Source organism: Gymnoscopelus braueri, assembly GCF_963280865.1.
Source record: "Gymnoscopelus braueri genome assembly, chromosome: 23".
NCBI classification, from domain to species: domain Eukaryota; kingdom Metazoa; phylum Chordata; class Actinopteri; order Myctophiformes; family Myctophidae; genus Gymnoscopelus; species Gymnoscopelus braueri.
Genome location: NC_137625.1, coordinates 38,932,338 through 39,004,426, shown reverse-complemented (window position 1 = coordinate 39,004,426; position 72,089 = coordinate 38,932,338). Strand labels below are relative to the sequence as shown.

The 72,089-nt window shown below is 41.8% G+C and overlaps 1 protein-coding gene across 3 annotated transcripts; it reads right to left on the bottom strand.

Annotated features, from left to right (window-relative positions):
• Window positions 1–22,298: 22,298 nt before the first annotated feature.
• LOC308079869 (uncharacterized protein) lies at window positions 22,299–27,335 on the bottom strand. 3 transcript variants are annotated; one of them, XM_080421489.1, is made up of 8 exons: window positions 27,236–27,335; window positions 24,779–25,182; window positions 24,315–24,441; window positions 23,726–23,773; window positions 23,484–23,580; window positions 23,225–23,353; window positions 22,825–22,920; window positions 22,302–22,619 (listed from the first exon to the last, which is right to left on the bottom strand). In XM_080421489.1, exons 5-8 carry the CDS (start codon window positions 23,560–23,562, stop codon window positions 22,387–22,389), a joined length of 537 nt encoding a protein of 178 aa, XP_080277615.1. In that variant the 5' UTR covers window positions 23,563–23,580; window positions 23,726–23,773; window positions 24,315–24,441; window positions 24,779–25,182; window positions 27,236–27,335; the 3' UTR covers window positions 22,302–22,386. The 3 variants fall into 3 exon arrangements, with proteins under 3 accessions (XP_080277613.1, XP_080277614.1, XP_080277615.1); XM_080421487.1 differs by having other exon boundaries at window positions 22,299–22,619; window positions 23,726–24,441; XM_080421488.1 differs by lacking the exon at window positions 27,236–27,335 and adding an exon at window positions 25,599–25,679 and having other exon boundaries at window positions 22,299–22,619; window positions 23,726–24,441.
• Between the last annotated feature and the right edge of the window lie 44,754 nt (window positions 27,336–72,089).

Genomic DNA, 72,089 nt, shown 5'->3' with positions numbered 1-72,089 from the left:
ATCCGTATTCTGCGGTGAACTGATTTTGCGAAAATGGCCAATCCGTGAAGCGTTGTGAGCTTGTAGATCAGCTATTATCAGCGATTTAGTGCGGAGGGAAATGCTGGCGGACCTTGTATACACCCCTCAGGGGTCAAGTGGTTAAACATGCTGATATACAGGTAACATTATATCGGTGCTGGATTTAGCATCCCTATTCTGGATTGGACATTTGCCAAAAATATTTTATTTTCGAAGAGATCTAGTCTAGCAATGATAAATTCACAAAAATAACATGGTTGTCATGAACAAAGTATAGGGTTTAAGTGCTTAAAACAATGTTTTGTGTTTAGATTTTAGTTATAATTTTTTGCAAATCAGTTTTGTTTCTTCATGCACATGCAATGTGCCGTATAAATATGACTTAATGCGATGTGACTCGAAAACCTCGAGCACGGAATGTATCATTAGTTTTGACCACGTTTCAATGCCTGGCTATTTGTCACGCTGAAATTCTCTTCGGCTGTGCAGCTGTGATGAAACTGGTTATTAGAACCCTTGGTGTTCCCTATCCGTTCACGGGGCCCCTCTGTAGGAGTCGCAGGCGCCCTCTGCCCCAAAACGGCGGCACGCTGAGAGATGTACTTTGCATAATCAGAAAGACCCATGAAGATGGGATCCTCCCCGCTCGATTTCACTTCTGTGCCCCGAACAGCACAACCAGTGGGGGACAGTAGCGAAAGTACATTTACTTGAGTACTGTGACTTCTGCTAAGTCTTTCACTCCACTACATTTCAAAGACAAATATTGTACTTTTGACTCCGCTACATTTCTAGGAAGGGAAAAAAGTACATTATGAATGATAACTACTAACTATTTCAAGATGTATCAGTCAGATTTTTCTGATTCCATTCCAATTGGCTATCAATGCCTTCCACATTTCACGGGCCTGGGTAGGCAACGCCGCCTGGCCCAACCTGCGCCCAGAGCAGTGCACTTTGCCAGTTTGTCTTTCGAACCGGAATCCCGCGTAAATGTCAACATCATGCATGCAATGCACGTAATATTATGGGGTTATATAACGTTATCTCGCAAACTATGTATGTATTCAATTGATTTGTTGATGCAAATTCATCGCATATTCAATTGATTTGGGATTATTCAATTGATTTGTCGATGCAGTCAAAAGAGGCCTGCCGTTGGCAGTAGACTGCCTCAAGGCTTGAGTAAATATTTAGTTGGTTATAAAAAAAAATTGGGGTGGAACAGCTTTGATTTTAGTAATGCATAAGTCTTGATTTAGAAACTATTTACGCTATAGTCTAAGGCGTGTCCACAGTGGGGAGGGGCCCTTTGGATGTGGATACCATGATGTCCACAGTGCACACACGCAGCGTCTATTGACACGCTGTGTGTTCGAACCGATCAACCGTTGCTGTGCTCGAATCTCATGGTTGTGATAACGCTTGAACGTCGGGTCGTGGACTACCGGGTTGTCAGACACAGCCAGGAGGATCTAAAGAGCCGTGCTCCTCTCCAAAAGTTTATTGTCTGCTTGAAGCAAGCGCCCAGGGCGCTGCGGCAAGAAACACTGGTCGCCGGGAGCGAGATGCTTGGGCACCGGGAAGAGGAGCGCACCATAGAAATGCATGGCAGACTGGTGCTGCCAGCTTAAAAGGCGCTCTCTGTGGACACGGCCCCTATAAATTTGAACATAGTGTGAGGGGGTGCGGCTGGCCACTGGTCCTCGCCAGTGCTGCTTATCCTCCCACAGGCCGGGTTTTCCAGGCAACTTGGAGGGGAGACTCGGGGGGCCTGGGACCGACTTGTCTAAGGAGGTCATGGTCGTTTTAGATATGCTCCGCAGGTACCAGGACTGTGACCTGAGAGATTCACTGAAGTGGAGCCAACTTGTGAGAGACATCTGCTCCTCGGGACCCGCAGGGACGTGATTTAAAAGTCTGATATGGAACGCTGTGGCACTCTTCTGGGTTCAGATGGCGGTGTGAGAAATGTATGCTTTGTTAGTCCACCCACCATCAACCCCCCCCCCCCCCCCTCGCCAATGTAAAAGCCATAAATAAACACCCAGATGTTTTTTGAGAGCATCATAAAATTGAAATTAGCTATGGTAATTTGCTGCAATGAGAAGACAGAGTACATACAGTAAGTAGTCCGGGGGTCTGTCGCATGCTTGGCATGGAAAGTAGGATGGATGTTGTTTATTATTCCAGAGGAATGCACCTACAGTACGGTACTGTTGAGATAAATGTATCCATTGTTTTAGTGCTTGTCTTTTGTCTTATGTACACAAAGAAAGTTTCTTAAGCTGCGGTGGGAACTTCACAACATGGTGACTTTGTGCGTTGCTGTCAAAGTGGCCCACAATGCACTGATGTGTTGATGGAGCTCAAACATGGGATGGATAGCAGCTTGTTTATTCCAAAGAAATGTACCTAAAGTGAGCAACTATATATATCTATTGTATTGTACTTTTCTGTTGTCTGATACCTGTGGTTCTCAATGTGTGATCCTGGATCCTCCATGGTCTTTGAGGGGGTTCTAGGGAGTTCCCAGCTAAAAGTGTTAACCCTTCCATTGTGTTAGGGTCATTTCTGACCCGTTTTCAAGTTTAAATAGGTAAAAAGTACCCTTTACATTTCTTTATTGGAACGAGGCTTCATGATATCCTCAGAAATAGCCATTTTAACGCAAATCATCATTTTAATTAATTCTGATGGTCTCTAGAAAAAAGTGACACTTGTGGTGTTAGGGTCCGAAATGACCCGGCAGAGAAGTGTGGCTCAATTCCCCCCAAATTGTCAATATTCAATGTTTACATGTTTGAGAGTGAGAGAGACTTGTCCTCAATTAGCATTTGCTATCAGGAGTAAAAGAATGTTTGAGTTTATGAAAAATAAATGACTTTTTACCTTCTATGGTATACAGGTCAAAAATGACCCTAACACCACTAGTGTCACTATTTTAAATAATATTAACATTTTATAAAGTTAAAAAACGAAAACAAGTATTTTTTTTTGGAAGTGTGTTCTAATTATTATTCTTAATTTTTCTATTATAGCTAGATAACATCATTATCCATTGCCTTCATTGTAGGAAATTTAATGAGTTGAGAATTTTAACATTTTTATAATAGAAAACGAGATATATTGAGAGATGAAACCCTAGCCCTAACCCAACATAATATTTTAAAAAGTGTTTACATGGATATTAATGCATTACAAGTCAGCTATGAGGTGGGAGGAAAAAAATAATGTTTTGAGTATTTTGGGCTGATTTAAAGATTGGCTATTTTATAGATTGGATATTTTTTCGTGGTACAAAACCTCTTCAGATGGGTTTCTGCTGCAAAATACATATCAATTTCAGGGTCCTTGTTTTTCTCAAAAACTCTTGGAAACAAATGTGAAAAATGTGGAATATATTTAACAACACACATCTTGTGGCACATACTGTTTTCAGATGGGGGTCCACAGCCAAATACATATTAAGTTTGGCCGTCCTTGACGTGAAATGTTTGGCCAAGTGTCTCGCAATGCGCCGATGTGTTGATGGAGCACGAAACGTGGGATGATGCCACCTTGTTTATTCCAGAGAAATGTAACGACAGGCTTATTACATAAATTGTTTTGTGCTTTTCTTTTGTCTGCACACAAAGAAAGTTTCTTAGGCTGTACAGTGGAACAGTCTGGAACTTGACAACAAATGGATCGCGATGCCCTGATGTGTTGACGGAGCGCCATGCATGGTGACAAACGCTATTGAAAAAAGAGAACAGGAATGAAAAGTACCCAAGGTCAGAGTCTGAAGTGTTTTGAAAAGCCACTGCAGAAACCGATGAAACGCACCATTCACTGCGCTGTGACAAGAAATCAGTCACCATGGCGACCGGCCACTCTTGTGTTGTGTGTTGTCAGTGGTGGAAGAAGTACTCAGATTCTTTACTTAAAAGTAGCAATACCGCAAGATACTGTAAGTAAAAGGCCTATATGATACTTGAGTAAAGGTACAGAATTGTTGGCGTCACAATATACCTGTACTTACATTACCAAAGTAAAAGTACTAAATTTTGCAATGCGACGTGCTTGTAGATAGGATGTATAAAATAGGGTGTTTTGCAATAATCTACATCTACTAAGTAACGTGTAACTAAAGTTTGCAAATAATTGTAATGGAGTGAAAAAGTGTACCTAAGGTACACTTGAGTACAGTAGGCCTACTTGAGTAAATGTACTTTCCACCACCGTGTGATGTTGTGCAGACATCTTTCGTGTGAAACGATTGACTTGCCTCAGCATTGTGTTTGTCAGACACGTGGATGTGCAGAGGCAGGCGAACGTTTCACGGTGCGCGATCCATCGGCTCCGACTGTCTGACGGGCGGCCGCGCCATTTCAATAACCTCACCTAAGAGCCCGTTGTGCTCTGTTGGCTCACGGGGCACAGCATGTGAGCCCGAGTGCCACATTTCACACGTCAAAGTGAGGACATGTTGGCAATTTGCTCCCGCCTTCTTCTGACAATCCCCCCCTCAAAGTTTTCTCTTGGTGCCGGCGCCGCTGTCAACAACATGCAACAGGATCTGAGGCGTTTGAGCTGTGTGATCATGAGACTTTGGTGAAATGATGTTACTGCCTTGCAACAAGGTTTTTCTGTTCATTTTGAAGCTAATGCGGAAGTAATGAAAACGCTGCAGATCTCATCAATGGCCCAGCAGGTGGCGCTAATTCCCCTCCTGCGGCTGCAGAAAAATAGGAATTTTAACTGACTTGGTTTTATTACCTTAGTAAAGACTTTATGTTTTTCTTCTTTCACACAGCATGATATGTGTTTTTGTAAATTATGGTCCCATTAATCAAACAATTTATGATAAAGCATGGGTTGTACTGAGTGAACACCCACCCCTCGGTTGCGGTTGCACTCGCAGACATTTTTGCTGAGCTGAACTAGAGGCTCCAAAACGGGTCTGTAGAATCCAATGTGACGTCACGCTCCCTTAGCACCCGATCCTGGATCAGAAAACAAACAAATATGTCCCTAATGCGCGGTTCATCATTCGTTTGTGACATGTGCTGCTGTGTGCCTGTGGCAAATAAACAGCAGCCTACAGTACTGTAAGTAACTAGTTCTAAATGTGGGGTCCTTGAGGGGGTTCCAGGGGGTCCCCAGCTAAATGCTTGAGGGTTAGGAACATAGCCTGGTTAGGAGCATAGAAACAGAAGACATTGCTGTTACATTAATACAAAATAAATACAAAAAAGTTGAAATCTTGTTTGAAATTACAATGTCACTGGTAGGCAGGTTTCTGAACTGTCCACAGCCCTCCTCTGAGACACAGATTTAGCAGACAAAAATGGTGCCATCCCATAATGAACATAGTGAGGACCATTTATGAAATTGGTGAAGTGGTCCTTTAAGTCCCTATATGATCAGTACCCTTGTCTTGTTGCCTCCTAATGTAGAAAGCAATTTCTATCCGGCCGTACATTTCAGTACCCCTGTCAGGATAATTGTGTACCTCTCTGTGACCCGTGGCACTCTTGTTTATCATGCACATTCGGGTGTTCCTCTATTAACGCAAGCCTGCTCCGAGCTATAACACATGAACTGGCTCTACACCTTCTTCGATTCTCTGGGTGGGTTGCAAATCATTGCTGTCGGGGTGGAGACCTTGCATGTCCAAAACCGAAAAGTCGAAATGTACAAAAAGAACCTGTGTTCCGATGGATCCAATGTTAATACTTTTTTTTTTAAACCCACAGACACACTTGACTTAACCACTTGTACTTTCACCATCAAAAATTGCCAATCTACAAGTTTACAACGATGCAAAGCGTTGTAAACTTGAAGTAGGTCATTAATTTAACATAAGAGGTTGAAATATGGAGATACACAGTTTCTTTCCCAACTGCAACGAAATGGATCCATTCAGCTCACTGATTTCCATACAGACACAGCCTCTGCTGGCAAGCGGATCGTTCCCACAGAACAAAATGCCCACACTCATATTCTCTCCCTGGCTGTCATTTGATCATTCCCCGGGCCAAGTAAGATGCCCACTCGGCTTTAAGCGCCGTTGGCGCTGTGAAGTGGGAATATTGGCTGCCGTGGCTCGAATGAGAGCTTTTTAGAAATTCCCCCTGAGCTGTCACAACATGGTGGACATGCAAGGGATACTTTTACCAGCACGATCAATATGCTGCTTGTTTCTGTGGCGGAAACATTTACTCAAGTACTGTGCTTTAGGAAAATGTTGAGGTACTTGCATTACGTTTCTTGAGTATGTCCATTTTTCAATGCTTTATACTTTTACTCTATCGATGAATAGTCCACAGCCCTCCTCTGAGACACAGACCAAGTAGACAACAATTTTACCATATTACAGTATGAACATTAGTGAGGACCAATTATATGAAGATCCTTTAAAGTAAGTGATATTTTGTTTGTTGAAATTAGTGTTGACTATCTCTATATTCCCATAGTAATCATTGCCATGGTGTTAGATCAGTAACGTCTCCCTAGCTGTCTCTCCATCTCTTTAGTAAACAGAACATAATTATTTTCAAGTCGGGTTACCAGTTTTATCCAGTCAAGAGAGAGAACTCACACAGGATACAGGATAAACAAGTGAAATTGGAAGTGATGACACAAAGAAGTGAGCAAACAAAGTTGAAACTGGAACGCTATCAAATTGAAGCTGATAAATGGGCACTCTCTCCTGATTGGCTGACATTGGCAACCTACCTGAAAATGTATGCTCTGTTTATTAAAGAGCTGGAGAGATGGTCCCCTGTTACTGAACAAACACTCTACAACTATCCGAACATAGAGCTTTAACCATTTAACAAAACACTTTTTGTTTTAACCCAAACATCACTTACCCTACCTATAAGTATAACATCAGCTGAGTGCTTTTTCCACCACTTAATGCAGGAAGCAATGTACACCCACAGCTGATAAACTGTTGCTAAATGATTGTGTTAAATGCTGCTGCTACGGTACTTTGACTTGTTGTCACACCAGTTTATCAGGTACAGTCACATGTTCCTGCTTCTACAGTTAGGGATTCTTGCTCTTTGCCCTCTGTCATTGACTGGGATGCTTTGCAAGTCGTTGCTGTCCGGCAGAAACCTTTGTATCTCCATATTTGCCCTACTTTATCATATGAGTGTCACACAAAAGTGCTTGTGACTAAATAACCAAGCTACATTGGATCAATTGGAACACAGGGTAATTTGTTTCTCTTCCATTTCCTGAAAGGTAACGGTTTTAACGTACAGGTACAAGGTTTCTGCTTCCCTGTGCTGCCTATAGACATCTGCTGGCAAATTGGTTGAGTCACGAAAAACACCCACACTTCTTTGAGAGCTAACAGTACCTTTTGTTTTCTGGCTGTCAGTTTCTCCTGCCCCGGGCCAAAGACGATGCCCACTCAGCTAATCACCTTGGCTGTGTAAGGCAGTGGTGGAAGAAGTACCCCGTTTAATTATTTTTTTTACTTTACACTTTAACATAGTTTGGAGTCCTTTGTGTGCACCCCAGACAGTTTTTAAGTTGCTTGATTCAGTAATTAGATATTTGATATTCGTTAGATCAGCCATGCCCCCTTCCTAATTATAAACCCATTTCAAACTCCATTTTAACCATGTTAGACTCATTGCAAACACACGCCCCTGCATGCTTCTGGTGACTGATATTGTCCTTCTAATGTGTGAAGGGGCCGTGTTTTTTCAATTACTTTTTTCATTTATCTTTTATATGTTTTTGGGGAAATGAAACAAATAATAATAATTAAAGGTAGGGTAAGTGATATTTTTGGGTTAAAACAAAAAGTATTTTGTTAAAAGGTTAAAGCACTATATTCTGATAGTAATCATTGCTATAGAGTGTTTGTTCAGTAACTGGAGTCTCCCCGTCTCTCCAGCTCTTTAATAAACAGAAAATACATTTTCCGGTAGGTGTCAAAATCTCAGCCAATCAGGAGAAAGTACCCATTTTTAAGCTTCATTTTTATACTGTTCCAGTTCCAATTTTGCATGCTCATTTCTTAGTGTCATCACTTCCAAATTCACTTGTTTAATCTATATCCTGATTGAGTTCTCTATCCTGATTGGATAAAATTGGAAATGAAACTGAAACTGAAACGAAAATGCATTTTCTGTTTTATAAAGAGCTGGAGAGACAAGGAGACTCCTTTTACTGAACAAACACTCTATAGCAATGAGTAATATCAGAATATAGAGCTATTTAACACTTATTTTAACCAAAGAAAATCACTTACCCTACCTTTAATAATAAAATAAAATAAATTACAAAAGACACCCGAAGGAGTGGGGACCACACGAAAATTGTCCTCTGCATTTTACCCATCCTGAGCAGTGAGCAGCCGTTGGTTGTAGTGCTCGGGGAGCACTTAAGGGTTAAGTGTCTTGCTCAGGGACACTTTGGCCGCCCCAAACCAATACCACAATATAGAAATGCTCTGTTGTATTCAAAATGTTACTTCGGTAAACAAACAAAAGCATTTGCATGTAAATATACTTAAAGTAGCAAAGTCAATGTACAAATTACCTTTTTAGAAAATAGAAGATCTACAAGCTCCCAACATGTTGCGATGTGATGTGTTGTGAACTTGTAGATCAGCTATTTTCGAATAGCCGAAATATACAATAGGACTTGAGTGGTTAATGCATGTTTTGTATTAATAATCTAAATCTGCAAAGTAGCTAGTAACTATAATAATAAATAATACATGCAATTTATATAGCGCTAAATAGTCAAAGTCGCTTTACAAAACAAAACAAACATAACTTTATTAAGAGTAGTTAAAAAGGTTTAAAAAAAAAGAAGCAAAACAAAGTTGTTAAAATTAAAAGGTAAGAGGGGGAATTGAATTAGGTGGGGAATGCAATTCTGCAAAGGTGGGTTTTGAGGGTGGTTTTAAACGAGGCAAGGGTGAGGGCAGCTTTGATGTGAGCTAGGAGTGAGTCCCATAGGGAGGGGCCTGCAACTGAGAAGACCCTTTCACCACAAGTTCGTCGTTTTGTCTTAGGGACCACCAGGAGGGTGGCATCACCAGACCTTGTAGAAGTTTAGATGTTTGTAAATGTACTTCAGTATATACTCGAGTAAATGTTCTTGGTTACTTTCCAACCCTTGTGTTAAGGTGGGCACATACAGTACTGCCAGGGCTAGAGTGAGTGCTTTAATAATTCTCCATCAGCCCTAGACACAGCCAGATGCTGTCCCCTCTATTATGCAGACAAAAGCAGCCGTGGAAAGAGCGCTGACTTCATCCTCATTAGGAATGTATCTTCATCTTATTCAAGTTTAAATTGCGCACGTTCTCACTGGCCTACTTCAAACAAGCCATTTCTACACATTCAATTTTGAGCAATCTTTCACTTTATAATGGGAGTCTGCCTTTGTCCATCTATTTGGCAAATGAAAATTTAAATGCAACAGTAATTCCCTGTGCTTCAACCCAGCATTGCAGCCCCCCCCCCCCCCTAAACATAAATCCAACGTAATTGCTTTTGCATTGCGTGCTACTTGTTATTCTTGTTTTGACACATATAGCGTGGCGGCCATGGAGGTGAATCATAAGCAGCAGTAGTATGTGCACATTACAGCTGCATGCATGCATGCATGCATGCATGGAGCTCCACAATACATTTATACATACATAAATAACATCAACATAAGTATACACATACCATAACATATATCTGCAAAGGTGGTTATTCTGTACATAGAAACATAAATAATAATACATAGTTTGGTCAATACAAATATATTCAGTTAATACATTTAAAGGACCATTTTCGTGTCCTTTAAAATTATTTTAAGCCAATGTTTTGAGCCAATGAAAAGTATTAAAAAGCGCCTCTGACAAAACCTCCCAACTCCATTGGATCTTCAAACTGTCCGTCAAAACCACGCAACTCCCCCCCTCTCCTCTCCTGCTGCTGTTCTACAGCTCAGAGCACAGCACACTGACTGCGCAGTGAGTGCACACAGACAGAGGAGGAGCACATAAACAAACAATGACGCCGGGTTTTCGGGTAGTCTGTTAAAACTATGCAGTGTACCTGTTTATCAAACTTAGCACTGACGCTAATGTTATGAAAATAAGTAATTCTATTTCTAAAATCTATGAAGTGTTTAATGAGGAGAGCATTGTGACAAGAAAGGAGTTCATAGCATTTCTGTCGCACTAGTTCTAGTACTGAAACTCCAACTCTGTGAACCCCTCTTTGCAGAAGTTATTGTAATATTTAAAGTCCTGTTTATTATTGTAGGCCTATATAATAAGTGTCATGAAGCATCAGGGCATTAATTCACACGTTGTGGTGCGTTGTGAGCGTGGAGATCCATTTGGAATTTAGACCCATTTGGAATCTCTCCTCCGCGCGATTGGAGCTATTGTCAGCTGTTCGGACTCCTATCTCCATTTGAGCTGGATTTCTGTTCGGACACTTGTGCTGGATTTGGGTAAAGTGGTGATAATATAATGACACATGCAAGTATCTGACAATATATAAAGTCACTATACCAACTTTGATGAGGCAGTATTGCTTTGTTTTGAAAATATACGGTTTTCTTCATTTCCTGAAAAAGCTTATATTTTGTTTTTTCATTTCCTGAAAAATTAGCATTTTGGAGTTAGCAGGTTGCTGCTGGACAGCAGAGATATGTGCTACTCACTAGTGTTTATTAAAAGATAGTACAATTTTTGTCTATTAGGTCTGTGTCTCAGAGGAGGGCTGTGGACAGTACAGAAACCCACCTGCCAGTGGCATCATCGGTAGGCAGGTTCTGGTCATTTCAAACAATATTTTGAACCTTTTGTATTTTAGATTCACGCAAGAATAATGGCTTCTATTTCAGCATGCTAACTTTCCAGGACGAGAAAGGCTGTAGTTTCTATTAGGTTGGAATCCCCATTGATGATGTCATTGGTAGGCATTCTGAACGGTCCACAGCCCTCCTCACATAGTGAGTAGACAGAAATGGTGCCATTTTATCATGAGAAATAGTGAGGACCAATAATATGAAAATAGGTTGAAAATGGGTATAGTGGTCCTTTAAGTCATTGACAGATTGAAAAAGGTGCACTCGTTTTCACCGACGGAGGCGCGCCGTCTGAAGGTGACTTGAGCCACGAGAGGCACCGCCGAACGAGCTTAGGCAAGCGAGTCGACGTGCCGAGCGTTTGCGAAGTCACCGCCAGACGACTCAGCGCCGTCCAAGTTATGTCGCAGAATCGTAAATTATCGTTCCCCCTAGTCTCGGTACCTCTGAGACGTCATTTCCTTTTTTGACGGGGGTCAAAGTTCACCTCCCGCCGTGGAGGTGAACAAAAAAAAAACGAGCACTCCTTTTTCGATCTGACTGTTTTTTCAATCTGACTGTAAACAGTTACTAGTGGGACAGTTAAAGGTAGGGTAAGTGATTTTCTTTGGTTAAAATAAGTGTTAAATAGCTCTATATTCTGATAGTACTCATTGCTATAGAGTGTTTGTTCAGTATTAGGAGTCTCCTAGTCTCTCCAGCTCTTTATACAACTGAATGCATTTTTGTTTCAGTTTCAGTTTCATTTCCAATTTTATCCAATCAGGATAGAGAACTCAATCAGGATACAGATTAAACAAGTGAAATTGGAAGTGATGACACTAAGAAATGAGCAGGCAAAATTGGAACTGGAACACTATAAAGATTAAGCTTAAAAATGGGTACTTTCTCCTGATTGGCTGAGATTTTGACACCTACCGGAAAATGCATTTTCTGTTTATTAAAGAGCTGGAGAGACGGGGAGACTCCTGTTACTGAACAAACACTCTATAGCAATGATTACTATCACAATATAGTGCTTTAACCTTTTAACAAAATACTTTTTGTTTTAACCCAAAAATATCACTTACCCTACAGTACCTTTAATCAAACTAATTGGTTTAATCAATTATTAAAACAAATCATAGATTTTAATAAAGTATTTGATTTTGAAAAATATATTCATGGTTTTCATTTTTTTATTTTGTTGGTGAAATTTAAAGGAGTGCATGTGTGATATGAAATGTAAGCTTATCATAAACGCAATCAATGTTTAGTCAACTTCATTCCATCCGTGATAGCTTTATTTTTCCCTAGTAAATACCGGTCCATATCTATCGGTCAGATGTGAATTAATTATACCAATAAAGGGAGGAAACTTCTTATAATAGTATTTGGGTTTATTCCAGAGAAGAGATCTTACAAGCGTCGGAAAAGCATGGTTCCAGATATATTCTTCTGAAGTTTTAAACAGACATAGCCTACATAGTTTTATGCACATGACGTGGGTTAACGCCTTCCGTCATGACGTGAGTGTCAGCTGTGGCCATCTTGCTTTGTTTCCTTGGCAACCAAGTTCATCGTGACATCAAATTTGTAAACAATCCGAGATTAACCTACTATCTAATATTGTTGACATACCAGAACGAGCCCATCAGACATAAACAAAGTTCCAGCCAGGCACTGCCTAAGGGACCCAGGAAGTCCCAAAACTGACACACAAGAGGCAGGCTGGCTAGCAAATATTAACAAGCACATGCAAATGAAATATATCTTTATCAGATTGATAAATACATACTTATAGATCTATCACTATGTTTAAAGTCTTCTGGAGAAATTAAACTTTTAATTCAGTTTTCGTTTCTTTCTTTCTCTTTTTGAACAATACTGTACAAAGGGTACAAGTACATTTATAAAACGTAATAATAGAACTTACAGTGCGTGAAAGGAAGGACGCCTGAAGGCTTTTTCACAGTTATTTCCTTGTTAAACAAGAGCAATACAAAGCTGCTACAAATTGCTCATCTAGAACAAAACAAAACATTCAAGCTTGCTGAAAACACAAGCATCACATAAAACAAGTATTATCTAAAAACAAGAATCAGACGTGAAACAGAAAAAGGGGGAAAGAACAGGACAGAACAGAACAGAAAAGCAGTAAAGTATAGAGTAAATATTCAAAACCATATGGAAACATAATTACTGCGCATTTGAAGATGAGATCAAACATTATTTGTATTGTTTTCTGATGACAGACAAGAGAGGTGATGGCTTTAATGTCATGTTCAGTGAATTTCACAACTGAGGACGTTTGATTACAAAATTATTTTTTATTATTAATGTTTTGAATCATTATAAATGTGTCTACTGACACTCACCCTTTTATGATTATGTTAACACAATTTGTATAAATTGTCTTGTACTGTATGTAGGTCTGAGTCTGTCTTGTCTAAATGTTTCACTGACAAATCTCTAAATTAATGATCTAAAAAAAGTCTTGATGTACAACTGAGGGCTAAATGGAAATATATCATTACTACATATATATTCTTTTTTAAATTATTATTATTATTCTGTATGTGTGTACACATACAGAATAATGTACTGGAGTATGTACCGGAATATTTCACAAAGTGCGGTCTGGGGACCCCCAGGGGACCTTGAGAGCATTCCATTACCCCCTGCAAAACATTATACCGTTGTACTTCGGCTATTTAAAACGAGTCAATGTACAATCTTGTAGATCTATATATTTTTGCATAGCAGCCAAATTACATTATAAAAATGTTTGAGAACCACCGGCGTACTGTATTTTAAGGTACTCCGCTTGGTCCTAGGAGGAGCCTCCCGAATCTGCGTGTAATAAATAAGGCACATGCACATTTGAGTATACTGCCGTGTGAGAAGTTATTAAGTGGAAGGGAAGAAGAAGCAATATCTCAACCACTTGAGTGTGAGTGTGGAGACTGTCATCCTATGGAGAGAGAGAGAGAGAGCGTGACAGGAGTGACGTGGTTGTTATTGCTACAGGGGGGAAAGAGGGGAGTGTATATGTTTGTACAGTATATAGAAGATGGAGAGAGGGGTTATTTTTTTAAGGAGGGGAATGTATTCCTGTGCCAAGCGCCAGAACATTGTGCATGGCTAGGGAGGGTTTAGGAGTTTGAAGCCTCCGAGAGGGAAGAACGCTATCGCTGATGTGTGTGTGTGTGTGTGTGTGTGTGTGTATGTGTGTGTGTGTGTGTGTGTGTGTGTGTGTATGTGTGTGTGTGTGTGTGTGTGTGTGTGTGTGTGTGTGTGTGTGTGTGTGTGTGTGTGTGTGTGTGTGCGCGTGCGAGAGCAACGGTCTGTCACCGATGTCTCAGCCCGCCGGGAAGTGTGACGCATGATTCATACTTTAGCTGCGTGCCGTTGTCTCACACCGAAAATTGCCGATCTACAAGTTCACAATGCGCAGCGACGTGGCACGTTGTGAGCTTGTAGATCGGTTATTTTCGGTGCAACCAAGTATAACTCGGACTTGACAGTTGCGTTGCACTGGGTGCCACATCACGTGTAGCTTCTCATTACCCACATGGATGCTCGCCACTCTGTCATGCTTTCCGGAAACGGATCACAAGCCGGTTTAACCCTCGTTACGCAGTGCTGTCACAGTGCACACAGGAAGGATCTGGATAATCTGGATAATTAGGGCTGTCACGGTCATGACATTTTACTTGACAACTAATTGTCATGCGAATAATTGCGATTAATGATTTAATTGCGTTTTAAGGCGCTCGGGTGGTGCAGTGGTACAGTACCTGTCCACACCCGGGGAAGCTGGGGGTTCGAATCCACCACGGTGGATCTGGGTTTGTCGAGGGTCGATACGAACACAATTGGCCCGTGTTCGGGGGAGGGAAGCCAGGCGGGGAGGGTGATATTTGTCAATACACGTACGTACTCATACGGGCTGGGGGCGGCGCCTGTCAAAGGCTCTACGTCCTCCCAGTGGGGGCTCCTCGCTGGCAGGTGAGTTAGTAGGATACAACAGCAGTGACAGACAACACACAAATGTGTGTGGGGTGGAATTAATTTGCATAACGACGGAATTGGGGAGAAAAAGGGCCAAAAGAGAACGTGTTTTTGGCATTGACCATTGGAACATAATGAATAAAAATGTTATTTCTGTTTGCCTTTTAGACTTTGTAAACAAAAACTGCCAAGGGCAGATATGACAAATGATTAAAATATATAAAGAAATGTCATATTTAATAATGTTATTATGTTTCAAGATATTGCAGAAATAGATGATACAAGCTCACAAGGAGTCGCACAAATTATTAACAAGAGCTTGTGACTAAATAATAACTACACTGGGTGCATTGGAACACAGGCTCTTTTTTCCATTTCCTGGATGGTTTGGGACATACAAGGTTTCCACCCGACAGAGACGACATGTAAGGTAGAAGGGCTACCCACTGTCATTCTTTCAACAGGAAAAACAAAACAAGAAATTAAAATGTTTTAAAAGGTCTATTAAAAATTGCCCCCGGGGCGCTGAGCAGTAGTAGCACTGAAGATGAAGCTTGTTAAACGGGGGAGAAGAATTGGCACTAAAGTTAATGAGTTCACAAGAAAATGTTATGCACATCCAATTTTGGCACTCTGTGTGTGCAGGACAAAATAAGTTCCAACACCAAAAGCAAAAAGCCTGCACAATAGCTTGCTGCTCCAATAGTTTTACTGTGAAAAAACTGCTGGGCATAGTAGGGTCATCTGTGGCACTTCCGTGACCGTGGAGAGCAAAGGTCTGTTTCTCAATGGATTTGTCATCTAGGAGGGTTAGTAAACACATTTAGCCGGGGTGTATTTTTAAAAGGGGCGGGGAACATTTGTGAGAGACCAAAATCCAAAATGGCTGCCGTGAAAATGAACTTTAATGGTTTGACCTACAATGATGCACAATACATGGTTTCAGAGTTTATTTTGGTCAAGGAATACATCTTTGGTGTTTATATAATTATTTGACCTATTGTTGACCTTCAAATGCAAGATGGCTGCCAATTATGAGCTCCAAAAGGTTTTTTTTTCAAACTCGTCACAGAGCCTTCTTATTAGGCTCTAATGAAAGCTCTGCTCATGATGAGTTGACTAGTACTCAGTAATCTATGAGGTCAATAAAGTCAATGTTTGTGTGTAAACAACAGTTACTGATGTGCGGTTTCCCATTAAATAGTGTAGGCTACTGAGAATATGGTGTCCAGTTCATCCAATCACATTTTCATAATGAACCAAAAATAAATTAGCACTATAGCCTAACATAACGTAGTATTCTGTATGCAAAGCTAGAAAGGTTAGTTGCTTGAGGTGAATTTAAAGGTCAACTCATTTGTCACCCTTATTTTGTAGTATTGCTCCCAGTGTTTCCTGTCTGCCTACTTACTTTTACCTGCCTTGTCTAACCAGTCTTGTGATTGTGTCAGTGTTTCCACCTGTGTCCTCTTAGTCCCCCAGCCTATCCTAGTGTTGATTGTCTGTTGAGTTCACCTGTGTCCTGTTAATCCCTGTCTATATGGGAATACCACTCATTTTCAACGTTGAAATATGTCTTTAATAATACACCTTAGCTGTTGTGTGGAAATAAGAAAAAAGCCCCCCCGCCCCCTTCTATGTTGCCTAGAACTGGATAATTGATTGAGATCATGTGATCAGTGACATATGCAAGGTGTATGTGAACAAGGCCGTAATTGTATCACATTTGACTTGTAATCATCTTGAGGTATTGCACACTCTATTTGTCCTTTAATAAATAATTCAATATCAAACTCACAACATTAAAATATCAATGCACAATAAAGTGCTGGGTGCGTAATTATTGTGAGTCCAATCTTAATATTGTTTAGTTTGTCGACTACGTCACCTTTTTTATAGAGGACCCAGATAGCAAAATATGGGTGAATCAACGTTGAAAAATAGTCGGCCATAACGGTTGACTCAACGTTCAATCTCAACGTTGAAACTGTACTGAAATCACAACGCCATTATTATTTGATTCAACGTTGGGTTTCAACCACTAACTAACACTATATCAACGTTGATTCAACCATCATCTAAATGGTATTCTGCATGCTGATTTTAGTTGATTTTATGTTGAATCAACGTTATGACTCAATATTGATTCAACCATCATCTAAATGGTAATCTGCATGCACATTTTAGTTGATTTAATGTTGAATCAACATTAGGAATCAACATTGATTCAACCATCATCTAAATGGTAATCTGCATGCACATTTTAGTTGATTTTATGTTGAATCAACATCAGGAATCGAACACTGATTTAATTTATTAATTGGATTATACTGAATCATATTAGGAATCAATATTGATCCTGATCATCCAACAACCTAATGGTAATCTGCATGTACATTTTAAATTATGTATGCTGATATACTGTAAGGCTACATCTTGTTCAAAATTACCTTACATTTCCCAAAATGTGAAAATATAAAAATAAAGACAGACAATATGATTTGAATCTTCACATTTATTGAACCAAGGCATTTAGACCTGCGTTGAACTGCTTTAACCATTGTTTTTATGCTTTAACAGATGAAATATAGAACATATACAAGATTGTAGATCTGCTATTTATGAAAGAAATCGTGAAAATGTCTGCAAGCATTTGGATATTTTGACCCGATTCTGTGAATGTCTTCTAAATGATAGATCTGCTATTTTTGAAAAATCGTAAACATTTGTTCAAATCTTTGAATATATATTTTTCAAAGGAAACTTTTGTAACTGAAATCTGTTTCTGGGGGTCCCTGGAAAGATATTTTTCTAGGTGGGGGTCTGCGTCCAAATACATGTGATTTTGGGGGTCCTTGACATGGAAAAATTTGAGAACCACAGATTTGGAAGAAGTATTTAGAAGACAGAATCTGGGACAAAATATTCATTTTCACGATTTTTTTTGGGTTGTTTTTTATAAAAAGAAAAGAAAAAAAGGTCCAAGTTCAAACGCAAAACGCTGTCCCGGTCTAGATGGGTTAAAGAAAAGAAAAAATGGTTGAAGTTCAAACGCAAAACGCTGTCCCGGTTGTAATGGGTTAATCCCTTCAGGGAGGGAGGGAACCTGCAGAGGTGCCACCTGCATCCAGATCCGGTCCCTGCTGCTCCAGAGCATTCCTCGGGATGCCTCCCTGACGGCCAGGCGCAAACTGCAGCCAAGACTTGACCGTCTTTTCATAGTTCAACTGGGTTAATTTTCGGTCCGATCGTTGAGCAGCAGCTGAAAGATAAGATAACAAGAAAGCACATGGGATTTAAACACTCAATTTTGTATACATATAAAACACAAAGACACTTAATCTGCAGCAGCCAGTGCGGGTTGGCTAAAAGACTGGACTGGAATTTGAAATGAGCATCTAAAGCATTGCATACACTTTCACCAGCACCTGACTCCAACCTAAACTTTTTTTAAATATTAATTTAGGAAATTGTGCTCAACTAGTCAACAGGAGATTCTGGTTAAATCAGTCTAAATGCACACATCCGAGTTGAAATCTGAGTTGAAATCTGATTTGAAACCACCTCCAGAGGTGGTTCGAAATCAGATTTAACTCGCACATACAGCACAATAGGCAGGTCGCACTCTGGAGCCCTGTGCCTGCCACAGTCTGTGTAGACAGAGTTTACAGCTGATCAACTGGTTATGAGGGGAGGGGAGGGGCCCTTGGCAGCCTCCTTGCTCTCTGCAAATTTTACTTGGAGGCTATTTATTCCGAATGTATCATATTTTTAAGTTTAATTGTTATAGCACGCCCGTCCCCCGAAATAAAAGCCCTAAAAACACAACACAGTAAGACAGACATGTGTATACATTGTCACAAGATACCCCAAGATATATATCTATACAGGCATGCAAACAGCCCGAGGTGAAAAAGGTGACAACATGTTGTTTTCTTTCGGGTCAGGTGTCACACAATTGCCCTATTTGGGTTCAAAAAGGTGACTGTAGCTGAAAAGTGACACTTTTGCATGTCTGTATACAGGTGGACTATAGGTGGTCTATGGGTGGTATACGGGTGGTATACAGGTGGTCTCTAGGTGGTATACAGGTGGTCTATAGGTGGTATACAGGTGGTCTCTAGGTGGTATACAGGTGGTCTATAGGTGGTCTATGGGTGGTATACGGGTGGCATACAGGTGGTATACGGGTGGTATACAGGTGGACTATAGGTGGTCTCTAGGTGGTCTCTAGGTGGTATACAGGTGGTCTATAGGTGGTCTACAGGTGGTCTCTAGGTGGTCTCTAGGTGGTATACGGGTGGTCTATAGGTGGTATACAGGTGGTATACAGGTGGTATACAGGTGGACTATAGGTGGTCTATGGGTGGTCTATGGGTGGTCTATGGGTGGTGTATGGGTGGTCTATGGGTGGTGTATGGGTGGTATACAGGTGGTCTCTAGGTGGTCTCTAGGTGGTCTCTAGGTGGTCTATGGGTGGTATACGGGTGGTCTCTAGGTGGTCTCTAGGTGGTCTATGGGTGGTATATGGGTGGTCTATGGGTGGTCTATGGGTGGTCTATGGGTGGTCTATGGGTGGTCTCTAGGTGGTCTATGGGTGGTATACGGGTGGTATACGGGTGGTCTACGGGTGGTCTATGGGTGGTCTCTAGGTGGTCTATGGGTGGTCTCTAGGTGGACTCTAGGTGGTATACAGGTGGTCTCTAGGTGGTATACGGGTGGACTATAGGTGGTCTCTAGGTGGTATACGGGTGGACTATAGGTGGTCTCTAGGTGGTATACGGGTGGACTATAGGTGGTCTCTAGGTGGTATACGGGTGGACTATAGGTGGTCTCTAGGTGGTATACGGGTGGACTATAGGTGGTCTCTAGGTGGTATACGGGTGGACTATAGGTGGTCTCTAGGTGGTATACGGGTGGACTATAGGTGGTCTCTAGGTGGTATACGGGTGGACTATAGGTGGTCTCTAGGTGGTATACAGGTGGACTATAGGTGGTATACGGGTGGTATACAGGTGGTCTATAGGTGGTATACAGGTGGTCTATAGGTGGTATACAGGTGGTATACAGGTGGTCTCTAGGTGGTATACAGGTGGTCTATAGGTGGTATACAGGTGGTATACAGGTGGTCTCTAGGTGGTATACAGGTGGTCTCTAGGTGGTATACAGGTGGTATACAGGTGGTCTATAGGTGGTATACAGGTGGTCTATAGGTGGTATACAGGTGGTCTATAGGTGGTATACAGGTGGTCTATAGGTGGTCTCTAGGTGGTCTCTAGGTGGTCTCTAGGTGGTCTATGGGTGGTATACGGGTGGTCTATGGGTGGTCTACAGGTGGTCTCTAGGTGGTCTATGGGTGGTCTCTAGGTGGTATACAGGTGGTATACAGGTGGTCTATAGGTGGTCTCTAGGTGGACTCTAGGTGGTCTCTAGGTGGTCTACAGGTGGTCTCTAGGTGGTATACGGGTGGTATACGGGTGGTATACAGGTGGTCTCTAGGTGGTCTCTAGGTGGTCTCTAGGTGGTCTCTAGGTGGTATACAGGTGGTATACAGGTGGTCTATAGGTGGTCTATGGGTGGTATACAGGTGGTATACAGGTGGACTATAGGTGGTCTCTAGGTGGTATACAGGTGGTCTCTAGGTGGTATACGGGTGGACTATAGGTGGTCTCTAGGTGGTATACGGGTGGTATACAGGTGGTCTATAGGTGGTCTATAGGTGGTCTCTGGGTGGTCTATGGGTGGTATACAGGTGGTCTATAGGTGGTCTACAGGTGGTATACAGGTGGTCTATAGGTGGTCTCTGGGTGGTCTATGGGTGGTCTCTAGGTGGTATACGGGTGGTCTATGGGTGGTATACAGGTGGTCTCTAGGTGGTCTATGGGTGGTCTCTAGGTGGTATACAGGTGGTATACGGGTGGTATACAGGTGGTCTAGAGGTGGACTCTAGGTGGACTCGGCATTTATAGGATGCCAGGTCAACAATTGACCTGGTATCTGTCCTTTGCATAATCCTGCAAGGTCATCAAGGCTAGGAGGGCAAGTGCTACGGGCTGAGGTGGAGTCTGAAGAGGTGAGTCTATGGGTGGTATACAGGTGGTATACGGGTGGTATACAGGTGGTCTCTAGGTGGTCTCTAGGTGGTATACGGGTGGACTATAGGTGGTCTCTAGGTGGTATACGGGTGGACTATAGGTGGTCTCTAGGTGGTCTATGGGTGGTATACGGGTGGTATACAGGTGGTCTATAGGTGGTATACAGGTGGACTATAGGTGGTATACGGGTGGTCTATAGGTGGTATACAGGTGGTATACAGGTGGTCTATGGGTGGTATACGGGTGGTATACAGGTGGACTATAGGTGGTCTCTAGGTGGTATACAGGTGGTCTATAGGTGGTCTATAGGTGGTCTATGGGTGGTATACAGGTGGTCTATAGGTGGTATACAGGTGGACTCTAGGTGGTATACAGGTGGTATACAGGTGGTCTACAGGTGGTCTCTAGGTGGTCTCTAGGTGGTATACAGGTGGTATACGGGTGGTATACAGGTGGTGGTATACAGGTGGTCTAGAGGTGGTATACAGGTGGACTATAGGTGGTCTATAGGTGGTATACAGGTGGTATACAGGTGGTATACAGGTGGTCTATAGGTGGTCTATGGGTGGTATACAGGTGGTCTACAGGTGGTCTACAGGTGGTATACAGGTGGTCTCTAGGTGGTCTCTAGGTGGTATACGGGTGGTCTATGGGTGGTATACAGGTGGTCTCTAGGTGGTCTATGGGTGGTCTCTAGGTGGTATACAGGTGGTATACGGGTGGTATACAGGTGGTCTAGAGGTGGACTCTAGGTGGACTCGGCATTTATAGGATGCCAGGTCAACAATGACCTGGTATCTGTCCTTTGCATAATCCTGCAAGGTCATCAAGGCTAGGAGGGCAAGTGCTACGGGCTGAGGTGGAGTCTGAAGAGGTGAGTCTATGGGTGGTATACAGGTGGTATACGGGTGGTATACAGGTGGTCTCTAGGTGGTCTCTAGGTGGTCTCTAGGTGGTATACGGGTGGACTATAGGTGGTCTCTAGGTGGTCTATGGGTGGTATACGGGTGGTCTATAGGTGGTATACGGGTGGTATACAGGTGGTCTCTAGGTGGTCTCTAGGTGGTATACGGGTGGACTATAGGTGGTCTCTAGGTGGTCTATGGGTGGTCTCTAGGTGGTCTATGGGTGGTATACGGGTGGTCTATAGGTGGTATACAGGTGGACTATAGGTGGTATACAGGTGGACTATAGGTGGTATACAGGTGGTATACAGGTGGTCTATAGGTGGTCTATGGGTGGTATACGGGTGGTATACAGGTGGTATACACAGGCATGCAAACAGCCCGAGGTGAAAAAGGTGACAACATGTTGTTTTCTTTCGGGTCAGGTGTCACACAATTGCCCTATTTGAGTTCAAAAAGGTGACTGTAGCTGAAAAGTGACACTTTTGCATGTCTGTCTATAAGTGGTTACCAACTCCACTGACTGGCCATCTATAACACTACTCTGAGGAACTAGTGGTGTGACAAATACTTACTGAACAGTGCCTCTTCGCCTCATCCAGTTTGTTCTTCCCCTCTGGGATGACACCATGCTTTCCGTATACGACGGCATTGCGGCACTCCTCATGGGTGAAGAACACCTCGAACAAGGCGTGGAATAGCCTCTTGCAGTCCTTCCTGGCACGCTGGTGTATGGCTGCCAGCTGCACAGATGAAATCATCTGTCCACAGCCTGTGAATAGAGAGCGAGCAATTAACAAACTGCATTTTAAGACATCAGCTACATTGACCCCTTTCTGCGCTCAGTGCACCATGAAAACAGACAACTGTGACCTTCTGAAAACTTCACTATCTAGTTGCAGCTCACAACACGGATCACTCGCTACCAAGAACGTCAGGTTCAGTGTGAAATGTATGGCAAACGTATACATCCATACCTGGATATAGCTCCTGCTGCCCGAGACTGGACACTCCAGACTCTAGGTCACCGACCAGGGTGATAAAGCCCTTCAGTGCGTCTAGTTTCTCAGAGCCTAGAACAAAGACAAAAAAATCTGAGTCTACTGAGTGTATTTGTAAAACAATAAGATTGAGTACTGTTCTACAAAGCTCTACAGTATATTCTGATAGCAGTCATTGATGAGTATTTGTTCAGTAGCAGGGGTCGATCTCCCCAGCTCTTCAGTAAACAGAAAACAGTTTTATTTTGGGATACCAATGTTTTCCAGTCATGTCAGAGAACTCACAAAAGAGGTACAGGATAAAGTAAAGTTTCAAGTGAGACAAAGAAATTAGCAGACAACTGAAAACTGCAACATTACAGGCAATAAAACTTACTGATACTGGAGAGCACAGTGGTTATCCTCCTCAACTGGAGCTGGAGCTTCTCCACCTCAGACCGACAAGAGTCGCAAGGCTGCCACCCTTGACCCTCTGGTATGCTCTGGTCAGATGGATTTGGTTGACCTAGAAAGATTGAAAGCACGTCAAAAACTGTAAAGAAAAGTTTTTTAAAAAAAAGCAAAACTCATCTATGAATCCTGAATTTGAAGGACAACAGTGCCAAGTCTGCTGACACTTAGCTGAGGAACCACACCTTCTACTGGAGCATCACTGGACGGAGATGGAGGTTGCAGTACAGTGGGTGTTTCTTGATTCCACTGATCCAAGTCCATATATGTAGCTGCATACGGCTGTGCAGAAAAGACAAAAGGCCCTTAATTGTACTTGGTCAAAAATCATCAAAACTATAGGCTACTATACAAGCTCATAGCGCAGCACCGAGTGCTGTGCTAAGAGCTTGTAGGTCTACATGGGTTAAATCTAAAGAAAACATACCTCATCAACAGGTCGGCAGGCCTGTGTAGAAGAGGCTGGAGGGTATGGCTGTAAATCGGGGTAGAAGGTATCACAAGGTTGCAGAGACATAGAAAAGTAACCTTAGTTTGTAGTCTGTCAAAGATCTTTAAAAAATAGCTATGCCTTTATGCAATGCATTGTGGATTTTAGATAGACCAATCAAAAGTAATGTGGAATGTAATACAAGTCACAAATAAATTCAATTTATATTCAATTATAACCTTAGCAATACAAAAATCAAAATGAGTGCAATAAATCAATGGTTATTATAACCGTAACAATCAAAATTAAAGTGTCTGCATTAAATTGATGGTTATTCAAAGCTAAACAATCAAAGTGCCTGCATTAATCCAGTGGTTATTCTAATCTTAACAATCACTAACTCCATCAGTTTTTGAGAGATTGTATTTTGGGTTTTAGGGATTTATGTCCAAGTGAGAGAAGAACTCTTTGAATAAAATCAAAGGTGTTCTTCATTGATTTGGGGTACTCCAAATTCAGTGCGTAAATCAGTCCAAACAGTAGGCAGATGGCATGTGGGAGACTTTGAAGGTCATCACTGTTGTACCTTCCAAGACGATGCATGATAGTGAAGAGTCCAAGTGCAGTGAGTGAGGAGAAGCCGGGCTGTCTTCAGGAACCACGGTCAGGATCCCAATGGAGAGGTGGGACATGTCTGGAAGGTCATCGGTGTCCTAACAACCACAACCACAATTACATGTCAAATGTCGCCTTTTTATATGGTAGAAAACACAATACACACCCACTAAGGGGAAGTAAAATTCTGGAATGACTATATTCAATAGAAAGAACAGACTGTAAATACTGTACACGCATAAATAATTAACAGATCAATTAATGATTTAAGTACATCTAGACAGCTGTAAACATTCTGTCTGCTTGAAAGTAGAGTTGTTATCCCAAGATCTATTATGACCAGATAGTGTATCACGTTGTTAAACATAGCCATGTCCTGAACTAAACAGTTGTCATGTTGGCACCATTTTCAAATAGTATAGCAAACTTATTTACCAAGAGTATCAGTGAAGTGTTGATGTTGTTTGAAGAGAAACAGTCTAACATTGATGTGTTAGACTGCAGACTAGCAAGGCAAGGTGGAGGGAACAGTGGAAAGCAGCAGAACCATCTAGGCTTCACAACTACATCGAGGATCCCACAGATGTCCCTGGCCAGCACCTGCCCCGTAAGCAGTGGACAACCCTCAACCGCCTGAGGACAAGCGTGGGACGCTTCGGTGAAGCAATGCAACAGTGGGGCCTCTCGGACAGTGCCCACTGTGAACCTGGAGACCCCCTAAAGACTGTGGAACACATCATGACCAGCTGCCCGAAACACCGCCCACCACATGGCGACCTAGGCCTGATGAACCTGGATGACGAGACGCTGGACTGGCTTGCTGCAACGGAGCTGAGGATCTGATGACATACGCAAGAAGAAGAAGATTGATGTGTTAGACTTTAATTAATTAGTTATAGGAAATATTAGTAGATCCCCTCATAAAGACAAGTGAAGGTGTACAGATACCTGTGTCTATAGATAAATGACATTTGTTTTATCATTTAGTTTTTGAAAGCATTTGGGTTTCACATGGGGTGACTCTAGTGAGCTGCGACTGGACCCTTTGGAAAGACAGGAGATACCACTAAAAGGGTCCTTTCAGAGATAGGTCAACAGTGCATACAATAAGAAGCTATACAGAAGTGTTGATGAAGCTGAGTGGAAAATAAGTAATACTAATACTAAAATATATCAAAGTAACAAAAACAAGTGTTAAAATAAATTGGGAATCCTGTGGTGTGGAATGAAATAGTCAGGACTAGAGACAACTTACAAAGCATGTCTTGAAGAACTCTGTGTCATCATCCCCAATGGATCTCAGGAAGGCCAAGGAGGACTGCAGTTCGCCTCCCAGTAGTGTCTGTACTCTGAAAAATAAACACACAAGACTGCTAAGTGGTCAAGGACTAGACAGAAGTGACGTAAGACAATGTTTACATTGTATACTGCAACCTCTAAGTCGCAATTTCCATCATACACAGCCCTCTTCATGAGAAATAAAACTTGATTGCATTTCATGGCAATAAACTCACCAATATTGCACCTCTACAATCATCAATCAATCCATTGTTTATTGAGAAAAAGTTGCTCATGAGAAAAGTTTTTTTTTTTGGTAAATTTTTGTCAGATACAAAAGAGAATGCCATTAAATGCAATCAGATACAAGTTTTAATTATCATGAATAGGGCAGTCTATGGAGGGAATTGTGACTTAATGACTTTGTATCTTAGAAACTTAACAGTGGGAGAATGCCATTAAATGCAATCAGATACAAGTTTTAATTATCATGAATAGGGCAGTCTATGGAGGGATGACTTTGTATCTTAGAAACTTAACAGTGGAGGTACAGCTGATAAGGAGAAAGTGGAGCAGGATTAGTCACACATTCAGGAGAAACAAAACAGCAATAATTAAACATTAACATGACTTACATTGTACGCTGAAACAGCTCTCAAAGTCACTATTTTAGCACATAAACAAACACAATCAAAGCTAATTCAGACAATATAGAACATCACCAAACCCAGTACTGTTTATTTTTTGAATAAAAATGTCAACTTCCTGCTGATTTTACTATTTGAAGATCCGGATCCACAGATCCAGTCGGGGTTTTCTTCTTAATAAAAATAGTAAAATCAACAGGTTGTGAGCTTGTAGATTGGCGATTTTTTTAAGCAACGCTGTTGTACGACAAAAGTATAAAATAGGGCTAAAGTACTTAATCAGACTTATTGATTTACTAATTATAAACATCACTTGGATACAATTATATTTTAATCGTGTGTAAATATGTTTGCGTGCCTTATAGCCATGGATCACGAGCGTCATGGATAAACTGCAAACTAGTGTTTGCACTTTCTCCATTTATAGCCCGTACATCCACATAAACGTTCAGATTCCAAATATAAAGTGCTGACCTCATGGCCACGAATGTTACAAGTATGTACGGACCCTCAGATGTACACGTATCTTCCGTATTGTTCAATAAAAAGCATTTTAATCCGATCGGTGGCCATTTTCTTAGGTTTTTCGCCATATGCTAACTGTGACCCTATCGGTTGGGAAGTGTATTGCACTCTACATACGTTATAACTCTATGAGGAAATGGCCATCGATCGGATGAAAATGCTTTTTATTAAACAATACGGAAAATACGGGTACTTCTGAGATACCATATATAATTGTAACATCCGTGGCCATGGGTTAAGCACTTTATATTTGAAATCTGAACGTTTATTTAGATGTAAGGACCGTAAAGTTGAAAGTGCAAACACCAGGTTGAAGTTTCGTCATGACTATCATATCATATATGACAGTCATGTTTCAGGGCTATACTCGGGCAAATACACGCCACGGTCATGAACTAACAAGTTGGACAACATTTTAATTCCATAAACTAATTCAATTTACCTGTTATAGTAGATTAGAAGCATGGAAACATCCATGTCTGTAAGGTTCGCTCCTCCTGAGCCGTTAGTTCGACTTCCTGCAGCTCCCCGGTCCGTCTGAGTGTGTGTTCAAAACGGATAAGCTCCGCCTCCGCCTAACCCCTTTGTAATGTTGAAGCAATTTTGGGTCAGTGGTTCTCAACCTGTGGATCGGGACCAGCCAGGGGTCCCCACATGATTTTTTTTTCTGGGGGGGGGGGGGGGGTCCCCAGATGACAGTGAAGGGACAATTTAAGTAAGCTTTTTAATAAATGAAAAAGTAAAAATATAGCAAATAAAAAGACCATTGCTGCATCAAGAGTAATCAACAAACTATACAAAAAAAAATTTGTCAAACATTGGCCAAATTCTCAAATAATATAAGAAAGAGGCAAACAGCCGATCTGCAAGTTGTGAGCTTGTAGATCGGCTGAAGTTGAAGGATAAAATTAATAATGATAATAATAACTGATATTAATGATGATGTTCACATCATGTAAAAACATTTAACATTTTTGTGCCTTTTGTTTTTTAACCTGTTGTTTTTTAACCTGATTTCCAAAAATGTAAAGTGTGCTATAAATAAAATGTATTATTATTATTTTTTTATTATTATTATTAATATTATTATTACTATTATTATGTATACTTTACATTACTGAGAATGTCTGCAGGTGGCACATCTCTGTGCAGTGTCTGAGCTCTGCCGTGTAAAGGGTGAAGAGAAGGGAGGCCAGCACAGTCCCCTGGGGGACTCTTGTGCTGCAGGTCACAGTGTCAGATGTAAAGTCCCTCAACCTGACGTATTGTGGTCTGTCAGTGAGGTAGTCCATGATCCAGGACACAAGGTGTGGGCCAACATGCATGCTGTTCAGTTTGTCTTTCAGAAGGGGAAGGAGGGGGGGGGAGGGGGAGGGGGGGGGGGGGGGGGGGGGAGCTTTATGGTGTTAAAGGCGCTTCGAAAATCAAAAAATAATATCCTCACAGCACCACTTTCCTTGTCCAGGTATGTAGTCGAAGCTATTGAGGTCTGAATTAAAATCCCTGTATAAGGTCGCAGGCACCCCAACTTTAAGCTGGTTCCCTAGGCCTAGTAGGCCTAGAGCCTAGGGAAGTTGAATCGCATTCTTATGCTTTCCTCTGGGAAACACGTCCATGTAAGACACTACAAGACCATTCAACCCTAAGACCACTCAAAATGGTCTTAGGGTTTTAGATTCTTAGGACCATAGTGAAAGTGGAGATCTTCGCCATAAAAGTGTCAAAGAAATTAGACACATATCCACGTGTTCGCATGGACAAGCTCTACAACATATCAAAAGATGGGCCCGTAATACATTATCAAGTTAAAGCACGTTGAAGTGAAGCGGTAACACTAGGCCAGGGGTTCTCAAACTTTTTCATACCACGACCCCATATAATAAGGGAAATCTTTTGGCGACCCCAGCAAACCGCCCCCAAAATATCTCGCTAGAACCACATCATTTCTTTATCCGACATAGCGGTGCAGCTGTTGGTAGTAGGCTACTGGTGGTCTCTGGTTGTCTGTAATTGTTGTCTGACGGTAACGTTACGACGCAGTCTAAGTTAAACTCCGTGCGAGGGCTACAGATGAAACCACATGGATCCGCGGTTCTTGTATTTTGTACCCTCTCGCTTACGGACTAAGTAAATCGTTTTGAAGAGCTCAGCTAAATCATCTGTGTCCTCCTGTGTTGTTGCTACGCTGTGTGCATTGTGTGCAGTGTCAGTGTCGTGTCGGGGTGTGTGTGTGTGGTGTCGGGGTGTGTGAGAGAGAGAGAGAGAGAGAGGTTTCACGTTGGTCGTGGACGCAGCCCCCCCAAATTATACATGCATGATGTGTATTGAAGCACAGCCTATCGGCCTCAGTTGATGCGCGAGACAGGACAAATACACAAACGACTGCCTGGTGTAAAATCCGAGTGAAGGACATCGTCTTTTTTTCCTTCCACTTTGGGTTGCGACCCATAGTTTGAGAATCGCTGCACTAGGCAATTAAGAGCCTAGGTTGTAAACCGTAGGTCTGTGTGGAAGGAAACTTATATTGGGCGAATCGGACACGCACTGATCGAGAATCTGATTTCGGATTCACTCCATGGGCTCCAGAAGGCTAACCCTAACCCAAGGGCAGCTAAGGTTAGGGTTAGCGAAGGTAGGGGGAGGAGGGGAGGGGAGGCGAAGGCATCCCCCCTCCCTCACCCGTCAAAAAAAGAATAAGGCAAATGTCATAGATTCAACATTGAATCAATGTTGGTATTTCAATAATTAAATGGGAGGAGGGGGGAGGGGGAGGAGGGGGTTGCCCCCCCTCCCCCCAACAAGAAAAAAAGAAAAGAAAACGGCAAACTGCATGGATAAAACGTTGAATCAATGTTGTCATTTCAATCATTAAATGGGGGGAGGGGGGGTGTGAGGAGGGGTGTGCCTCCCCCCCTCCCCCCATCAAGAAAAAAGAAAAGAAAAAGGCAAACAGCATAGATTCAATGCTGATTCAATGTTGGCATTTCAATCATTGAATTTGCACCATAGATTCAACGCTGATTCAATGTTGGCATTTCAATCATTGAATTTTGCACTGCAATACAACAGTGATTCAATGTTGAAAAAACATCAGTCTTCAATCATAACCAAAAATCAACCCTAACGACTATAATTCAACGTTGAATAACCATATTTTGCTATCTGGGGAGGGTCCCCTTTAAATACACCTTTACTTCTACAGGCTTTCACAGGTTCGAGTTACTGGTAAGTTTCAATACTTTGGTTTTGAGAACACAACACTTTAGAAAATTCCCTTGAGAAACTGGACACGGATGCAAAATGTATCAAAAAGGTAAGTATATTTATTGGTCCCTAATACAGTGGCTTCTGTGCCTTTAAAAACAATCAAAATAACACTATACTAATAAAACCTAACTAAAACACAACAAAGCAATTTACACAACAACTATAAAATGAATTATAAAGTTGTGCAAATTACGCAGGGCTTGGTCAACAGGTTTTCAATTAGCAGGGGTTTCTGTGCAACAATACTTCATAAGAAAAGTGCTGTGCCAATAAAGTGCTTTGAGATACTCAACACGTTTCGTTTCAGGGGGAAATGCTGCATGTCCATATATGGGGGTAAGTAGGAAGAGGGTTTAGGCCAGTCTTTGTCTTCTTTTCTTCTTCCTCTCCTTCTGCAATGATAGAAACTATGACCAGTTCACTGTGCATTGGTAAAGTGAAAGTTTTCACAGTTGGTGGTTATACAAGGATGAACGTTGCATGGATCGGTACTTTACTTACTGACAGGCCAGGCTTTTACACCTGGCGCTGAGTAGGTTGCGTATACAACGTTTATCACCACTCTCCGTCTCAGCGCTCCTTTTATGGTCTGGTCTCGGTTCGTATGGTCCTCTGCTTATGGTCTGGTCTCGCTCTCTCTTCCTCCCCTTCGGTTCGATCGTTCCTCCCTCTTTGCTCATAGATAGGTACACCTCGGCTTCCAACTGCTTGGTGGCTGGTGTAACTCGCTCAAGTTCCCTCACTTTATTCCGGGGCTCTCATACAACCTCCTCCTCTGCTTCCTCTGTCTCTCTGGGGCTCTGCTTCTCCTTTCAACTGTCCCGCCTCCTCTTTTATACCTGTCAAAACCACACCTCTCTCTTCCTTCATTTGTCCGTGGTGACATAATGTCTGGGGACATTGGCCATGACCGTGGCCTTGGGCGGGACCTCGTGACCACCTCTCTGCCACTGAATGTCTCTCAATGAGTGAACCAAGGGACCGGGGGAAAACAATTGTAACCCAATACAGTGCAAAACGGTTGTACAAAAATAATAAGATGGTGGTTAAATGAGCAAATAATTATACATTAAGCACCAATAAAAACATTTACAAAAGTTTTAAGAAACCCCCGTTTCACCTTTGTCACATGTACTTTTGGCCTCAGCCAAAAGTACACCTTGTGTATGTCACTGATCACATGATCTCAATCAATTATCCAGTTTTAGTTAAGTCAAGTCAAGTCAATTTTATTTATAAAGCACGTTTAAAAACAACCAGGTTGACCAAAGTGCTGTACAGCATAATAAAAAACAACATAAAAATAAATAAATGAAAAATAAACATCATTGCAAAAAAACATTTCAAAAACAGCAAGAGTTAAAACAATGACAGACCACAAGATAAGAGCATGGGGGGGGGGGGGGTGCAGGCTGGATGGAGAAAAATCTAGGGTGGATCAAAAGCTATAGGAGAAGAGGTGTGTTTTGAGTCGTGATTTGAAAGTGTCCAGGGAGGGGGTGAACCTAACAGTGGATGGAAGGCTGTTCCACAAATTTGGGCCAGCCACGGAAAAGGCTCGGTCGCCTTTTTGCCTCAACCGGGCGTTCGGAACCTTGAGAAGCCTCTGGTCAGAGGATCTCAATGGCCGGGTGCTGTCCGGGGGGCCCAGCAGTTCAGCGATGTAGGGTGGTGCTAGTCCATTTAGTGCTTTAAAAACTAATAAAAGGATTTTTAAATCTATTCTAAATCTGACTGGCAGCCAGTGGAGGGAGACCAGTACAGGGGTGATATGGTCCCGCCTACGAGTGCCAGTCAGCAGTCTGGCGGCAGCATTTTGTACAAGCTGGAGTTTTAGGCAACATATTGAGGTATTCTTGATTGAGCTCATGTGATCAGTGACATACGCAAGGTGTACTTTTGGCTGAGGCCAAAAGTACACCTTGCGTATGACCCATGTGATCATGTGTACTTTTGGCTGAGGCCAAAAGCACACCTTGCGTATGTCACTGATCACATGATCTCAATCAATTATCCAGTTCTAGGCAACATAGAAGGGGGCGGGGGGACTTTTTTCTCATTTCCACACAACAGCTAAGGTGTATTAAAGACATATTTCAACGTTGAAAATGAGTGGTATTCCCCTACACACGAATCCACGGAGCGCTGCCCTGTAGGTGGCGCAGCCATTGCTGCCTTTATTGACCTCAGAGATTACTTCTGTGTACTTATACTGCATATTATTCAACTCATCATGAGCAGAGCTTTCATTAGAGCCTAATAAGAAGGCTCTGTGACGATTTTGAAAAAAAGAAAACGTTTGGAGCTCATAATTGGCAGCCATCTTGCATTTGAAGGTCAACAATAGGTCAAATCATTATATAAACACCAAATATGTATTCCTTGACCAAAATAAGCTCTGAAACCATGTATTGTGCATCATTGTAGGTCAAACCATTAAAAAGTTCATTTTCACGGCAGCCATTTTGGATTTTGGTCTCTCACAAATTTTCCCCGCCCCTTTTAAAAATACACCCCGGCTAAATGTGTTTACTAACCCTCCTAGATGACAAATCCATTGAGAAACGGACCTTTGCTCTCCACGGTCACGGAAGTGCCACAGATGACCCTACTAGCAGTAGTAAAGTAAAATATCACTTTTTGAGGCATTACAAGCCCTAACCCTAAACCTAGAGTAAGTAATGCAGTAATATAATGAGTAACGTAACTAAGGTGATGGCAATTACTCCGGCCCCCTCCCCCTCCCCAATCGAATTAGGCGTTTATAAAAATCGATTAAAAAAATCCCTTTGATTCGTTGATATATAAAAAAAGATACTTTTCGACGATTCATCGAAAAAGTTATCGATTGAACAATCGCTAAGAAAGTTATTGATATTTGTAGCCCTACATGCCAGAAAAAAGCTCTTCATAGCGGCCGCCCCTCTCCTGCACCCAGCCCATGAATAGTCATCAGTTTCCTATAAATATCAGTGCAAACAGAGCAGGACACAATACAATGGAAGGGAGTACTGTAGAAGAGATATCATGACTAATTTCTCCCCAGAGCGCCGACAGCAGGTTGCCTGTGGGATGATCCATGTTTCTGAGGTCTGCTGCCAACAGACCTCAGCGAGGCAGCTGACCCTGGAGAGAGCGCACGCACGCACGCACGCACGCACGCACGCACGCACGCACGCACACACAAAGTATACACTCAAGCGCACATTTGTATTAGCCTACTATACTTATGTGGACATCAACATTTTGAGATATCGATTTTATGAATACCATTTTCACCATGTTTTGCCAATTCTGAAGCTGAAAATAGCCAATCTACAAGCTATGTGAGCTTGTAGATCTGCTATTTTCGGTGCGCAACACCACCAATACAACTAGGTATAAATCAATCATGACTCCAAGCCTAACCTCTAAATGCCTAATCCTATTATCAGAATCAGCTTTATTGTCACATCAGTTTGCAGAAGATTTCCATAGAAAAAATAAGAAAGGGAAGATGAAGAAGGGGTGGGCAAGGGGAAAGAGTGATCAGTTAAAGAAAACAACAACATATCCTAACCCCATCCTAATTGTACAGTAAGCATAACTGTCATTACAACGCATTTTCACTCCCAAGGCAGCAAACGGGTAGCCTCGGAAACCCATGCCCTTTTTTTTGTTACAAAAGAAAAAAAGTCTGGGGGAACCATGCAGGAACGGTGGTTTCGGAGTGGGAGTGAACCTTGTTATCTCCTAACCAATCAGAGTGCAGAGGGGCGTCGCTCTAAATTTGGTGACGTCAGCGTGTTCCGTGCACAGGCCGGAGGGGGTGGGGGGGGAGGGGAGGCGGGGACATAGATTGGTGAAGCAATAGGAAGCTGCGCTGGAATCCAACCGCCTGGGTTTGGATCCGCCCTTCAAGACCATCGATAGGGCTCGCTCTTTCAGGCTAGCAAACGGGTGACTTCAAAATGTTTGATTGGAAGGTGGTACCCGCGACAGTACATGTAGACTTGGGGGAGATATGAGTTAAGACCCTATCTCAATCGGACGGACGCCGCTGAGTCGGCTGAAGTGGACTTTGCAACGGTCGGCACGGCGACTCGCTCGGCGGTGCCTCTCGTGGCTCAAGTCCGCTTTAGATGGTGCACCTCCGGCGTTTTAACATTTTTTAAAGTGAGAGTGTGTTGGTCATTACACACCAGGAGCGCTGCGAATAAACAATGCATAAAACAAGCATTTTTCTGTTAAATTGTCCTCACAATATCTAGTCTCTCACGAAATTCCTTTTTACGGGACATGTGGCCCTCAGAAGTATAGTAATACCCTGTGTAATACACGCCCGCCCGCCCGCCCGCACGACCGCACGCACGCGCACACACACACCAAATGTGGGCTGCAGAGCTCAGAGGTGCTTGTAACATGGGACTGTTCTACAGCTTGACCCACTTGTTATTTGTGTGTGTGTGTGTGTGTGTGTGTGTGTGTGTGTGTGTGTGTGTGTGTGTGTGTGTGTGTGTGTGTGTGTGTGTGTGCGCGCGCGTGCGTGCGTGCGTGCGTGCGTGCGTGCGTGCGTGCGAGAGTGTGTCTGCTCTCCAGAGTACCTTTCTCAACATACTGGCAAAATAGAAGCCAACACACCCACATATTTGACCTCGCTACGTGTGTGTGTATTTGTGAGTACGGATGTGTTTGTGTGCACGTCTGTTGAGCTGTGAGCTTGCAAAATGGCGTGTTTACCAACTGGACAGTGCTGCTGGCTATTTACAGAAGACGAGCCTTTCAACTTAAAGACACAGCAACAAATCAGCTAGTCGCTGCTGCTCTGCCACCAATGCACTTTTATTTAGACGTTTTCTTCGGAGACGTAATGTAACCTGCTCTGCAGATGGAACCAGTTTATGTCCATCTTTGAGCATTTCCATTTTTGAATACTTTATACTTCTACTCTAGCCTCATCTCAAAGGCTGTACTTTTTACTCCACTGCAATTATTTTAAAACTTTAGTTACAAGTTACTTTCTAGATTTCGATTATTACGAAACATTCAATATATATTGAATAACAATAATAGCCAATCTACAGTACAAGAGATCTTGCTATTTTCGAAAGATTCGACTACTTCTTCCACCACTGCTTTTATTTAGTCTTTTCCTTCGGAAAGGTAATGTAACCGCGGCCGTTGTGCAGATGGAAACAGTTTATGGCCCTGAGCGTGCGCCGATGTGCATTTTATTTAGAGCGAAAAGAAAGTCCCCGGCTTTTCTAAACGAGCCATCTCCCTCTCCTCACTTCATCTCTTCGCTTATCACCCGTGGCTCTGTCAATTAAATTACAGTGCATTAATGATCATTGCTTTAACATTAACACCCTCCAGCCTGCTGTTAGGCTGTGATATTCAATTTCACTCCGCTATCTTGCAAAGGTGATTAAAGCGGCTGCCAATTCCCTGTTTCTCGACAACTGCATGGTGACATCATTCTGCAGCCGAAAATGTATTGACTTTTGCATTATACCCTTGTTTGAGATGTAAAAGGTGAACACATTGCATTTGAGAGACAAAGGACGGGCAATCATACCGAGCGGTAGAATGCTGAGGATGGCTATGTGCTGAAAACGCGGACGGTTATTGTTTACTGCCCATGTGCCTATTAATTCAAAGTGCCCAAAGGACATTTCTGTGAGTGCATGCAGTTTCTCTGACTGTAAAATAACCTTTCTAGATCAGGGGTTCCCAGTGGTGGAAGAAGTAGTCTACTCAGGTTTTAAGCAAAAGTAGCAATACCACAATGTAGAAAGACTTAATAATAATTTAAGTCTTGTATTCACAAATTTTAACACACTGCATTTGAATAGGTTAATGCTTAAATATGTGGGCCCTTCAGCCTATAGAGTACAAGTACCCTCCTATATGGCCGTCTGCCTAACAGGACTAACGCCTGACTAACAGAGCAGTATATTTGTTTGTTTTTAGTTTTTTTCCCCCTACATGCAAATGAATATCATGTAAATACTGTAGGCTATAGACTGTAAATCCTGCATGATACAATGTCTACATGTGCTTTCTTGACCCACACATGCCTTACAACTCGAGCAGTGTGTTATATGCCCAGCCGACTGCCCATTCTGAGTAGCATGGGTTCGGGGTGGGATAGGAGCCTAAAGATAATTGGCCCGTGGCCTCCTTGAGTCTTAGGGGCCGTGTCCGCCGAGATAGTCGGGGGCCAAAGCTGATATTGACATCTAAGATAACACCTCTGGGTAAAAGCAGACAACCTATCCCGTATTAATGTTTAACCCCTTGTCATGTGTTCTAGCCTGGTTGTCATATCAGAAAATAGTTTTTAGGTCATTTTATCATTATATACTTACAGTGGCCCGCATTTATCAACGCGGTGCAGCCCAAATAATGGGCGTACGGCGAGATCACCGCACCTTTCGGCATTTATCAATATATCCTGACGTGGGCTTCATCCTACCATACGCTGAGATCTCACGTCTGGTCGAGACCAGTTGTTGACGTTGGCTGCACCCGTTTATTCCATTCTAGACCTGCGGAGCAGCATTGTCTGACTGTCTGACAGGCATCTGGACACATAATCCACTCCTAAATGTATATCTACTACACTAATAAATAATCCCTGGGAAAATATAACATTTTATAAAGTAATTTAAACAAACTGCTTTAACAGTCATTCAGTTGCATTGGCTATTTTAAAATAGCAGATCTGCAAGCTCAAAAACGGGTCGCATCGCAACACATTGTGAGCTTGTAGATCTGCTATTTTCAAAATATACAGCGCTTCTGCGAGCGCATTTTCGGGACTCCCGACGATCTTTTCATGGACAGTGAGGTGTACAAACTTACAGTAGCTTGTCCTATGTTATGGAGTTATGTCATAGAGAGTTTTGAAGACTACAACCTGGCTGGGTTAAGGATATAAACCCGACGCTCCAATCTCTTATTAACGTGGCGCGCACGGAATCACTGCCGCCCGTCCGAGTCTCACGGGGAATATCCTACATGACTGCTTGTGCACTGCTCGGTATGGGTTAAATAAATTAATATACAAACGTATTCCATTCATGGCGATGTGGTTGGTATCATAATATGTCATTCATGTAGGCTACAAGCCTATGTGACAAAGATTGTACCGCTACGGTACGGATTACATGAAAAACACAGCTGGGCGGGCGGGTGTGTGTGTGTGTGTGTGTGTGTGTGAGAGAGAGAGAGGGGCGTGTGTGGCGAGGCGAACGGGGGAAACTATTTCTTATTGGCTTTTCATGAGGATGTCTTTGGTCGTATTCTGGTTCTTCAATCTTCATGTCGTAAAATCTGGGCGTTTTGAGAATATTTAAGGGCGTGTTATTTAAATGACGCTCGTTTTCAGACGTGAGATTTATCAAAGCTCCGACCTGATATACGCTAGGATCGGCTGTATAGGATCCTTTGATAAATGTGACTTCGACGTTGGTGTACGGCCGAATATATGGAAAAATATAAGCCGGTTTATACGCTCCGTTGATAAATGAGGGCCAGTAAATCTGACTTTTTCACAATACTGACAAGTTATTTAAAATGTACTGCTATAATGTTGAGCAAAGTTGCTAATGTTTGTACTGCTAATGTGGTAATGTAATGGAAATGCATTAGTTGATGCTGGCTAGAGTTATGATGAATATTATTTCAGGAGCATAATGCCCTGGTTTGCTGCTTATGATCACACGCATTAGACAAGATGGGGTGCTGTATTGATATAGCACAGACGGCACCAGAGGTCTACCAGTGCTTCCTAGATGGTGATTTTGTTGCCAAGGAGACTAAACACCGCTTCAATGAAGTTCCTTTTGACCTTCGCCTTGAGCCTATCAACAAAGCTGGAATAGTTGATGGAGAGCCTTCTACCCTAATCAAAGACGACACCCATGGAGTGCGGATAAGTCCACACTTACTTTGCACACATATTGCTCAGTATTCTGGCTATTGCCCTAGCTGCTTTCCGAACCGTTGCTGTACTTGCATGATGTACAGTTTGTATGAAACTCCATTATTGCACAATACATTTTAGAGCCAGATGTGTTTTTTTTACGTACGCATTTTACGTCACAACGCGTCGCGACTTGAGGAAGTTGATAGCTTCAAGATCTGTTATTTTTTCTCTCCCTTCCAACGGCCCCTCCCCTTCTTAGAAATGTTATCTTACTGCTGAAGGCTGCACTCGCAGTCACTGGAGACAGACAGACACAATGTTGTTCCCTAACAGCAACACAACAACACGGCCGGATGCGGATGGACTTTCAAATCAATGCAGTTTATGGTCTAATGTGCAAAAAAAAACTCTGCTGCACACAATCTCTCTCTCACCGCGTGTGTGCCAATAACACAGACCCCCCCCCCCTGCTTCGTTCCTATGTACGGTTTGTGTGTGTGTTTGTGTGGATCTATGACTCACTGTGGCCAGGTTTGGCGAGACCGTGCGTGCAAACACTTATTTGGTGCGTTCTAAGTGACGCACGCACGCACGCACGCACGCACGCACGCACACAGAAGCAAGAGCGATGCGGGAACGGAGCCATATTCAGCACCATTCGGTTTAGCTGCTACAACTCATATTTTTCCTGTCCTTTATAATTGTGTAGGCTACATGAGAGAGCATTAAACGATAACGTAGATAGTGAGTGGCCTACTAGGCTACAACACAAGGGACATTCAAATATAAAGCTGACATGCAGCGGGATATCATTACAGGCAGCTGTGCATAATTGATCAAATAAGCAACACTCATGATTCCAGGAGGAGAGAGAGATGGGAGAGAGAGAGAGAGAGAGAGAGAGAGAGAGAGAGAGCGAGAGAGAGAGCCACATGAGTTGGCCACATGAGTGTTTTGTGATTGTGTAATTTGTATACTAAAAAGTAAACCCCGCCAATCTCCAGACCGGCGGGTGGAAGTATCGCGAGACAAGATTTAAAACGTGATTTCAGTAAAACAGATTTGTAAACAGTAATGGCGGCGCCCATGTAGCAATAACATTGCACGACATCAGACAGTCCACACACGACAGATATATGCAAGAAAAAACTATTTTCGAGCAACAGAAATATGCGGATTTAGCCAGGCACCAAAGACTCCCGTTCTGAGCTGCTGTGGGGGGAGGGGATTTCTCAGAAATGGAGAACATCGCTCGTTATGAACTGGACCACTCTTATGATGAGTTAACAACCAAGAAAATCTGCCACTGGAACACAAATGATTTGGAATTCCTTGACTATGCTTGAGTTCAAATGTGTATAAAAGAACTGATGAAAGTGCCTGAAAATGCCAAACATGTTTAGTAAAGTTAGTTATATCTTTATGTAGTCCCACGTGATCTGCTTTTAATGACGGGGACACAACCTTGGTGTATAGCCTATTACATATCGTCTCTATCGGGTGGAAACCTCATATGTCCAAAACTGTTACTTTTCAGAATTCAAATAAAAAATTATCAGATCTACAAGCTCAAAACGCGCAGCTTCGTGCCACGTTTCGAGCTTGCGTGTCTCCTACTTTTGATGCTTTTGTGAGACGCTGTAGTATGATCAAGTAGGGCATTCATTTACAAAAACGCAAAAAGATAAGAGGTTTCTGCCCAACAGCAACCACACGTAGGTGCATATTACAGTACATACTGTATGTATCAACTGGTGACGTCCTGTCCTTATGGGCCTAATCAGTGTAAGAGGTCAGGGGCCCAATCAGCCTCTCCTCTGCTTTGTGTCTTTCCGACAGTCGGTGCATTAATGAGGTCGTCGTTGCTGTCGTGCAGAAACCTTGTATCTGCAAGCTTCACTTTTGTAGTTTTGTAGTTCTTTTCGTAAAAGAATACCTTTCTTCATTATACAAGAGTGTCACAGAAAAGTAGTGAAAAGCTCACAATGCGTTGCGACGTGTTGTGAGCTTGTAGATCGGATAAGTTAACTATTTTTAAATGTTTTAGAAATAGTTTTAAAAAAAGGAACGGTTTTGGACGTACAAGGTTTCCACCTGACAGTCACATCGTGCTACTGTGTGCATGCTGATCTTAAGCTGATTAATTCCTTAACATGATTAAGTCCAAGGGTATCTCTGATCAGTAGTACTGGTGCGGGGGCATTGTAATGCACTTTTGTCCAAGATTGGAGCAGTTCTTTTTTTCCCTTTTTTTTCTCATTAATTGTGACTTTAGGCCAACGCCTGACTTTTAGAGGTCACAGCCAACATGGAAACAGCTCATTCAGTTAATGGGGGTGAAGTGGCACACGGCAACTTGTGTGCCATGTTAATAAAACATATATGCTTTGTTGGCCGGGGTCCCCCTGGGGTCTATACTTGGTCCCCTCCCTTTTAATGAATGAATGCATGTTTATTTTGAACAGCAAATAACAGCAAAGCACACATGATAACAGTACACAATAAAAAAAATACAAATTATTCGAAAAGGAGCAGGAATGAAGCACATACTTTTGCGGTCCTACCCTCTTTTTTCTGTTTCAAAAGGAACTTTAGAAAGAGACCAATCCTCCTTGCCGAAAACAGCCGATCTACAAGCTCACAGCATGTTACGTAGTGCTGTAGGTGAGTGTGTTAAGTGAGTGCTGATTTTATTTTTAAACACAAGGTTTTAAAGTGCTTGTTCAGTAACGGGGGTCTCCCCATCTCTTCAGCACATTAGTAAACAGAAAAAAAAAGAAGAAAGAAATAATTTTCAGCTTAGCTGTCATTGGTCTACTTTTATGGGGACTGTGATTGGTGTAGCCAGCATTTTCAGCGGAACTAGTTTACTTTTGTGGGGGCGTACTGTACATACATGCAGTACATAGACCAATCCTCTTCTGTATGGCTGGCATGGTATTATCATCTAGTTACTGAGAGCTTTATTTTATTCTTGTTTAATTGGCAGAATTCATAACACACAAAAAAAGAAACTGTATTAAATCTGTAAATAGGTTTTCTCACACTGTTTACTTGCACTAATGCACATACTGTATACGTTTATAATAATAATAATAATAATAATAATAATAAGGGTAATAATAATAATAATAATAATAATAATAATGCTTTATTTGTACAGCACCTTTCAAAACAATGTTACAAAGTGCTTCACAGGAGAAGAAGTTTTAAAAAGGAGGGAAAAAAGGGGCATTCCAGAGTGTCGGAGCTCTAATTGCAAAAGCCAGATCTCCTTTTGTTTTTAGCAAGCTTTGTCCGAAGATCTCAAGGTAAGGGTCAGCTCATATGGGGTGAGTAGTTCAGAAATATAAGAAGGAGCCAGACCCGACCTGGCCTTAAATGTAATTAACACATTTTTAAAATCAATTATTTATGTGTTACTGCACATTTTATATAATCCAGATACTGAATTATTCTCCAACCTCATTCTGCACGTTCCCCATTGCTGCTACCGGTACTATTGCCAACTTGATGTTCATCTTTATTTTATTATAACCAGTGTGATGGCCCACTTGGGGTTTCCAAGCACGTGGCGATCCCACTGTAAACAATTCAAAACATAAACTGTGCTCAGGGACAAAAATATAAATAAATTATTGGTGGACACGACCCCTCAAGGCCAATACATGTCCCTTCCGAGGTCCTTTATTACAGCAGCCTATATTTTGTTCAGTTATGTCATGTTATTATGTTTATCGTACATTATCGTATCGTATTTTTTTCATGATGTATATTCACCGTTACTTCATGTAGCAGCATATTCATAATTTCTTTCTGTTATACTGTTGCAGTATATTCACCATGACCTTATCTCCATTACCTTTTACAGCTTCATGGTTGCAGCTCCAAACACTTGAATGCTACAATGCTAACTACGTGGGTATTCAGGGAGTTTGTGTTTCCATCTTGACCGTTTATTTTCTAAACATTTATTTCATGTTCATTTCATTATAAAAAACACACAGACAAGACAGTCTAATTCTGAACTCTAGAACATTCCTTAGATTTCTAAACACAGCTAATTTAATCTCTTCAGCACAGAAAGACATTGTTTTGGTTCATTGTAAAAATCCAGAAATGAGAGTGAAGCTTTTTTCGTCCCGGCTTTGTGAACGGTGCCACCCTGAACCGTTTGTCTCTGGAACCAATTTGAACATCAGGGGCAACCCATTGGGAGTCAAGCAGCTTCTGCCAGTAATTCTGAATAAATGAGGAAATGAAACCCTCGGAGCCCCAGCTAACAAAGCTAGCCACTTCTATGCTCTCTCTGTGATTGGCAGGTGTTTTATTACTAATCTGACTGGGCATTACGGAGGCCATCTCTCTCATCATTGGGGAGGATGGTAAAATGATTAAACCGTACACGCTGAAAAGGACCCGAGAAAGTGATTGAGTCCGCCGCAGTTGTGACGAGACACAGCTTTTGCAGTTGTGTGTAAATGAAAAGTCGTATCGGTTTGGCCGCTGCCGAGCTGCCAAGGCTTCTTGCTGTCAGTCATGATAACACTGTAGGTGCAGGGTGGTAGAGGGTGGCATTCAGGAAGCATAAAGGAGCGCTCAAGTCTTTCTGCGCTGACAAATCCCTCCTTTCCAATCTACTCAGCCTGGTTATGTATAATGAGCCATGGCCAGAAGATCCCTAGTTGTCATTCTCCCCTACCCCCCCTACCCCCCCCCCCCCCCTATTTCTTCTTCTTCTCTTGTACATTTTTTTCACTCTTCATACCAGTAACCTGTAAGCTGATTGTATGACATTCTGTATAGTAGTGTGTATATCTGTCTGTCTCTTATATGTCATCATGATTTGTGTGCATGGGGATCTCATCTTAAACAAGCTCAGTGCTTAATGAGTCTCCCAGTTTAGTAGACCTTGTATTGTGAATTTGTACTTCCATGTACTGATGTTCTCATGTCTTACTAAATAAAGTACAGTACATCAATCAATCAATCAAAGGGCTCTCTGTGTGTCAATCTCTGTATGTGTCCAAATATCTCTGTATGTGTGCGTGTCCAACTGTGTCTATCCATTGTGTGTACGTGTGTGTGTGTGTGTGTGTGTGTGTGTGTATGTGTGTAGTATGTATGTGCGTGTGTGCGTGTGCGCACCTTACACAATATTTGTTCAATTTTGTTAACCTTCTGTTAATTTCTGGGTCTATTTTTACAGGCCTGCAGGCAGCTGCAGCTACTGTGAGCTCCCCCCCCCGCGTCTTTGCCAGTAGAAGCCTGGCTGGAGCACAGAGAGGCCTCTGGCAGGGGACAGTGGCGCGCCGTTGCAGGCTGTGTGGTGGTGGAAGACAGCCATCCATGACTTGACTCGAACTCAGGACCGCTCAGAGACATGGATGAGCCTCTGTGTCTCACAACACAACAATGTCATCTGAAGGCTGACAAAGTCGACACGCCAGTCAGTGTGTGCTGTGAATACAATTCACCTCTCTCTAATAGAGTACGCTTTTTTTAACCCCACTTTGCTACTACCTTGCCTGTAGCGAATTTGTCTTGTCTACGGGAGGTACAGCACCGTAGTAGTAGCCTACACAGTAAAATCCTTATAGTGTTAATTTAACTCTTGAGAGGGTACAAAAGTGTTACATTTGGACATTTGTACCTCCTGGATGGATATTTGTACCGCCTGAGCCATTGTCACTGAAATTAACACTGAGGATGTACAGTATAGTCAGCCAAAGAGATGTAGCCCTTAGAGCTTGCCAGAGGTGGGGGATATTCTTTTAACAATAAACCGCACTTTGTCGTATGACAAACAGCGAAAAAAATTGTTTTATATATTATTATTTTTTTATTTTTGTTACAATGGACCACAATTGTGGACAATAGACCACCAGCAAATCTACCAACCAGTCCCTTATTTATCAGTACCTTAACCTTCAGGTGATATTTGTCACACAGCTTTACGTAAAACGACCGCTGTTCCCTGTTGGATGCGAGCCTGAAGTGATGACAGGAGACGGGGCTGATGACTGTGTGTGTGTGTGTGTGTGTGTGTGTGTGTGTGCGTGTGTGCGCGTGCGTGTTTTGCTATACTTGTGAGGGCCAAATGTCCCCTCAAGTATAGTATAATTTCAGAAACGGACATTGTGAGGACCATTTTCCTGGTCCTCACACAAGAAAGTGGTTACACATTTTAGAGTTAGCCCCAGAATTAGGATTCAGGCCGGGGTTAGGATTAGGCATTTAGAGGTTAGCTTTAGGGGTTATGGTGGGAGATACAGTATGCCAGATGTATTTTATGTGATGATGTCGCACTCTGAAAATAGCTGATGTACAAGCTCACAGCTTGCACGGCGTCCCGTTGTGAGCTTGTAGATCAGCTATGTTTCAGATTTAGGTTCAAGGTTAAAACGCCCCCAAAAAAAAGAGAATAAAAAATGACATGTTGATGTCCTCACAGGTATTGTAATACAAAAGTGTGTGTGTGTGTGTGTGTGTGTGTGTGTGTGTGTGTGCCTGTGCGCCTGCATGGCGGCAAACAGTCAGCCCAGCTATCAGGTCTGTGATCGTCAGACACACAGACGCGAGGCGCTGACATCACCGCCGCCTGTAAGCCTGAGGATCAATGCAGATGGAAGGTAGGGATAAGACTGACGGGCTGTCAGCAACCAGCAGCCCAGACTTCCTGCGTTTTTCTTTTTTTTTAATCAGTTGCATCATAAGCCTCTGAAAGACTCTGAAATACAGTGATGTTCTGGGGAGGTATATGGAAAAATAGAAACCGCATGCCATAATAAGATTAAATGCCTGAGCTATGGAGCAAATATTACATGATCCAAACAATACACCAGAAAATAATTCGGTCTTGGGGCACTGCAGGGTGGCACATTGGTAAAGTGCATGCCCACCTCCGCGGAGGTTGAGGGTTCGAATCCACCATGGTGCATCCGGCTTTGTCAAGCATCTACACACGAACACAATTCCGGGGAAGGAAGCAGGGCGGGAGGGTGTTAATTGTCACTGCAGGTACTCCTACGGGCTGTGGCGGCACCTGTTGGGGCAAGAGGAGTAGGAGGAGGGCCCTGCGTACCCCCCCGGTGGAGGGGGGTACGTAGAAATGTGTGTGGGGAGGAATCAATTGCCATCAATTGGAATCAACTAAATTAGGGAGAAAAGGGGGGTAAAAAAAATTAAAATTAAAATAATTCAGTCTGATGAAGAGTGCAAGCTCGAGCCCAACAGTGTGCGTTTTTTTTTCTTTTTTCTAGTTGTTCTTGGCCCAGCATCTGCCCAGTTCTTGGGATTAGATGTGCACGTCTTGTTTTCCTTACCAAACAATACAATCATAGTCATAATCTATTCACGAGAGTGCATCCGTTGTCTGGCCTAGTCTAGAGTACAGTAACAATTGTACTCTGATGACCTTTTTTGTTCTTTTTGTTTTCCATCTACAAGCTCACAGCGCATTTTTGGCAAATGTTCCCCCCAGAATATGGATGCTGGGGTTCAAGTGTTTAAAAAAAAATCTGTATCTAGTTTTCGACTAGTGGCTGGAGATTTAGAGAGTTTTGCCCCCTTTACTGAAAAGACAGACACTCTCCATTGGTGGAAGACTGTGTAGTTGTTCTACTAGAGCTCTGCAGAAAAAAAATGAAACAAAGATATAACATTCCAATTTGAGATTGCTGAAAATCGTGAAACTTACAAAGGTAACAAGGTTGTTTTTCATATACTTTGTGTGTGTGTGTGTGTGTGTGTGTGTGTGTGTCTGTGTGTGTGCGTGTGTGTGTGTGTCTGAACAGTCACTGTATTATATACACTGTATGCGCTTACACCCGCCTGCTGACTACTGAATGCCACCATGATATAACCCCTGATATGTGATGTCTGCATACGCCATCAAAGATGAGTATGGTTTCATTGCCGTGGTCCTCTGACGTTATCGCCGCACTGAAATATACAGGTGTCATTAACACAAACCCTGTCACCCCAGGACCACCGCTCATGGAAATGAGCATTCTATGAGGCCGGCACACGGCTCCTCATGCCTTATTTACATCCCTCATAAATATGGAAAGCGATTATGCCACAGGCAAGACAAAGCGTCTCCTTTTTTTTTTCTGTAATTGCCGTATCCTTGTTTATCTGCAAATGTCACCGTGTCAACTCCTACGACGCCGGATCTGATGATGTGCATTTGCTGAAAGAGTCCACGGAAAACACGCTGTCTTCCCGAATGCCGTCAACTGTGTCAGTCTTCTTTTGATTCGCGGACTGAAATTGATTTCACATGTGTTGACCTCTCAAGCAACAAAGGAATGTCTGGAGATCTCTCGTTTGCTCTGTAGTAGCTCTGTAGAAAAGTACATACCGTCGGTGTTGGGCGGAGACTTCATTATGTCCGAAACGGTTGCTTTGCAGGAAATGGAAAAAAAGAACCTGAGTTCCAATGGATCCAATGTAGTTATTAGTCACAAGCTCGTGTTGATACTTTTCATTGGTTCAATATTTATTTATAAAAGAAACACAGACCAACTTAATCACTTTGTCTTAAAAAAAAGAATTTAAATAGCTGATTTTCAAGCTCAGGTTGCTACTTTCACGACAAAGTAGGACCTAAATTTACGGGAAAACAAGAAACAAAACAAAAACATAAGAAGTTGAAATATTGACATACAAGGTCTCCCAGAAATGATATGCTCAGGCCTATTAGTCACCATGCTGTGAGCCCAAATTTGCTCTTCAGATTGGAGGCATTGAGCAGAGTTACGACTTACTGTGCAGTTTATGAGCAGATAGCCGTTCTTCGTCTTCCTCGATTCTTGACACGGTGAGAAATGCATCGCATGCTGCAGGGATCGGACCTACAACCTCTCGGTTACGACGCAGTGTCTCCAACAACACAGTTTATCAACATGCCACTTTGTGTCACATCATGTCATCCCCTCTCTTTCTCTCCGGTCCCACCACTTTCCTGCTGTATCTCTCATAACAGACAAACCCCTCAGGCTATGATCTTATAAAGGCAGAAGCAGTGTGCTTCAAATGGTGTGGCAAGATGCCAGGTAAACAGAGCAGCATGAGGACGATGAAGAAGTGTCTTTCCTCTAGATCATGTGGCTCTAAACCTTTTCTGGATCGGGGGTCGTGTGCATTTGCAGAGCATGTTTATCGATCAAGCGATTGTGTTCCGGCTTTGATCTATATGAAACTAATGTAATATAATTCAAGTTCCTATTCATTGGTATCACAATGAAAACTTTTTTCAAGGTTCTAACGAAAAAATGCCATAATACAAATGTATAGTATAATATACTATACATTTTTATTATGGTATTTTTTCGTTGATGATATTATCATCAATACAATCTTAGTGTTTTGACTAAGATTGTAATATCCTCATGGCCCACCAGTGGGCCCCGACCCCCGATGTTGGGAATCGCCACTCCAGGTCATGTCCACTTACTGAAGCCAAGGACTCTCACCGAGAAGTCTATACTCGCTGCCCAGTGAAGGGGTTGTTATGACAACGCTGCATGCAATGAGTGCTCTGTTTTTATCCTCTGTTTTTATCCTCAGAGAAAAAAGGTCACGGTATGAATGAAATGAACCAAAAGTGTGTTCTTGTTCATTTTAGCCGTTGTGCAGTTGCATTGTATCCTGGCTAACAAGACTAGGCGAAAACCTACTATATGAGTGGACGTGTGTATGTGTGCTAGATAGCTTTGATTTGAAATGACAGATGAACTAGAAAAAGTGCTCCTCGGAGCACAGGTCTCCGCCAGGTCAGGTACGTTATGGTGGCCTCCTGGTGGCGCTATAATAGGCCAATGTGAAAAGGGTGCCATTTGTTCGAGGGCTTTTCACTGCAATCGGACTCTGCATTCATGATTTGAGGCATTTTCTTCCAAAAATGTGTTTTGCTAAATTAGACCTGCTGGTGGCGCTATAACAGGCCAATGTGAAAAGGGTGGCATTTCTTCCTCTGCTAAATAGAAATGTGCGTGTGAAATTTCACGGAAATCGCAAGCTGCGTTCATGATTTGAGGCATTTTGTTCAAAACGGATCAATCCTGCAAACTTTGGAAGCCAATCTTAGGCAATCAAAATGGAATATGGGAAATCGGATAAATCCGTGTTGAGCACATGACTAGAGTGTATACTGTGTACCGATTTGTGTGATGTTTGGACAAAATCTGTAGGAGTAGTATCAATAAATGTGTTTTGCACATATCAGCCTCCTGGTGGCGCTATAACAGGAAAACACAACAACTTGAAGAGACACAAGCGTTCACCACAAAGAGATCAAGTTATAAGTTAACAAAAGGTTTGGTGGTGGTTGTTTACAACGTAACATTAAACGTGGTGTTGCGTGTCGGCTTAATGTTCCAACAAAAACACTAATCCGACCACAAAGTGCCCAAACTAATGCTGACGAACTTACATTAGCTTCTTAGCATGTAGCGATAAACTTACACCTGGTGTTTGCACTTTCTCCATTTACAGCCTGTACATCTACACAAACGTTCAGATTTCAAATATAAAGTGCTTACCTCATGGCCAGGGATGTTACAATTCTATTCGGGTAACCCATAAGTACCCATATTTTCCGTATTGTCCAATAAAAAACATTTTAATCCGATCGGTGGCCATTTTCTCCGTATTTTCTCCATGCTTTCAACTCCGTGACCCTATCGGTTGGGAGGTGTAATTGCACTCTGATACACTATAACTCTATGAGAAAATGACCGCCAATCGGATTAAAATGCTTTTTATTGAACAATACAGAAGTTACGGGTAAATTGTAACATCCGTGGCCACGGAATAAAAACGTTATATTTGAAATCCGAACGTTTATGTAGATGTACGGGCTGTAAATGGAGAAAGTGCAAAAAACAGGTTGAAGTTTCGTCATGACTGTCATAATATGACCGTCATGTAATGCTGCTTTAAATTTAGTAGCAGCAAGCGAACTATAGTAACTTGTAAACAACCCAGTGTGCAAACTGTGCACAAAACACGTGGGCAGCTATATTATTATTACCATTATAATGTAATTATATATATATAATTATAATAATAATAATAGAAAGACGTGAAAAACAAGCCCAAAGTCGCTTATAATAAGCAGACATGGCAACATAGACTCGCATAGACTCGCTGCATATGCTCATCTACGGGCCGCTCTGCGGGGGGTCTGGAGGTGTCGACTGCTCTTGCCTGGGGGAGAGAGGGGGAGAACGGTCAATTTAGCCGAAATATAACGGCTGGGATGGTATATATGGTATATATTTCATATTTATAATACGTTTCAGAAGAAAAAAAAAACGGAGATGATTTGAAACAAATATTTAGGAAGTCATGAAAGGGGAACTTTCTCAGAGCTTCATGAGAGAAGATAATCCACTTTAAATTCTCAAAATCGGTCATATTGATGGCTTAGTCATGCAAGTGTTAAGAGGTATGATGCGTCCGGTCGAGGCCTCGGGCCGTCAATATATTTTTTCAGCAGCAGCTAAGTACTTTCTTTGTGGTCATTGTTCGTGGTTGTAATATGCAATGGAATCGCTGATGGCCTGCTAAACTCTGACCTTTACCCCAGGGGAAGTGTTGCTGTGTTGTTTTGTTTTTTTAGAAGTATGAAGGTAATGTTTTTCGACTGATTTGTATTTTGTTTCCGTAAGTAAATACGAAATACGTTGCGTTTATAATTTGTGCATGCGGAGCGGCTCTGCAGACGCTTCTGTGTTTTTCCTGCTAAAAACATGCACTTATTGTGAATGTGATCTAGGGCCACACGTTTCTTGGCAATACACATTTGGCTGGCTTTTCCCCATTCTCCCATTGTGTTTTCCTTGACAAATTACAGCTCATGTCTGTACTTGTTTTTTTGCCTTTCTCTTTCTTGCTAGCTTTTGCTAGTCCTTTGTTCATCAAGTGTCTTCGTGCATTTTTAGGGTACACAGAGTCGTTCGTTATATCATTCTACATATCCCATTCATAGAAATGCTGTATTGTGGAGCTTAACATAGCCATTATGTTGTTGTACGTTCGAAATCACGTGGCTGTTACGTCATTGCGTGGGGACGAATCACCCTGCGCATCACCGATCATTGGTCTTCCTGTTGGAACTCCCAAGGCACCTAGCGGTTTTTCGGCCATCTTACTTTGTAGTTTTTGGGAGCTTTATTGTTGTTGTTATGCGTTCGTTCTGTGGCTCCCTTTCTTTTCTGGACGTCTTTATATCTTCCTTCATTTTTTTTATTCTCTTTTCTTTTATTTCTCTTTGTGTTGTTTCTCTATTTTAGTTGGCTTTTCATGATTTATCTCACAAATTGTACGACTATTGTGAGCTTTTTCACAAGGCTTTTGCCACAAAATACCCTTCAATTGTACGAGTTGTTTATAACTTTAACTACGCTCAGGCGTTGGATGTTATACAGACTTACTTTCACACAACTCTTTTCCTTTCAACTCTTTTAATCAAATTCCGCTGCTTCCATGTGCTGTTTTTGCTGCGTTCATGATAGCGCTGCTTTGGTGAGTGTGGTTTAAATTGTGTGTTCTTTCTTTTCACTTTTAACATTTTTAGAACTCTGGTATGCTGTTTGTTCTGAGGTAGTGTGGCCTTTATTTAAATTTGTTTTATTTCCATTCTGTTGATAGTATTGTTATGGTATCCGTTGAGATGGACGCAGACCTTTAGATGCATTTTGTTCCATGGATTTGTTTCCGTTTGCCTGTCGGTATGTGTGGCCATGTATGTGTTTGATGTTTTTGTGTGTACTTGAAGCACTTGGTTGTACGTTTTGGTGAGACTTGTTTTTCCTGTTGTAGTGTATTGAAGGTGTGCTAGTGATGCGGTGGTGAATTGGATGAGTTGAGGTTGTGCGGTGGATGCAGGTAGCTTGAAATCATTCTTAATTTTTTATATGAGTAAGTTTTTGCAGTGTTGATGCAAGCGGCTAGTTCCAGTATACATTTTTTTAAATAGGTAATATTTGTGGTGTTGACACAAATGGCTTATTATTGAGTTGGGATTCATTTTCGACACATTAAAAAAAAATTGTCTTGGGGAGATGTTTATTTTTAGACTTAAAATTCAGATATTACGGTGCCTATGTGTGCTTGAAATAGTTCGATTTTGATCTATTGTTGGGAGGGATTGGTGGATTTTACTTTAATTTTTCAACTCTAGTCTGTTAGTCAAGAGTTGAGAGGGGAGTGAATGGAGAGATAGCTAAATAGAGTGAAATGATTGTTTAAGTACTCAGTTGAAACTAAAACAGATGCAACTATTTAGGCCGAAAAACAACGACAATGATCTTTTTGGATTGTGAAATGTAGTTGGAAAAAGGACGAAAATAGTGAGCTAATGTAACAAGTATGAGTAGGAGTTTTAGATTATTTATTTCAATCTGTGCAAAAGTACAGTACTGAGTACTTTAAAAAAAAAAGGGGAAAAGGTTTTGTTATAATTAGAATTTGACCCATTTTGTACTTTATTCATGGCAGTTTTAATTATTTAGCTTTTCTATAATGTGTTGTTGTGATTGTGTTGTCCATTTGTGTTGAATCAACGCCGTTTTCGGAGAGATTGCAACCTGGGAGTGCACGCCTAGGAGATTCTGTTACTCTGGCCAGAAACAGAATTGTTTGTATTCTTTTCGGAGGGGACTGAGGTTTGATCACAACTGGAATAGCATAACATGACCGTGTTTGGATCTGTTGGTACTGTAGATATCGAGGGACATGTGATAGCTAGCATGTGTGCTTCAACTAAAAAGATACATTTTATTTAATCGACTAAGCTGTGAATGGTACATACTGTAGATGGTGCTGATTTTGAAACTAATGTTTTGGTCATAATTGGAGGTTAAAATGGAGGATTAAGCAGTAATTTCACAGGCCTTCTGGGTGCAGAGGTTCAGATATTTCTTCAAAAAGTATCTGAATCATGTGCATTATGGAGATTTTTGTGATCTTTATTTGATAAATAGGACTTAGATAAGAAGACTTTCTTTTCAGGTTTTCTTGAAAAAACACAGACCTTTCTCTGGTTGTGCTTAATGTAACTGTAAGATAATCTTTGCCTTAATTGAATGACAAACTTATAAAACAGTTCCAGGTCTTGGTCACTATTCTTTTAAATATCACGATTCGAGTAATACACAGCGTTTCGATCGTGGGCTAAAATATCTAATTCAGTGGCTCAACACTTGTGCTAAAAAATAAGCTGGCTAAGGAATAGATAGCATTTATATTATCTTAGCATAACAGTAGGTGAGGTTCTGTGCTCATAATATGACTTGAAATGACCACATTCTTTTGTTTGTTTGTCTTGTCAGGAGCTGGGGGAGAGTAAACATTTGGCCCCATTGTGCAGAGTTCAAGGTAAGTGTTGGGATGTTGGTTACAGGGGTGGTAAGAGTAATTTTCTGGAACAGACCTGAGCGGTTGGCACGGTTAGAATGTCAGTGGGTGATTTGGTTTTCATACTCTTAGTGGAGTTCTCAATAGCGGCAGACCTTGAGGGTCACAATAAGTGGCTGGGGGGAACCTTTCCTCGTGCTCAAGAGCCGACCGTAGGAATAAGGTAGTAAGTTAGTTAAGAAATTGGCAGATAGATAGGGGGGTTTGTTCCATTTTTGTTTAAACTGCTCTGCACCCTTGTAATGAGACATCACCAGCACTGATCTTTGTAATCTGTATCTAAGTAAAATAGATCTTAGTATGCTATAAGGAGTGTACACATTGACAAAATATTGAGAGTAAAAATTCTGTTATAATTAACTCTAGGACCAAGAGGGGAACGCTTACAGAGATTAAAATGATGTGAAAATAGTGGGAATTGAGGTGGAAATCTGTATACTTAACAGTTTTTGTAATCCAAATCATGGTGAAATACATCTTAAAGGCCATGCCTCAACTAAAGAGATTTTAGGAAGATCACATGTGTCCTTAGTACTTACAAATTTTGAAATTATCGTCAGGAGAATAGAGTTAAATAGCTGTTGCTACAGTATTGCAGTAAAAACACAGGCATAAAAAGCCGTTTATTTTAACAGGGTGTTTGCGGGGGCTCGTCCATTGACCTCCAGTACTCATGGCTGTGTGTGTGATTGGCCAACAGGGGAGTAGGGGTGGTCTTAAATTATCTGGACCCTCCCCTGTGGGCAGGTTGTGATCTGTGCTATAAATAATGTTGTTTCATGTGAATGCTGTGCGCTGCTAATCAGACCAAAATTGCAGGTAGCCATGTCGGAATGAATAAACAATATTCTGACAAACTACACTTTGACTGGATTCTCCTCCTCCAGGAGCCTCCTCTTTCAGCACGGCGCGGCTATGTGAGCCAAATGCACTGTGACACTCACAGATTGTCACATACTATAAAACAGTGAGCGCCAGGGAGTGAAGGATGTCATATCCCTTCCACTCTCTGTCGGATGCACTTATGGGCGAGCTCTCAGCCCCCGCCGTCATCTGTCATCCCCCGATACTCCCACAGCACTCGCCACGGATACACAGACAAAAGCCTCCTCTGCTCAGAGTTGTAAGTAAACCGCAGAGTAAATGGCCAGCGCGCCGGAGGAGAAGTCCCAAGATGCCGTCTGGAAGCGAGACCGAGTGGCCACCTGTCTGAAGGCTTCCGAGCCGACTGCTTTTTATACAGCAGTGATTCTTTCCTGGATCGCGGCCCACCTATGTGACACTTAAGTGGTCAGATGGGTGGGCTGTGTGCATTTTTGGAGCATTTATTTTAATGATCAATCAATTGATTGTGTTGAGGCTTGGATCATATATTATCATTGAAAGTGTTTTACCAATTATTTGGGGGCCCACTTGCAATATCCTCACGGCCCACCAGTGAGCCGGTTGAGAACCTCTATAATACAGGACAGTGCAGGCTGAGCTGTCTGCATGGGCTCTGTATTGCATTGGTTCTCAAAGTGGGGTCCGGGGACCCCCCAGGAGTCCTCGGGGGGGTTTTAAACACGGGGGAGATACCTGCCTTTGTTTGCTTACAGAAAAATATCATCAGTGTTCTTTTCAAGGGAAACTTTACATTCCATCCGCCCGAAAACACATTTTTGATTCAAGCGCAGAATGTGTTGAAGCATGTTGAATACAACCAATACAAGGTTGGCTGATGGGCTCTACTGGAAAAAGTAGCTGCCTTTGATTGTTCATTGTGAACTCCTGTACAAATACATGTGTACACTTTGAGGTACTAATAGATAAATTAACACTTTTGCCCCCCCCTTCTTACATCTGACAAAAGCTGAGACCCCCATGCACCACACGTGTGTGCACAAACACACTATGGTAAATGGTGCATTTCTATAGCGCCTTTATCCAAAGTTACAATGTGCATTACATTAACCCATACATTCACACACCGATGATGGTGGAAACCATGCAAGGTACCAACCTGCTCATCGGGAGCGATTTGGGGGTTCAGTGTCTTGACACTTCGACAGTAACACAGGGGGAGCCAGGGATCGAACCGCAAACGTTCCATTTCCCCAAGCGGCCGCTCTACCTCCTGAACCATTGCCGCCACTATACTTCTTCTACGACAATTAACAAAAATAGCCATAATGTAGAAGCTCACAACGCATCTCTGTGCATGTACATCGGCTATTGTTGCAATTTTTAAACTTTCAGTATTATTTTTTTTAAGATTTTGAATATTTGTATAACTGCATGGCCAAAATAGGAGGCAGGGTTAAAGTGGATGAAAGAAAGTTGTGATTTTGTGCAACATTTCGGACTACTTCCAGACAGACAAGGCCAGACAAGGCCTTCAAAGAGACAAGCCCTGTGGTGCAACACAACAAATTGAACTGAACCCATTCAACTGAATTGATTTGAACTTTATTATGCCCATCCATGGTCAGGTATTTTTAAGACCCCATCAATGAATCCATAAATGCTTTTTCTCCCGGACATGGATCGAATCCTGCTGGAGCCTTCTTTCACACAGCTGCCCCATGCTGCATCTCTCTCAGATTTCCAATAACGTCCAGCTGTCTCAATAAAGGGAGGACACCACAGGGGAGTGAGCTGCCCAGTGCCCTTTTAAAAAATGCATCTTGAAATGGACTTGGGTACAGTGTTCTGTGAAAGGTATTTGACAAAAAGAAAACACACATATGTACCATCACTGCAACATCCTAAAACAACATTGTTTCTTTAGTTTTGATAACCTCAAGCTTTTTAACCCATTAAAACCGCATCACTTTAGATTTTAGCGTTGGCAACTCAATCAGTGCCAAGTAAATAAATAAATAATTGCCAATAGTGCCAGGGATTTTTCATTTTTCGTACCTTTTCTCCAGTATGATCGATCCCCAATCGTTGCTTGTTTTCTCTCTGCTTCCACGAGAGAAAAAAAAGTGGGTCACCGCGACCTTCCATTCTTTATTTATTGGCTGGTGAATACAGCTTGTTCTCGCCAACAGAAAAAAACAAGAAAGCAGCTAAAAATTGAATTTTCTAAATCAGACAGGGCTGGGTTTGTTGTGATCACATTATTTCCGGATCTACTCTTCTCCAGAAGTCATAGGATCACTCATAGGTTGGGGAACAGCGCCATCTAGTGTAAACACTGAAAACACGTTGTGGACGTGTAGGACGTCTTTGGCACTCTGGGCCTTGGAAAAAAATTTACACACTTATGTCAGTAAAATAGCAGATATTCAAGGTCACAGTGCGTCACTCTGTGCCGCGCTGGGAGCTTGTACATCTGCTATTTTTGAACATTTTTGAAAAATAATTACGAAAAGGTTTGAAGAACTAGCCTACTAGAATCGGCCTCAGGTCTTAATGGGTTAAACAGGCACGTGCCATGTATAAAAAAAACATGACATGGTTTACGCTATTATGCTATTATGGGGGATCATTTAAAAAGGAACATTCAAATCGGGATCAAAAAGGGATCATTTAAATCGGCACAAGGTTCGCAACCAGAGGGGATTGTGAGGTGCAGTTTAGACGCACAAGTTGCACAAACTTTGCACAAACTTTGCACAAAACCCTTTTTCAGTTCAGGGAAGCACGATCTGGATCAATCTACCCACTGACATGAGTGTCCAACTTTCACTTCCTTTGAGGTCCAACAAAAAAAGATGGTTCATGGACAGTCAAACATGTGAACATTTTGAAAAAGGCTAAAATTTGGTTTCTCTACTAACTGTTCACTGTTGTCCTGTTGTCCATATCTTTAATAGGTAAAACATTCTACATTTTTGTACCCTTCGTACTCTAGGGGAGAACGGGGTAAGATGAACCTCTGGGTAAGTTGAACCACCCCCTGTATCTTTAAAACTATACACATGAGTTGTCATATGACCTTAAAATCAGGACACACCCATCATTTCCACCTGGCTGTGAATTTGAGAGACACATTGGCAAAGTGATAAGCATATTTCTACACAAAAAAGTGTTTTTTGCTGGTCAAAGTAAATTTTTAACTTTTCTGGTATAATGATTTTTATTTTAAAGCAAATGTGCCCAGTTCTAAACTTATATATCATGCATGTTGGTGATATTCCAATGTATAAAACCATGTGAATCATTTAGCTAAAGATATTATTATTATTATCCTAATATTAATCACTATTCATATTTTTTATTATGTCTTTACTTCTCAAATTATGCTGTATGACCTTTCATTTGGATGAATACACTCATTTAAGAGAATTTTTCAATATTGTATTAACAATTGCAAATATTAAAAAGTTCTAAATAACAAACTTTATTTAATTGGTTTTATATTGTTTAAATCCCATTAAGAAAATAAATAAGACTATTTGCAAAAGGGAATGTTATTAAATTATTGTTGATACGTGAATACCTCATTTTTTCAAAGTTTAAACTTGAAAATGCAAAATATCATGTGGGTAAATTTACCCCTTGACTAGGATCAACTTACCCCTTACCTGGGGCAAGTTGAACCACATGACCACTTTTTTTTGAGAACCCATATTTTTACAACCATTTGTCATAGATGCACACTCATTATTTCAATTGATAGAAGACATCTTGAAGTTCTAGTAGATGTTTAGATTTGACTTCCATCTCATTTTTCCTTGCCTAGAGGTCAACATAAGTAAAAAGTGGTTCATCTTACCCCGTTCTCCCCTACTGTGTTTATTGAAATGTTAATTGTTTTTATGTAAGAGGATTGGGGACTACTATGGAGAATATTAATATCCAGACAGGGTGAAGTGTGAATATTCGAGCAGTAAAACAGCATTACAGATCATAGCATCAGACTTCCTGGCCTGGGTTGGCAGCCCCTCGGGGCAGAAGCCTCCTGAGGTGTCATCTTGAACACCTCTTATACCCAGAGATGTTATCCTAAATGGTCATATAAGGATATTTGCTATACTAAGTGACAGTATAATATATAGTAATGCTGACTGGTTAAGTTAACCCATTAAAACCTGAAGCCGATTCTACAAATGTCTACTAAATCCCAACAGTTTTCTAAACAAATTATGTTGCTATATCAGTGGTTCTCAAACTATTTCATAATTGTCAAGGACCCCTAAAATTATATGTATTTGGTCGTGGACCCCCATCTCAAAATATTTGGTTCCAGGGACCCCCCAGAAGCAAAGATTTGAGTTAAAAATGTTCGCTTTAAAGGGATTCTAGGCAACTTCAGAGATCAAAAAAAGAAAAAAACTGTTGTCAAACAGTTAGTACCGTTGACTGACAACCCCTTCAGCCAATCAGCAGTTCATTCTCCTTCAGCCAATCAGCAGCTCATTTTCCCCAGCACCAGCTAATATGACGCAAGGGGACTTTAGACGGGGCTATGCCGAAAATAGGTTACTTTATTCGGATACATAGGGGAAAACCGGGACGAACGACGCGGAGGGACGGTTGCAAGTCGGACCTTTTTTCATGCTACACTTAAAATTCGTCCGACGTCACCCTCTTCGCCTTCGGTCGAAAACATCAGACATGTTTTTTTCCCAGTTCTGATCAAAATTGGCAGAGTTGAAGCCACTTTTGTGTATTTCCACACTGTAGTAAAAAATACCCTATTTGAGTGTTTTCCATTTGTACTGCTGTGTTTATTTGGTGCCGATTGTAAATGGATTAATCTGTGGGCTAACTCTCAGTGAAGATTCCATTGAAAAATATTCATTAGCTTTTGTGCTAGCTAGCAAAACATCCGGGGAGGGTAGGGAGGGACGAACGGCGCATTACGCCGCTCGGTGCATTACGGACAGGGAGGGACGAACGGTGCATGTGTAACACAAATTTGAGGAAACAGACAGAGGCGACATTAACATGATACATTTATTTGACTATCAGCATGGTCATTTGCTCGTAGGATTCTACTGAAGCATCAATGAGAGTTAGATGTCAGAAATGTAACATATGTGCTTGTTATAGGACATTTCATCCGACCGCGCCGTCCGCCCCCCCCCCCATGTATGCACCGTTCGTCCCGACTGGCGGCCGTGTGCGGAGAGTAGCGCAACGTCACTTTACTTACCGATTGCGTTCGACTCGTTTCACTAAAATTAAAATGGACTGCGGGTAATGGGAGAGGACAAGTGTGGTTACATGAAATTTATTAATCTCTGCAGGGAGGGGAAATAGAAAAAGGGTGCGCCGTTTGTCCCCGCCCTCCCCTACGTGTCACTGCCCGCCCCTGCCGGTTCTCTGATTTTTTATTTTTAAATAGGCTCTGTCATGATTAATTGACCACATATATGAAGTTAAACAACTAAATTCTATCCAAACGCTATCTTAAAAGTAAATTCCGTGTCTCAAAAAAGTTTAAAAAAAATTTTTAGTTTTAAAACCGAAAGTAAAAACACTGCAGAGAAAACAATGGCTGCCGTTCCATTTTTGTCGGCTGCACTCGGTTCCATTCGGTTTCACTCAAACTCGCCACACAGACACGGACGCTCACATGCGTGTGTTTCATTTACGTCCCGGACAGAGCTGGATACCCGGATGTCAAAACATAAATAGGAAAATACGGATTTCAGAAAGAGGACTGTGTTTCAATGCAGGAAAACACCCCAGCATCATTATATAGTGGCTGATAGAGGGGAAAAAATGCCCAAAAAATATATATAAATATTTTTAAATTTAGGCTTCAAGTTACCTAGAATCCCTTTAAAAGAATACATATATTCACAGATTTGCACACCCATTTTCTCAATAAAAAAATAGCAGATCTACAAGCTCATAGCGCGGCACTCGGTGCAGCGCTATGAGCTTGTATATCTTCTAGTTTTGAATAGCCAAAGTGTCAAATAATGCTTTTTTTTGGCTCAAATCTAAAATTGACACAGATGCGTCCCAGGTCTTAATGGGTTAAGCTTCACTTAGGACAGATTATATGCTGATACAGCGAGTAGAGTAGAAGTCACAGTCCGTAGGGGAAGTGGATTGAAAGCTGCTGTCAAGACCTTTGGACTTTTGACAATGTTTGTCAAACATTCATTTACCAGTTTGGTTTAGGTTATTTACGTTTATTTCTATAACTCTGTGTTTAGTATGTTCTGTGTCTAGGTCTGAGTTCTGTTAGTCTGTTAATTCCACAGTTATTGTGTATCTTATTTTGTAGTAATGTTTGAGCTTTCCTGTCTGCCCTTGTAGGTTGTTACCTGTGTTGTCTCATCCCATTGATTATTGGTTATCTTGTTCACCTGTGTTCTGTTAGTCTCGTCCAATCCTGTGTTGATTGTGCTTTGAGTTGCACCTGTGTCCTGTTAGTGCTGTGTCTACTTAAACTCCCCTGTGAACTGAGTTTTAGTGTCTGTATTTCCGGCCTGAGACTTTGTATATGTTCATACCTTATTGAGTTGAACCTTCCTGCCTGTTGGTTCTGCATTTGGGTCCTACTTCACGCTCATACCCTGACAGCTGCAGTAAAATCTAAATTAGTACTTTGAGAGATTTGCTTTAGACTATGTTCTATGCAGTGTTGATTTAGTCGACTTAAACTATGACGAAAAATGTTCGTTGACTGCCTTTTTTCACTGACGGATACCAAATAAAAAGGAAATACAAACTAAGCTATGATGACTAAAACTATGACTAAATATATTGACAATTTCGTCAACAAATAAAAACTAGACTAAAATGCCAGGGAGGGACTAGTGGAGAAGAGATCTAGTAGGACTAAAACACAAGTCACTTTATGTTTGTTTGAGCTCGGGTGTTGTGCCCTGAAAATAGCAGATCTACAAGTTCACAACGCGTCGTGCTGCGACACATTGTGAGCTTGTAGATCTGCTATTTTCAGCATGCAACCAAGTGTAAAATCAGCCATTACGACACCATCAAGGCCCGCCAAAATATTTTTGTTGACTAGATCAACTGTAAATTTAGACTATATTCTTATGATATTTAGTCGACTATAACTAGACAAAAACATTTCAGATGACTAAAATATGACAAACTAAAGTGGAATTTTATTTAAAAGACTATCACTAAAACTAAATTTGCTGTCAAAATCAACACCGGTTCTATGGTTCAAATACAATTACATAGAACACAAATGAATTTGAACAGATTGGCATTCTAAAATGTATATTTCAGGACTAAATGTGTATTTACATTACATCATGCATGAAGTATTGTTCATTATTATTTGATGACCCATCCAAATAAACAAATAAAGATAAGTCTGTACAAAACAATAATAGATCAACAAGACTACATATATCAATTATCTAACAGAGAGCTGCATCCATAAAATGTATTTTGAGCCCGGGATTCAAATCCGGGTTTCCCATGACGAGAGGCATGAAAATTCTACTGCTGAACTAAGATGGAACAACTTGTCAACCAGTAGTGGTCCTGCCTGGACAGTTTTAACTTTCTCAGTGGAAGTAGAGCCAGGAGATCACCACCAAGTTAACCACCACAGTTATGTTCGTTATATTGAATTAACATACTCTAATAACTTTGTAATCACACACTAAAACATTCTGGATTGCAGCTTTAATTTCCAGAAATATCCATTGCCAATGGCTGCATGTACCACAGTCTTTTTAATCATTCCATATCTCATTAACAATAGCGTCATATAACGTTCAAGCGTAGATATAAGGAATCAGAAGCTACAAAAAGTAGGGTATTTTAGGTATTACCTCAAAACATCATCAATCAACTCTAACCGTTTGGGATTGAATTTTACTGACCGCAGGACCATCTCTGGTTATCGTCCCTCAGTCTTGGCTTGTCTTGTTATTGGGTAATGCTTCATTTCTACTTAGTGGCACACGGGTGTCGCGCACCGAGCATAGCCCGATCTACAAGCTCACAACGTGTTGCAAGGCGCAGCGACACGACGCGCTGTGAGCTTGCAGATCGGGGCTATTTTCGGCGAGCGTCACCCGCGCACGATTAAGTATAAATGAGGCGTAAACACACTGCATCGTAGGGCGGGACACAGGAGCCGCCGCAGTGTGCAAGGAGAGGAGCTCCTCTCCATGCTGACCGAGAGGCAGACTGCAGCAGACCAGGTGATTTATGCTGCCTGTCAGTGGAGCAGATGCTCCGGTGGGAAGCTCAGGCTGGTGCTCAGGTGCAGCAGATGTCCCCTTCCTGATACGGGAAACTCGGGGACTCAACCCAAAAAGGCTCAATGACAATTATATCCACTCCAATCAATTTTGGCTCCACCGATAAGGGCCGGGGGAAGCGCTTGAACGCGCATGCGCCTGCACCCGGTATAGTACACGAGAGTGCACTCGAGTTTCCCTCTAGTGCAGTTGGGTGGGGTGTATTTGTTTAAACAATGCCTAACTCCAACACCCTTGGCTCCGGCGTTAATCGCTAGGTGATGTACTGTTCGGCAGGCATGCAAGCAATCCCACACATCATGCATGCACACACGCGCATACACACACACACACAAATACGCATTGTATACGCTCAGAGTTGAATGAACAACTGAGCATTTCTGTTGATTTTTGCCGGGGCATACTGTATGTGTTTAAGCAATGCCTTCATCCTGGAATCGCCCAATTGGCTCCAGTTTTAATCGGCAGGTGATGTACAGTACAGCGGGCATGGCAAGCAATCCAACACACGCATACACACAAATATTCACATGGCACACATGATTCTTTTTTTCTTTGCTGAGCAGATGAGCTCACGCACTGAGGATGTTCCCCATAGAGGAGCACTCAGAGAGAATTCATGAAGAGTGTGGCATCGCATATCGCACGTGTGTGCGCTGCCAAATCACGGCCATGCATTGTCAGGGGCCCAGCCCTTTTATCTACAGTTAATACATGGATCATTTCCCCCCTTCAAAAAATCTGTGTCTGTTTTTTTGAGGCGAGATGAAAGCTGCTTCCGGCGTATTCACGGAGGGAGGGGGGATGGCAGTGAGAGCGGCAGATGGCAGGGGAAAATCTGGGTTTCAAGTTGAGAGGGAATTGAGTGGTGGTGGGTGGAGGGGGGGGGTTGTCTATTGTTCTTCTGTGTAGTAGCAACCTCCTGACCAGAGAATGTTTTCCCAGAGTACAGAGATTATCTTATCGCTGTACTGTTTATTGCGTTCATACTGCGTCGGCTGCTTTTTTGCCCGGCACGGTGCCTATAAAATTCGGTCATTATGTGTAGAGCCTCGTGGCAAGTCGTTTGGCCCGTTGGATATCTGTTGTACTGTAAGAAGATGAAGGAGGGAGGTGGTCTTTGAGGCAGTTTTACTGCCGCTGAAGAGCAATGGGAGGCTGAGGGAAGCTCAGATCGGGAGTGACGTGCAACACAATGGATCCAATTGGGGACGTTGTACAGTGTGTGTGTGGTCGACGCCTCAGAGTCACTTTAAACACATGGATTGATTGAATGAGGGACATTTTTTGTTGGCAAAAATGCATATACATGACCCTATTTATCTGTTGAGAGGATAAAACACAAAATGATCAAGAGCTTATGTCCATTGTGATCCTTTAAGTGCAAATGTGTGTAAACAGAGTGTTTTGTTGTGTGTCTTGGGAGTAGTAGAGACATACATTAAAATAAAGTCAATAATAAATACTGTAACAGAGTGAGGTCCTCTGTTACCTATGTTTGCACATTTAATGTAACCTTTATTTATTTATTGAATCATATTTTCACAGCATATCAGCACTTTATTAAGTCAGTTACTGTTTATTGATACATTCTTTATCTGAACATTTTGTTGTGTTTCCTATCCAGCTGAGATGGCCACTCGGCTAATTAGTTCCACCTGTGGAAACAGAAATGTTTGGTGATAAGCATGATGTTCAGTAAGATTGGGCTGGACCATAGTCAGGATAGCAGAGGGGGGTGTGATGTGCTGTTGTAGTTGCTCATTTATGTTGTAGTTTGAAGTTATTATATTGGGTAGTTCATGGAGACTTGTAATATACTTGTGTGGGTTAAAGATATTTATGTATTTAATGTATGTTTATTTATGTATTTATTGTATGCTCTCTCATTTAGAATATACCCTGTAAAATGATATAGTCCAGGCTCATTAGCTCAGCTGAGCATAAAAGGCTGCCACTCACCAGTGTAATTAAAACTGTGCTGGGAGTAGAAACCTTCCTGTGTTTGTGATAGTTGGTATTGTTCATTTGCTGAATTAATATACCGGCTGGTTGAACTTTACCATGCCTCTGTACTGAATTTCAACCACCAAGTCGGGCGTTCTCACAAATACATCCATTCAATTTCCATATTCTGGGTATATGTCATAATAGGCGAACATTCGGCAGACATTTGTTGTAGAGGGGTAAAAAAAAAAGGAGTGGGTAAGTTAGATCCACTGGGGGACTCCGGTCAACAAAGTATTTAGCGTTTAAGAGCATGTTAACTGCCAGTGATGCACCTAATACATAATTGACAACTACAGTTGAACACAATATGACAGTGATTGCAAGACGTTCGGAGAACTAAACTATAGCACAGCGTGACTGCATTTCTCCATTCAGGATTCAATAGCTGGAAAAAAAAGAACCACTCTTTCAATATTCCACGGCTTGCAACAGTGCTCCCCATTCGCTGACAGGTGCAGTGGCGACTGATAAACGAAACAATGACATGAAAAAAAAAGAATATCCCACGTTGTTGACATAACCATAACATAACACCCCCACTCCCCCTTCAAAACCCTCTCCACACAGGTGCTTGTGGTGTGTGACACAGAACAAAAGCGACGTTTGTGACAAATGGCCCGTGCATTGATAGTCTATTGTATGTGTGGATATCTCTTCCTCCCACGTTGACAGTCCACATTCCTCTTGTTGTTGTCAAACTCATCCCGGGCCAGTGGTGTTAGAAGTACTCTGATTTATTTTTATACTTAAGTAAAAGTAGCAATGCCAAAGTAAATGTCCTGTATTCAAAATTTTACTTGAGTAAAAATACAAAAGTATTGGCATCAAATATATAATTAAAGTACCAGAAGTAAAAGTACTCTTTATGTTTAAATGTTCACACCTCGTCACGATGCATTGTGAGCTTTTAGATCGGCTATTTTCGAATAGCTGTTGTATAAAATAGGGCTTAAATGATTATGTATGTTTTGTAATAATAAGCAAAGTCTAATAAGTAAGTATGGTGACTAGTTTTCCCATAATTGTAGTGGATTAAAAAGTTCAATGTGGTCCGCACAGGATCTTCCCATTCTAAACCCTGCCTGTTCTTTTCGAAGAAGCTCATCAACTGGATCACTTAATCTATCTAATATGATTCGGCTGAGGATATTACTGGTGACTGGTAACAGTATAATTCCTCTCCAATTGTTACAGTTTGACAGATCTACTTTCTTTGCTAGTTTGACGATGAGGCCCGTTTTCGAGGATTGTGAGTGGACTTGGTCCATAGTAAAGTAAATGAAAAGTACCTCAAAATGTACCTTAAGTACGGTTCTTACAATTCAGAATTTTGGTATTTAGAGAAACAATAACATGAGAACGAGCAACCAAGATCTATCTGCATAGTCGCCATATCTTGGTCAGTCGCTATAGCATCAATCGAGAGAGAAGGTGGCTAGAAGGGGTACAGGGAGAGTGAAATGCTAGGGGCTGGAGTCTGAAGAGATGAGTCTTCAGATAAATCCAGAAGCTTCGACGGCCCAAAAAAGCTTTGAAGGTCAGGCTCTGATTAGTCAACTTTTGACTCGGGAGTTTCTACAAATAGTGCCAATTTGTAAATATACCAATACATTATTTTGTGAAATAAACTGCTTTTTAATTTATATATAAGCTTGTCTTTTTCACACATTTATTTCACTGGTTATAACATGTATTAAAAATGAAATCCTCCCGAACCCTCAACTTAAAATATGTTTTTCTTAAAATCATTTTATTTGGTGGCTTTGCTGCCCTAGCATTTGGTGTTTGAACACTCAAAAAATGGACAACCCCAAAGACAAAATGACCATGCCCCTAAAATGATTACATTTCAGGACTGGCGCGCATCCGCGCATTGCTTGGGTTTTGAGTTATGATGTGTAATTCAGAAAGAGAAGACACCAACATCTTTTTAGTACACAGCATATTCCTGAGTGTTCATTTTACTTTGAAACTGTGGACACTTAACAGATGTGAATCACTGGCTTCTTTCAAAACTGGCCTGAAAAAGCATCTATCAGAAACATAAAGCATCTATCAGAAAGCTACAAGCGGTGTTAGATGTGAATTCCCACTGAAATGAGAGGTCGTACACTCCAGCCGTTTTTCCTTTTTCGCCTCTGTAAATATAGCCATTTGTATTTGTTGATGACATATGTTAATATGTGTTAATATTCTATACTGTTGATGAATTGAATACATGGAACCATAATGGGAACAACTCCCAGGACTTTTTTTGTATTATCCTTTTAAGTGTTTTTACTGTACCTCCGTGTTGTGCTGTTTGATTTTGTTTGACTAATTAAGTATTCAATCCATCAATCAATGCAGTGTAGAATACACTTTCAAACTAAGCGTTCCTGAAAGCACAACAAACTGTGAGTGGTAGAAGAAGTACTCAGATTACTATATTTGTTTTCATCTTTTTGTTTTACTTAAACAAGGGTAGCAATGCCACAATATAAAAACACTTTCTTCTTCAAAACAGAAACAACTAGACGCGTCGCAATTCAGGGCAATTGCAAAGTGTGGTTGCGCCAACGCGAGTCGCGGGTCGCTGCCGCCGGGACTCGAGGAATACGCTGGGAAGAATACCGTCGGAGGCTGTGCTAATTACATTGTCACGTAACTCTGAGATCACTTGCGTTTCATTTTGAGAGGATCGATCCCCCCAACATAAGGTTTTTGCATCAAACGGTGACATTTTGCGCATTTGTGGCGCCCCCTACGGATCAAAGTTGAAATGCTTTTGGGGATTTGTTGAGTAAACCAACCTTGACATGTGATTCAAATTTGGGTTTGACTGGACCTTTCTTTCGTGATTTATGGATTTTTTTGTAAAACAGGCCCCTCCCAATAACTTTGGAAGCCAATTACGGACGAACGGTATGGACTATCAAGATTCCGCTTGGAGATATTCATTGCATGGGTCCAGAGATCATTTGTACCGATTTTTGTGAAATTTGGACAAAATATGTGGGAGAAGGAGCTAAAAGTGTGTTTTGAAGAAAATTCTAAATGGAGGAAAATGTATCCTGACGCGTAATGAATGCGTAATGACCCAAGGAATCTAGGGAAAAATATATATATAATAAATATTTTTATTTTACAACCAACGGTTCAAGAGTTAATAGGCCAAAACGTAAAGTGGGCTGTTATAGCGCCACCATGAGGCCGATTGGTGTAATTATTATTTTTAATAATTTCGCACTAAATTATGAACCTTCCCCAAAGTCTTGTAACTCTCACCCTTACGGTTTCTGAGAAAAAAATACTTGAATGGGAGTTTTTTCATTTTTTCATTAAAGTGGATGGGGAAATTTAATGCACTAATAAATCAATATCAATTAAACTATGGAACTAATCTTTTAGCAAAATACAAGCACATGATTCCCGGTGAAGCCGGTCATTTTGACATATGGCACTAAATTGGGAAAAATAAACTGTGGGAGGAGATGCGCGCCAAAATAAAATGTATCTATAAACTAGACGCGTCGCAATTCTGGGCAATTGCAAAGTGTGGTTGCGCCGACGCCGGTCGTGGGTCACGGCCGCCGGGACTCGAGGGATACGCAGGGAGGAATTCCGTCGGAGGCCGCGCGACGTGCCATTCGAATCGGGTGCCGATCGGATCCCGCCTTCGTGACACGTGCCGTTTTGATTTTAGGAAATAGGCCCCTCCCACTAAATAAAAAGGCCCTCCCACAAATGTAACGGGCCAATCATATTGTCACGTCACTCCTGATATCACTTTTATTTCATTTTGAGAGGATTGATCCCCCCAATAATCATGTTTTTGCATCAAATGGTTACGTGTTGCGCATTTGTGGCGCCCCCTATGGATCAAAGTGGAAATGCTTTTGGGGATTCGTTGAGTAAACCACCCTCAACAAGTGATTCAAATTTGGGATTGACCGGACGTTTCGTTCGTGATTTTTGGCATTCTTTGTAAAACGGGCCCCTCCCACTAACTTTGGAAGCCAATTGCGGACGAAATAATTATCGAACTATCAAAATGCCGTTTGGATATGTTTATCGCTAGGGTCCAGAGATCATGTGTACCGATTTTTGTGAAATGTGGATAAAATATGTGGGAGGAGGAGCTAAAAGTGTGTTTAGAAGAAAATTCAAAATGGCGGAAAATATATCCAGACGCAAATGGGCGTGGCCTATATGGGGAGTTGCGTCATGACCCAAGGAATCCAGGGGTAAAGTTTTTCATTTTACGACCTACGGTTCAAAAGTTATAGGCCAAAAGCTAAAGTGGGCAGTTATAGCGCCACCATGTGGCTGACTGGTGTAATTCTTTTTTTTTTATAATTTGGCAATAAATTATGAACCTCCCCTCCAAGTCTTGTAACTGTAGCCCTTACGGTTTCCGAGAAAAAATACTTGAATGGGAGTTTTTTCATTTTCCCATTAAAGTGGATGGGGAAATTTAATGCACTAATAAATCAATATCAATTAAACTATGTAACCAATCTCTTAGCAAAGTACAAGCAGTCTATTCCCGGTGAAGCCGGTCATTATGACATATGGCACGAAATTGGGAAAAATTCTATTAAATCTCCACCGCAACGCACTACGCCTAACAGGTTATGGGCCCAGGAATGCCAGTCTAAAGCAACAAGGTAACAGAAGAACGAGCTGTTAGCCAAGAGAATCTACTAGTGGGACCTGGATGAAGACGGCGCTGAGAGACTCCCGGTAAAGTGAAGACAGGAGTTTCTACAAGCCGCAACCCAACGTTTGGAGATAAGTGAACTATATAAAGAGAAGTGTTAATGTGGACACAACGTGAAAATGGCTGGAGCAGGAACACCCCAGCAGATTTTATTCGATGGAACAGAAGATAAGTATGATCTGTGGGAGACGAGATTCCTCAGCCGTTTGCACATTTTGAAGCTAAAAGACACTATTTTGCGAGTGCCCACGGGTGAAGCCGCATTAGCTGCAGATCCAGGAAAAAATTAAGACTGTTATGCACAGTTAGTGAATGCCCTGGATGATAAGAGCCTGTCATTGATAAGACATGATGCCGCCGAGGATGGAAGGAAAGCCCTGAAATTATTGAGGGAGCACTATTCTGGAAAAAGCAAGCCGAGGATTCTAAACCTGTATACATCATTGACCACCATACAAATGGCAGACAATGACACTGTTACTGATTACATGATAAGGGCTGAGAATATAATTGCAGCTCTACGTGATGCAGGAGAGAACATGAGTGATGGGCTGCTTGTAGCCACCATTTTGAATGGACTGCCAGAATCATTCAGGCCACTGGCTGTCCATGTAACACAGAACGAGGACGATGTTACATTTAAAGACTTCAAGAGAAGACTGAAGGTCTATGAAGAGTCTGAGAAGATGAGGACGACTGGATCTATGGACAGTGTGATGAAGACTAACACAAAGCAAAGCAGACAAGGCACCAAGACATACAGAAAGGATGGAGAAGCCACTCTAACTTCAGTGACTTGTTACAAGTGTGGTGAAAAAGGACACATTAGAAGCAAGTGCACCCAGAAAGTGTGGTGCAGTCACTGCAAGAGCAACACACACACAGAGTCACTGTGCAGGAAAAAGGGAAAAGAAGACGGAGCAAGAAAGGTTGCAGAAGAAGAAGAGGAGGACAACGGCGACGAGGATCATTGCTTCATGGCCAAGCAGGCAAACAGCGAGAGGCCATCAGCCAACGTAAAGAAGAAAAGCATCATGGTAGACGCCGGAGCGACATCCCACATAGTGAACGATATCGCCAAGTTCAAGAGTTTTGACAACACATTCCAGCCCGACACCCATTCAATCGAGCTGGCGGATGGGACCAAATGCAGCGGGATGGCGCAACGCAGAGGGACGGCGCTGATCTACCTGCTAGACAACGATGGACGTCAACAAAGAGCACAGCTGCATGAGGCACTGTATATGCCGACGTATCCACACGATATCTTCTCAGTGGCAAGAGCAACACATGGAGGAGCGACAGTCACTTTCAAGAAGGGGGACAGCCACATGATCACCAAGAGTGGTAACAACCGGTTTGACTTTCATGAAAGTGGTAATCTGTTTTATTTGCCAACTGTTCAGAAAAATGTTGATAAATGTAATGTGTGCCACAACATGCAAACTTGGCATGACATTTTGGGACATTGCAATTATGAGGACGTACAAAGGTTACTGGGTGTGGTAAAAGGCATGGAGATAAGAGGCAGTGCAGTCAGGCCAGCACAGCTGTGTGAAATTTGTACAAAAGGAAAATTCACCCAGACAAGGAATAGGGAGCCAGACAGAAAGGCTACAGAACCTTTACAGCTGGTCCACACTGATTTAGCCGGTCCCATGAGAACCCCAAGCTTAGAAGGGCACAAATATGCACAGTCTTTTACAGACGATTATTCGGGTGCCATAACTGTGTATTTTCTCAAATCCAAAAGTGATGCAATACACGCCACAGAGAGGTTCTTGGCAGACTCAGCATCTTATGGAAAAGTAAAATGTTTACGGTTTGACAACGGTGGCGAATTTACTAATAGAGAATTAAAAGCACTGTTAACCAAAAATAGGATTAGGCATGAGACATCTGCACCCTATTCACCTCACCAAAACGGCACAGCAGAGAGAGGTTGGCGAACCCTCTATGAAATGGGCAGGTGTATGTTGTTAGACAGTAAGTTGCCAGACACACTGTGGAATTATGCTGTACAGACGGCAGCCTATGTAAGAAACAGGTGTTACAGTAATCGCACAAAGAAAACACCATGAGATGCTCACAGGCAAGAAGCTAGACATGTCCAAACTTCAGAAATTTGGATCTGTGTGTTTTGCCTACACGCAAGAGAAAGGGAAGTTAGATTCCAGATGTGAGCAGTGCATTTTCATTGGATATGATAAGAACAGTCCAGCTTATCTTGTGTACTGTCCAGACACAGATAAAGTCCAAAAACACAGATTGGTGAAATTCCCAAACAAGACAGCCAAAGAGAAAGAAACACAGACACCTGGGTCACACATTGAATGTCAGGACAGAGAGGTACACCCCAGGGTCCTTGACAATGACGAAACTGTTGATGAAAAAATGGGAAATGCATCAGGTCAAAGTGGTCAAGGTGATGTTTCTGTGGCTGAATGTGAACAGCTAAGCACTGAGGGTGAGGCTAGAAAGAACCCACCTAGAGTTAGGAGAAAGCCAGTGCACTTACAGGATTATGAGACTGAGGATACAGTAGACCAACTGGTAACATGTGTAGACTCTTGTTATAGAGCAGTTTGTGACATACCACAAAATTACCAGGATGCCATAGGGTCAACCAAGTCACGGCAGTGGATCAATGCAATGAATGACGAAATGCAGTCACTAGAAGAGAATGACACATTCAAGATCACCCAGTTGCCTCTAGGCAAAAAGGCAGTGGGGGGTAGGTGGGTCTATACTCTCAAGTGTGATACTGATGGGTCAGACAAGTATAAGGCAAGATTTGTTGCAAAAGGTTACAGCCAAAAACAAGGCATTGACTATGAGGAAACTTTCTCACCTACAGCTGACATGACAACTGTTAGAGTTGTCATGCAAAAGGCAGTGCAGGAAGATTTAGTTTTACATCAAATGGATGTGAAAACTGCATACCTGCATGCACCCATTGATTGTGAGGTCTATTTGGAACAACCTGAAGGTTATGAGAAAAAGTCAAAAACTGGAGAAAAGTTAGTATGCAAATTACAGAAGTCCCTATATGGTCTAAAGCAGTCAGGCAGAAACTGGAATGCTCTGTTACATGCATATCTTACTGAAAATGGTTTTGAACAAAATCCTGCTGATCACTGTCAATACACAAGGGACAAACAAAACGAAAAAGTGATTCTGATTGTATGGGTTGATGATCTGATAATCGCTGCTAACAATGAGGAGGTTGTGAAAAGTGTCAAAATGATGCTCACTGAGAGGTTTAAAATGAAAGACCTGGGGAAATAAAACTAATTTCTTGGTATAGATTTTAAACAGTCAGAGGGTCAAGTCACAATGTCACATGAAAGGTATGTGAACAAAATCCTCTCCAGATTTGGAATGCAAGATTGTAGGGTCAGAGAAACCCCATGTGAGTCTAAACTTGAATACACAGAAAATGCTGAAAAAATGGAAGAGCCAAGGATGTATAGACTGAGAGGCAGTAGGAAGTCTGATATATTTGGCTACCTGCACTAGACCAGATTTAAGTTTTGTGGTCAGTAAACTTTCCCAGCATTTTGCTGAACCAAGTGAAGAGCATTGGAGCACTGTGAAGCATGTGTTCAGGTATCTTAAGGGTACAACAGACCGTGGATTATGCTTTAAAAAGGATGACACAGGTAAACTGGGCCTAATAGTCCATAGTGATGCAGACTGGGCCTCAGAGGTTACAGACAGACGTAGCACCACAGGGTACTGTGCCAGTCTGAGTGAGAGAAGCTCTCTCATTTCATGGAAGAGTAGAAAACAACCAACAGTTGCACTGTCTACCTGCGAGGCAGAATACATGGCATTT

Bases quoted from the DNA above. Each gene is read 5' to 3' on its own strand.
- LOC308079869 (XM_080421487.1), bottom strand. From the start codon at position 23,815: ATGTCTCTGCAACCTTGTGATACCTTCTACCCCGATTTACAGCCATAC. The intron at 23,354-23,483 runs GTGTGGTTCCTC...CAATCTTTCTAG, and splicing joins CAGTGATGCTCCAGTAGAAG to GTCAACCAAATCCATCTGAC. The intron at 22,620-22,824 runs GTATGGATGTAT...CTCTATTCACAG, and splicing joins GCAGCAGGAGCTATATCCAG to GCTGTGGACAGATGATTTCA.